General features: G+C 35.9%; 4 protein-coding genes across 5 annotated transcripts in view; all 4 read left to right on the plus strand.

Moving 5' to 3' along the window:
• The first annotated feature begins 5,907 nt into the window (after positions 1-5,907).
• Positions 5,908-17,418, plus strand: LOC141703931 (mannosyl-oligosaccharide 1,2-alpha-mannosidase MNS1-like). Its single transcript, XM_074507306.1, has 14 exons — positions 5,908-6,385; positions 8,332-8,379; positions 9,129-9,323; positions 9,692-9,804; positions 10,334-10,399; positions 10,594-10,765; positions 12,053-12,142; positions 12,913-13,034; positions 13,180-13,245; positions 13,542-13,653; positions 13,749-13,847; positions 15,359-15,439; positions 15,862-16,032; positions 16,919-17,418. Exons 1-14 carry the CDS (start codon positions 6,233-6,235, stop codon positions 17,156-17,158), a joined length of 1,728 nt encoding a protein of 575 aa, XP_074363407.1. The 5' UTR covers positions 5,908-6,232; the 3' UTR covers positions 17,159-17,418.
• A 13,011-nt stretch (positions 17,419-30,429) lies between these two features.
• LOC141703930 (receptor-like protein kinase FERONIA) lies at positions 30,430-31,299 on the plus strand. The gene has a single exon (XM_074507305.1). The coding sequence runs from the start codon at positions 30,430-30,432 to the stop codon at positions 31,297-31,299; it is 870 nt and encodes a 289-aa protein (XP_074363406.1).
• A 5,710-nt stretch (positions 31,300-37,009) lies between these two features.
• On the plus strand, positions 37,010-50,250 carry LOC141703932 (metal tolerance protein C4). The gene is made up of 13 exons (XM_074507307.1): positions 37,010-37,642; positions 37,730-37,781; positions 38,213-38,345; positions 38,475-38,530; positions 38,940-39,054; positions 39,179-39,236; positions 39,339-39,457; positions 40,718-40,837; positions 41,123-41,224; positions 41,308-41,380; positions 42,009-42,076; positions 49,722-49,782; positions 49,891-50,250. The coding sequence occupies exons 1-13, from the start codon at positions 37,321-37,323 to the stop codon at positions 50,055-50,057; spliced, it is 1,446 nt and encodes a 481-aa protein (XP_074363408.1). The 5' UTR covers positions 37,010-37,320; the 3' UTR covers positions 50,058-50,250.
• A 15,175-nt stretch (positions 50,251-65,425) lies between these two features.
• The window catches only part of LOC141703933 (calcium-transporting ATPase 9, plasma membrane-type-like), a 13,734-nt gene continuing 7,070 nt past the window's right edge, over positions 65,426-72,089 (plus strand). For both annotated transcript variants that reach the window (XM_074507308.1, XM_074507309.1), the window contains exons 1-17: positions 65,426-65,784; positions 66,599-66,715; positions 66,796-66,835; positions 67,559-67,671; positions 67,799-67,930; positions 68,024-68,113; positions 68,516-68,585; positions 69,433-69,503; positions 69,626-69,709; positions 69,784-69,861; positions 69,957-70,028; positions 70,965-71,048; positions 71,143-71,225; positions 71,318-71,426; positions 71,496-71,551; positions 71,642-71,684; positions 71,798-71,881. In XM_074507308.1, coding sequence (XP_074363409.1) covers positions 65,587-65,784; positions 66,599-66,715; positions 66,796-66,835; positions 67,559-67,671; positions 67,799-67,930; positions 68,024-68,113; positions 68,516-68,585; positions 69,433-69,503; positions 69,626-69,709; positions 69,784-69,861; positions 69,957-70,028; positions 70,965-71,048; positions 71,143-71,225; positions 71,318-71,426; positions 71,496-71,551; positions 71,642-71,684; positions 71,798-71,881 — 1,524 coding nt within the window. In that variant the 5' untranslated portion in view covers positions 65,426-65,586. The remainder of the gene's footprint in view (positions 65,785-66,598; positions 66,716-66,795; positions 66,836-67,558; positions 67,672-67,798; positions 67,931-68,023; positions 68,114-68,515; positions 68,586-69,432; positions 69,504-69,625; positions 69,710-69,783; positions 69,862-69,956; positions 70,029-70,964; positions 71,049-71,142; positions 71,226-71,317; positions 71,427-71,495; positions 71,552-71,641; positions 71,685-71,797; positions 71,882-72,089) is intronic.

Below are 72,089 nucleotides of genomic sequence, written 5' to 3' on the forward strand. Positions count from 1 at the left end.
AGATTCCTGACCAAGGCCACCTAAACCTAAAGTTTCAAGACCAAGTGCAAAGAAAGCCACCTCTGTTGTTTCTCAAAAGACAACAGTTGTAACACTACCATAAACCCTGAGGGAGTGACAGGGTGTGAGTGGGAGGGGAGGGGTGAACATCAAGAAACCCCCAGGATAAGGTAGGAGAGGTGAGTGGTACCCCACTAGCCAAGCCACAGTTTCTCAAAAGACTGTGGTGGTTGAAAAGGATTCAAACTCATCCCTAGTGCATCCTCCCAAAGGGTACATCTATTGAAAATAGTCCCCAACCAGGGACACAGAACAAAAGAGGGAGGGACACTAAAGCCACACTATCTCCTGTAAAAGCCTTTACAAGAAGAAAGAGGATCAAAACCTTAGTTTCCACACAGGGTGCACACACTGCACAGATACACCCACCTGTATCCATGCTTTCTCAAATTCAGCTTGATGTGACTCCAACAAATGTGGAGTCACAGCCCCATTCTCTCAAAATTGACACACATCAATCATCAAATTCTCCATCACCATCTCTGGATGTGGACATGATATTCACATCAATTCCCGATTCTCCCTCTTACAACTCAGGGAGGAGCCCCACTCAATTACTGGTGATCATCATCTAATAGATGATTTGTTGGATCATCAGCCAATTCTTTCAGACTTAGTTGAAGAATCTGTGTCACCTAAATTAAAATCAATCTACACAGATTCAACAATTATGTCAATTTCAATTTCTACTTCTTTTCCTTCTTCAACGGATATTCCTCATCCGTTGACAAGTGGTTGTTCTTCGACGGATAAGCTTAACAGCAGTTATTCGTTGATACCATCAGTTCCTACTTCAACGGATATTCCCTATCCGTTGATAGTCTCTACACAAATAATTGAATCAATTCCAAGTGTGGAAGACATGGTTACTGTACAATCACTTATAGGTTTGAGGGAAGGGAGTGAAAATTTGAGTGAGAGGTTGGGTGCTCTCAGGCAAAAGGAGAACTTGAGAGTCTAAATATGCATGTTATTTCTTCCAGCATGGCAAAAGAAAGTGAGAGGAGTGGCACCTTAGTAGATGAGGGTGAGGATGTGAGGAGTGTGAGTCAGGGGGAGCCCCTGATGCAAGAAAAGAGAGAAATTGAGAGAAAAGCAGGTATAGAAGGTATAAGGGTGGATCCAGCCATTGCTAATGAGTCAATGATTGTGGATGATGCTGAAAAGGAAAGACAATTTCAGCAACATTACAAGGCTGTAATTGATAACATTTCCTTGGATGCTGACACTTTTACTCATCCTGTGTCAGCCTATCAATTGTTGGCTACTCAGGGCAATGAGGAGGCAGAAAGGAACTTAAATCTAGTACATACTTCAGAATCTCTACAAAGGGATAAAGCTGTTGTCAACTTGATGCCTTCTATAGCTGGTGATCCATCTGAAGAATTTGGAGTAAATTTTAATGATGATGACTCTGTTTCATTTGATGGAAGCATGAACTTAGGGGGAGATGAAGGCCCAAGTTCTATTCCAGACATACTTGAATGGGCATTGACAAAGGAGTCAACACCAGGACAATTCAATGTCTCCTTAGTCAAACAAATCATATCAATCCAAAGAGCCATTCAGAACACCTCCAATGCTGGTACCAAGGCTCTTCTTCAAGCCCACCTAGATTCTCTACATCTCATGAAGCTACAGCAATTAAGGCAGAATCTGAGTGTGGATGAGCTCAAGAAGGATATAGCTGACTTAAAGTCCTACAATTCTGAGAAGCTGGATTCAGTCATGCCCTATGGTACCATGCAGGACTTGTTACTGAGACTAAGAAGAGAATCAGATGCTGAAAAGAGGCTGGCCAAGTTGGAGGATAGAGTTCATGTCATTGAAAACTTTATGGTCACCATTCTTCAAAATCAACAGTCTCAGACAAGTCTACTCATGCAACTGGCTAAAGCACAAAACTTGACTCCTCTCCTTGATGATAACAAAAAGGGGGAGAATAAAGAAGGAGGAGGGGAGCCATCTACAAACATCCAAATATCCAAAGTGCTAGTTCCTGCCATCACTACTTCTCCAACACTTCAAATCAAAGGAAAGATTGATGGAATTGATCTAATCCAGCTAGCAGCAGCTGTGATGAAGGTGAAGGAGCAAAGAAAAAGAATTGATGAAAGGATGCAACAAGTGTTTGGATCTAAAACTTCAAAATCATTATCTGTGAAACATAGCACAAAGGTTGAGCCAATCATTATGGAGCACAAGCCAGTAAGGAGGAATAAGGGTGGATAAACTTCCTTCAGGAATTTGAAACCCATGGTACTCAAGCCATCCACTATATCCAACAGGGACTCTACAAAGAACCCTCTAAATTTAGTAAATCAAAAGAAGTAGATTTTCCTCTTCCAAAACCTGATGAAGACAAAGTTTTGGGTGGCAGCATCATAAAGCACAAAGAGACCAATGATGTAGTGGAAAGAATGAATATGGCTATCATTTATAGAGAGGGAAAGAGTATCTGTGTGATGTAAGGACATCCCAAATTCTCTAAAGCCAAGAGGGAAGAAACCATGAGGTTAAAGGAAGAAGCTAAAAAGCTGAAGGCTGACAAAAGAGCACAAGCAAAGCTTGAAAAACAGCTAAAGTCAAGTCAGGATGAAGAAAAGAAGAAGATTGAAGACAGGAGTGAAGAAGAAAAGATTATAAGCAGAAATGTGGATATGGGGAATGTGGTTGGTGAGAGTGTGAAGGAAAGAAAGGAACGGCAGAAAGGGAACAGAAGGAAGGCCAATGCAAAAATGAAGAGTGAAGATGACACTAAAGAAACCCAATCAAAATCTAAACCACTACCTTTCATTCCTGAACCTTTTGTTGTTGATCCTAGTATAAATGTCCATGGTGAACCAATCATCCCTAAAGAGGAACCTATTAATTGGGACACCATCAACTTGCCTACCTTCCTAACTACCTCTCCACCACCAAAGAAACTGAAAAGAAAATCCAAATCTACACCTCCCCTAACCTCAAGTAAATTCACTTAGAAATATAAACCTAAGCCTAAACCACAAGCCTCAAAGGATGATTATGTTCACATTTGTGACATAAAGGAGTTTACAGATATTGAACTCTATCTGAATGAGCTGGAGGAAGTAAGGGGAATAAGTGCATATAAACAGCTCCCAGAAAGGCTAGTGTTCAAATATAAAGGAAGTGAGGAAAGGACTTGGCCTCTTCAAAGAATTCTGAATGAAGGCTATTCTACCTTGGTTAGAGTCTACTCAGCTATCAAAAGGGATTCTGGCTTTACCAGGACTGTCAAAACTGAGATTCTCAACAAGATTGCTAGCATAAGGAAAACTTGGTGGGAGTCTAATTCCTTGCCTAGAACATTACTCATACCTGAGCATGGAATTACAATTCATAAATCACCTCATTGGTTGATGGAGTTCAGAGACAATAAAGGAGTCAGAAGATTTTTCAGACTTGAAGACCAGCTTAAAATTGCCAGTAATGAAACTCTCAAGGACATGCAATCTAAGTTGGACATTAGTGAAGAAGATGAAGCTGAATTCTACAGACAACTCCAACTCCAAGTAGAGGAAAATGACAGGAGGCTAGGGAAGAAAACAAGGGATCAAAGGAAAAGAAAACAATCTGCTCAGCCTAAAGGAGCATCCTCGGTAACAATGTAATTCTTCAATTCTATCTCAGTTCATACACTTTTGCAGCACTTTTGAATTTCTACTTGAGTTCAGTTCATATATTTGTTAAGTGTTTTGTTATCATCAAGTTAAACCCAAATTTATGCCTACAATTTCAGTAGACATAAATAGGGGAGATTGTTAGGAATATGTGTATTAGTTTGATGATAAGTTAAATAAAACACTTAAGTAGAAATCTAGTGTTTGTAGCCTCAACGGATAAGACCATTCTGGCTATCCGTTGATGTAGTAGCTTTACTTAGAAATAAGTTTAGTATTGTAGCACATTTCAGTTTCTGTATTTAAGTTATAATTCTTAGATGATTGTGGGAAATTATAAGCCATGTTGACTACTAGTGGATATGCAAATAGGAGGGCTAATTGTAAATATTTCATGCCTTGTAATTTTGTATAAGTGAAGTAGTATCAACTGATAAATTAAAGGCCTTCAACGGATGAGAAACAAAGCTTCAACGGATGTCTCTAAAGCTTCAACGGATAACATCCATCAACGGATGAGTGCATCAACGGATAAAGCTTCAACTGCTAATGCATAAACGGATAAAGCCATCAACGGATGAAAAGTTTCAACGGATGCTCAGTTCAATAGCAGTTGACAGTGACAATTCATAAGCTGACAGAGGCACATGGGTTGACAGAGACAATTGAAATGTGGTAGCCTCTTGGAGGAATCAGGAAAATGCGGCATTTCCATTCTGGTGCAAACAAGGAAGTATTCAAAGATTCAAATATTATCATAGATCGCATTGGATAGAGAAATGAAGAAGAAACATGTGAAGAATCTTTTTAATTGTATTTGTACTTTTGTCTTCACTTGTAAACTTGGTGATATATAAACCAAGTTGCAGCTAGTAATTAGAGTGTGAATTTTCCAGAGCTGTTTAGAAAAACATAGAGAGAAAATCATCTAGTTTGTACTAGGACGCAGCTGTGATCAATTCTTTTGAATCACAGATTTTCTGAAATACACATCTCTGGTGGAACAACAAATCCACCAGAAAAGTTTTTAAAGCCTTTGTGTTCTTTACATTTGTGTTTTGAATATATATATGTCTGCACATGCCCAAAGCAATTCACACACAGTTGTTCATCAAAACACTTAGCCTTTGAAACTGCTCAAAACTTGAAAAAGTTTTGAGATTTACATTCAACCCCCCTTTCTGTAAATCTCATTATTAGTTCCTTGGGAATAACACAAATATTTGAATATAAACATATTTTTAATTAAATAATACAATAAATAAACTATTTTTTTATGAAGAAGCATCAAATGTCTTACCATTTTTCAAATAACATGTTAATGAAAATTATTAATTTTACTTATAGTTGTAGTTTTATTTTTTCTAAAGAGAATGAAAAAAATAGGACTTTAGCAGCACCACTTTTTAAATTCACCATCATTGAATAATATTTTAAACCTAGATTTTTTAAAGTGAAACATTAATATAAAAATCAATTTAGTATATCTTCGTTATTTTAACGGAGCTTGTGATATCTCATGTCAAATTTTAAATAGATTTAAATATTGGGTCAAGTTCCAGATGTAATAATGTAAAACCAGTCAATTAGTAATTTTGATACATATTATCAATTGACTTGATCGTATAAAGATCTCAAAAATATTAATTTTTATTAATATAAGATATTATAAAATTTATCCTTATTGGTAAGATATTATCGTCGAACTCGTAATTTAAATTTATTAAACCTAGATTATGATAATGTATTTTTTGCTAGGTCATGTAGTCAACTTTCGAGTATTTTTTAAAATGGGTAAAATTCTGATTTTGAAGCTAGTAATTTTCTTTGTTGGTAAGATTCTCTAGTCGAACTCGTAATTTAAATTAAACCTAAGTAGTGACGTTCTATTTAGGGCATGTCATTTAGTCAAATTTCGAGTAGTTTTTGAAAAATGGGTAAAGTTCTAATTTTGAATTTGAAATAAATCGAAATATGTTAATTATAACTTATCTAAATATGTAGTACACATATTTAATGAGACTCGGGTTCAATTTCTCCGGTGATTTCAAGGAGACTTTTTAATCTTATAATATTATTCTCATATTCTCTTATATTATATATAGAGGAGATAACATGTCAAAGTAATTATTCAAAATTAAAATTAATTAGAAACATGATAATATTAAAAATAAATAAATGCAAGACGTAAGATTTGGTCAATATGTCATATTGCTCTTCTTCTACGTCTCCGTCTTTCTCCTACCCGTTTCTGCCGGAATAAAAAAAGTAAAACAATACATCAGAATTTAGCACTTTCTTATTACATTAAATAAATTATACATATACATCATTTCTTTCTATACACGCAACACACACTGAAGAATCGAAGATTAGATCCATCCGTTCCATGTGTTTTGAATCAATATACATGATTGTTTGGCCTCAATTAACAAATTTGCTTCATAATTTGATAATTTAGAGCAATTATACATGTGAACTGTGAATATATACATTTGTATTTGTAATTTAAAATATTGAAAGGGGGAGAAATGGCCAGGAGCAGATCATCGTCCAATAGATGGAGGTATCTGAATCCAGCTTACTATTTGAAGCGACCTAAGCGCCTCGCTTTTCTTTTTATATCTTTCGTTTGTGTTTCCTTTTGTGTTTGGGATCGACAAACACTCGTCCGAGAGCACGAGGTACTTCTTTTCATTTTTCCTCCTTTTTAACTCATTGCTTGTTAATAATGTTGTATCATACCTTTTCGTCGAATGTTTCTATTTCTCGATACTTACATTTAAGACGAAGGTGATCATTTTAAACGTTACACTGAAAACAAGTTGTTACAGTTTATAGAAGAGCTTAGCATGATGAATTATAGAATGACATCTGTAATGGTTACTAAACTGGGTCACTTTACTAACATAAGGCTTGCTCATTATATGCAATTTCCGAAGACGTGTCTCAGTAGCCATGGTGTTTGATTAATCAAGCCTCACATTCAACTGACTTAGTCTTATTTATTCTGTCATTGTAGTTACAACTTTATGTACTCACTTTGAAGTAATCAACCATATAAAAAGAAAGAAAGCAAAAGCTAGTAAATGGAGGCGATTTAGTCGAACTTGAAATTTGATCTGATCAAGCCTTTAGGTGATAGATTAAAAAATATATGTTTCTATGTTTTTTATAACATGATTTTACCTAGGTGCCAAATTATTGTAACAATTTTCACTACACAGCAGTCTAGTAGTTTTTAAGTTCGTGTGTTGTTGTCTGACTAACACTGGATTAGAGTAATTAAGTTAACACCATAAATGCATAATAAATTTGATAAACTTGCGAACGAGTACTCCAGGGTTTCTGTATGATATGCATTTATGTGTGATGTGGAATTTCTGTGGATGAAGATTTGAGATACAGGGTTTCAGAATCTTAGTTAAGAGTTAAGACTTCTTTGCTTAGGTCAGTACTCGCAAAGTACTCATTGTAGTTTTTTCCTATTATAGCTTTTAATGTGCATAGTTGTTCAGGATTAGTATGAAAAGAATGAACGATCAATGGATTATTAGCAGTCCCTGAACAGGTCAAAGATGGATATCTAAGTTTTGGTAAACCAGCCAGATAGTATTAACTATGTGAGACAAATATGATATGTTGCAAACATCCAGATGATATTAATTTCCATAGGCTATTCACGGACATCTAAGTGGCATATTAAGCCAAGGCATTCTGCAGGCAGAGCTTGTCCGCCACTGAATACTGATTGACTCATTTGTTTCTAATTGTCAAGGCATTTTAAGTGTTTAAAATAAGAGAAATGCTAGGGACCCCAAAAATTTCCCCAAATGCTGATATGTCACATGATAGATGGCAACTTTCCCAAAAATATTATGAGACCCTGCATGCATACATATGTGTCCACAAATTAAAACCCGCCATGTGTTAGCCACATCATTTGGTAAAAAATTTGGAAAGATTTTTGGGATACATAACACTACTCTTAAAATAAATAAGAATAGTTATATGTGTTATAAGTAGAATAGCCAAGACATTCTAAGTGCTTAAATTAAATTAGAATAGTTAAATGTGTTTTAATTAGTATAGCTTTCTAAAATAAATATACCCGTTAAAATATGTCATAAAATAAAAAGGCCCGTAGGTGGCCCAATTATTGGCCGACCAAAATTTTTATGTTTCAAATTGAATAATATATAATCTAGACAGATAATATAAACAAGGTATTCATTAAGAAGCATGAGTGCGGGTGCGGGGAATACGAGAATTTTGCTGCAAAATAGTATTCGAGAAGTAGGCAATATATTTTCTAAAAAATTGTGTAATGAACATTCCGCAGGCGTAGATGTTCTAAGGAGAAAGAAACCACACTGTACTACTTCCAAATGTATATTGATTATCAAGTTTTAACTGTTGTTGCTCTGTCATAAATAGTGGAAAGAAGTTTATTAAATTATATTTTTTCATGAAATAAACAGTAAATGCTGTTATCTGTTGATGTTGCATTTCTCCTCCCCTTTTACAGTCTTATCAAAATTCAAATGCTGTATTTTTTTAGAGATTTCTTTAAAGAAGGAAAGCTTTGTGTATTAAATGCTCATCTATTCTAAAATTTTCTGGTTTGCAGATTGAGGTTGCTCAATTGAATGAAGTAGTGCATAGGCTACAAAATCTGGTAATGATAACTCATCTCTAACTGCCTGTTTAGTTATGGATTGTGTTCTTCTTAAACTAGCATGTGGAAATATTTTTCTCCGTTCCCTTATTATCTTTCAGTGCTTCTTTTATATTTTCAAATTCTTTCTTAATGGTCGCTATTCTAAATATTTCAATGTAACTGTTCTAAAGCACTTGTGACATAACTGAATCTAAATGTTTTTTTGGCTACATCATTATTTTCCTTCCAAAAATTATACTGTGTTCTAGTTTACATTGCCAACTTATAATTGTTATTATTATTTTTTGTAATTTTACTAGTCAAGTTCAATTTAATAATGAAACCTTTTTTGGGATAAACTTATGTAAGATAAGTATATAGATGCTAAGTCTAGATTTTAGAAGAAAAATGACAAGCACAGTCAGGATAAAATGTTTGTTATGAATTGTAGGTTGAAACCTGTCTAGTGATAGTTACCCAGATACCGGTAAAAGTGTTCCACGCTTAGTTGTCTTTCTAAATATTTCTGTCCCTTTAAAAAAATGTAACTATATGTTGGTTCCAATGACCAATGTTATTAATTTTCTTTTTATGCATTATAATTGTTTTTGATAGTTAATAGAAACTCTTTTCCCTCTCTTCTCTTTGCAGTTTTGTGCATGCATGTTGGTTCAGAGTTTACAAGCACATTAATAGTATCACAGTTTGATCCATTTTCCATGTGCCTTTAACTATATAGCGTCTAAATTATTACATTTTACTTTCAGCTGGAAGAGTCGGATACTGTCAAAGATGCTTTCGGTGGAAAGAGTTTTTTAGGCGTAGAAGATAGTGATGCAAATAAAAAAAAAGGCATTCAAGATGACCCTATTGATTTTGAACGAAGACAAAAAGTAAAAGGTGCTATGCTTCATGCATGGACATCATATGAGAAATATGCATGGGGCAAAGATGAGCTTCAGGTATGTGTATACTAGGAAGTTGAAAAAGTTAGTTTCTATATTGCATCCACCTTTGGTTTTATAAACGCTAAATTACATTCTGGACTTTTTCAAAAGATTAGAAGTTGGTATTTGTTTTAGTTATTTTTTTAATTTTTATAAAACACATGCTTTGTTTAAGTAGGTAGCCTTATTTCTTTTTGTTAAGTTGCTTGAGTTATTTTGCTATAAGTAATAAACTCACATGTTTTTTCTTTCGACCTAAATATTTCTCTTTGATATAATCTTTTCTAACTCTTTTTTTTGTCTTCTAAATTTTGTATTGCAAAATGCAAATATTTCTTGATTGCTCAGTCCAAACTATTGTAACATGCTTGCATGATTCTCAGCCACAATCGAAGGACGGTGTTGACAGCTTTGGTGGTCTTGGTGCAACTCTTGTAGACTCCCTTGACACGTTATATATTATGGGTCTGGATGAGCAGTTTCAAAGAGCTAGAGAGTGAGTTTAAATTTTTATCTGCTAAAACTAATATTTACTTCTTTGCTCCTGTCAATGAATCTATATGGGGGGGGGGGGGTTGTGGGTTGTTACTTAAGACAATTTAAGATCTTCTTTGAAATAATGGTTTTGTTGCTTATGTGCACTTATATTTATTTGTCAAGTTTATTGCAATTTGTCAGATCTACTGGGCCGGTGGGCCCTAGAATCTATTGAGTATTGACCAAGCTGCATGCTAATCTGCAGCTTCTTCATCTTTTTTCATGTTTCTTTTTTTGCATTTATATATACATGATGAGATCCCGATTGGTGGAACTTGAAGTATTTTACCTGAAGATTTGATCATGGTATTGCTGCATTCAGTTTGTCAGAAGTACCTTGTGCTAAATGTTTTTAACCTTCTTCTCTCTATCTTCACAAAATGTTTTATGTCATATATGCATGCATAATAATGATATGGACAATCTTAAGCAATGCAAGTTTAGAAACTAATATTATCTATGTGATGTTCATTGTTTATTTGTTGCAGATGGGTTGCAGACTCTTTGGATTTTAACAAGAACTATGATGCCAGTGTTTTTGAGACAACCATAAGGTTACTTTTGGAGGTTTACTGTTGTCAATTTTTCGTATATTTCATCTGTCACAGCCTACAATTCAAACTCATTTTTCCTTTAAGTCTTTGGTAATGGATTTTTTATGCGCGTAGACATATATGGTCTGTTGCCATCAACCAAGGCTAAGTATTACTAATGTTAAATGCTAATTCACCATTCATTTTTGTAATAGAGTTGTGGGAGGACTTCTAAGTGCATTTGATCTGTCCGGTGATAAAATGTTCCTTGGAAAGGCCACAGACATTGCCAACAGACTCCTGCCTGCATGGAATACATCTACGGGCATCCCTTTTAACATTATTAACCTAGCTCATGGAAATGCGCACAATCCTAGTTGGACTAGAGTAAGTCCTGGAATCATGCATTCAAAGATTACCAATGCTTGAATTCTGTATAGTGCTTAATCCTTTCACTTGTATCTGACATCCACCTGTTCGGTCTTTCTTTCACGTCCATTTCTGCATTATGAATATGTTTTGTGCAGTTCTTTTTTGTTTTTTAATGTTTGCGTATGTGCTATTTTCTTATGTGTGTGTGTCTTTCTTTCTCTCTTTTTATTTTACATGTAAAACTAATAGCTTACTTATATTCGATATTATCTAAGAACTCAAATAATTTGTTAACGTTGATAGTTTGGTTTGTTATGTAATTGTATTTTTTGTTGTTTAATTAAATAGTTTGTTTATGTATTTGCATGGAGCATAGGTACCACCATGACAACCAGCTATAGTGTGTAGGTGGGGAATGCATTTTTTTTTAAAGCAAATTAATGTTATCTGCAATATCCTTATAATTTTGGTGTTCTGAGGAGGGCAATAGTTAGGGTCTATTAAGGGCAGTCCAGTAATTAGTAGGAAAACAAATTAAGGTCAAGCTACCTCAAGTCACACAAGTTTTCTGAGAATTTATTACATGTAATTAAAAAGTACCAAAAGTGATCTCTATAAACATTATATCACAATATGAAAGGTTACATCATTTAAGTAAAAAAATTTCAACTGATGTTTCCAGAATAGGATATATCCTGTGTTTAAACTTTAGAGGCCATGTTATCCTCTTTAATAGCTTAGTTGTAACATGAACATATGAAAGTAATCTCTCAGGATTTTATAGGAATGACTGTGCGTACCTAATGTGTAATTCTAAGTATACATGGTATAATTGTCAATTTAAAAAATAGCCTAAGGTTTAATAGGGTTTTCTATATTTCTTATAAGAAAATGTAACCTTTATTAATTTGTAGAGCTGGTAAATTTTTATCAGTTATGAACAAGTCTTTGTTTCCATTAGTGGTCCTCTACCTATTTCTCTAAGGTTTGTTTTTTTACTTTTTAACATCGTTTGTCTATCTTTAAGCACTTTTAACTCATTCCGATGTAGGTAACAATAATACTGAACTGTGACTTGTTATAGCCTGAAACTGTGATATTAGAAGTTAAACAAAATAGATGCATTTTTTTCATTACATCTTTGATGTTAAAAGACGGGAACAATTGTCCATTAAATCATCATCCTACTCTTTTCTAGAACTGTCACATACACTTTGCCAGAACTGTCATTATTTTTTTTTAATTTGCTCTTAAATGTTACTATCTTATAAAAAAACTGAAGTCTTTGTGTTTTGTTATCAGGGAGACAGTATCCTTGCTGATTCTGGCACAGAGCAACTGGAATTTATTGCTCTTTCTCAGAGGACTGGCGATCCGAAGTATCAGGAAAAGGTATACATGTATTTTTTTCTTAAATTCGTATAGTAAGCCAGTCTGATTGGTTAAGATATATAACTATAAACTTAATATTAGTAGTTTGTTGTTTTTAGAGTTTCCTTAGTAGGCATCATGTAAGGCTATATAAAGATCTCTAATTCTTGTAAGTGATTTAACTTTTCAGTAATATGATTATTTTTATCTAATTATATTGTACTAGTGCCTCTAATTTGCAGAGGTGTTGACCAAGCCTCTAAGTTCATCTGACATATCCGTTTCTTGTAGCAATCTGGACATGATTGATATGTTTATGCTCTCGCTTGAGAAGAAGAGTTAAGATATATAGTTCTAACCTTAATATTAGTAGTTTTGTATTAGGCAATGTATAAGGCTATACAAGGATCTCTTATTCTTGTATGTGACATAGCTTCTTCAATCTAATTACAAAAATGTCGTATTTGTCTTACTATATCTGTGAATTGCTACTTGGTTTACCTCTAACTCCATACACGCCCAAGAAAAGGCCTGTAGCCAAAGTGTGATTTGGTTGTTGGGCCAATGGAATCAGAATAAATAAGGGCTATTTCCTTGATCTGCCAACGAAACAGAGAAATGTCTTCACTAATGTAGAAGAGTTCTTAACAAGTAGATCATTTGTCTAACAGAGCATCTGTTAGGTGTTATGATAAATATGAGTAGTCTTTGTTGTAAAGAGTTGGTCATTTCCTTTTGCTTTATTTGCTGATATCTCTCCGCTTAAGTTATTTCATTCTATGGTTTTTCAGGCAGAGAATGTTATTTTACAGCTTAATAAGACCTTTCCGCCTGATGGTTTACTTGGCATTTTTATAAATCCACATAAAGGGACACCATCCTCAACTATAACTTTTGGAGCCATGGGGGATAGGTATGAACTGTTTGTTGTCTCATACTGATGTTTATTTCAATTAGCATTCATATCTCATCATTTGTTATCACATATTCTTCTAGTATTTTTGTCAGAAACCAAAGAAATTCTCATGAGTTTATTGATGATCTAATTCTTCCTGCAGCTTTTATGAGTATTTACTAAAAGTCTGGATACAGGGAAACAGAACTGCTGAAGTAAAGCTTTACAGGTGAGAAGCTAAATTTGGTTATTACTTATTAAATTGAATATATAGTGTAAGTCAGTCTTTTAATGTTGTAGCACTACTGAGGCCTGAAATATATTTTATTTTTGCTGAGCTGTTTTGAAAGTTTATGGATATTTTTTTATGTTTGTCTATATTGTAGTTCATATATTATTGCTTTCTCAACTTATGAAGTCCTGGTTATCCATATTTTTTACCATATTCCTTGTAAGTTTTGGCCAACAACCCCTTCTCCAGGAATTTTTTTAACAAAAAGCTATCTTTCTCGATTTTGGTAACAGAGAAATGTGGGAGACATCAATGACAGGCTTACTGACTTTGGTAAGGAGAACTACACCATCATCATTTGCGTATATTGCAGAGAAGAATGGAGAATCTTCTTTTGTTGACAAGGTCATGCACGAGTTCCAAGTAGTTCTTGCAAACCTTCCTTTAAAAAATGATTTGTGAGATTCTGTTCAATATCTTTCTTCTGATCTTATGTGCAGATGGATGAATTGGCATGTTTTGCTCCAGGAATGATAGCACTAGGGTCGTCTGGTTATGATCCTGAGAACTCCCAGAAATTTCTATCACTAGCAGAAGAGGTGATCATAATTGTTTTATGATTATTTGAACATTTACTGTATATCTTTCTATATGCGACGGCCTAAAATGTTTTTTTTGGTGTTGACCAATCTGTTAAACATTAAGTCAATATTTGTTGTCAACATCCTATATGATTTATGTTTGGGAGATAGTATGTGAAAATCATGTCATCGAATTTTCCTCTTTTTAATTACCATAATTTTGGATAATATTATTAGTGATGCACCTACATTTAAATGGAATAATATTCATTTTTATGAAGTCAAATTGCAAAACAAAATTAAGTAACTAAAGTAAGTACATAAATTTTACTTTTCAGAATTTAACTTGTAACTGACTTGTAATTGTTACTTATTTATAATAACTCACTCAGAATGCCATTACTATCAATTACAAAAAGGTACTACATGATAATCTGGACTATCATCGGTTAATAAGCAAGAATATAGGAATGACAATTTCGTAATGATGTGACCGAGGATAGCTTACACTCCTCTGAGGATAGAGTTGACAATTTGTTATAATTTTGGTTGTTGGGTGGTCGATCTAAGGCCTGAAAGCTGATTGTTAGACAATCGATTGTCAGGGACCAGGTTCCATGATTTAACACTTTAAAATGTACTAATATTTTTGTTATCATTTATCCACAAAATAGTAATTCGATTCTCCTATTATCACTACTTGCAACCAAATATAATTACTTCTTCTGTTACTTCGAGACTACACTTCTGGCCGGCATACTTGTGTCGATACGACATGACACGATCCGGAATCCCAGATACGTTCTTTGAAAACCAGAAAAGAAGGAAAAGAAGAGTCGAAGACATGCTACAAAATAATTTAGTGAATAAACTGTATATTGTATAAGAGAGATCACGTGCAACCAAATGAATTGCTCCAGTACAGGAGTAAAGTAGAAAGTGTCGCTATTAGACTAATATGACGAATGTGCTTGCCCATTGTCACTCACGTAACAAATTCAAAAGGCTTTGACGTTGCATGTATCACTCGCATCTCTTTTTGTTTTATGTTCATATTATATTACAATATATGATCGACTGTATAAATTTTTTCTTGGACGGTAACTGAAAACCGATAAATACGCTCCCTGTTCCAAAAACTCTAGAGAATTTGCATTTGTAGTTGAGGATTATTATGTCATGTATAATTGGTTTCTCTTCTTAGTATAACATGAAAGTATATATTGCACTAGCCATGAAGGCACTAAATATTGTGTGGTGATTTGGTTTTTTTGTGTGGAAAATGCTATGTGCATTTATGTTTTTACTTGAAAATCACCTAAATATTAGTCTGTTGTTTACTTGTTGAACTGAATAATAAAAATATATTCACCAAGTTCAGACATGTCACAATTAGCAATAGTCTAGTCACCAATGCAGCCAGCACAACAGACAACAGTGATGGTTCTATCATTCAGTGTTCATAATTTTGTCATTGCAATGGCGTGTTCCTTGCAGAGTAGTTAATTTTGTGCTTTTGACTTCTGTAGCTAGCATGGACGTGCTATAACTTTTACCGGTCCACACCGACAAAATTGGCCGGAGAGAACTATTTTTTTCATGCGGGGCAGGTTAGTATGCATATTTTGTAATAATATATAGAGTTAGGCAAATAAAGGATCTTAACAACTTCGATAAAACAATTTTCTTAATAATATATTTACAAAAAAAGTTAAACTTCAAACCTTTTTCAAAATCTAATCTATGAAATATATTGTGATTAAAAAATGTTTATAAAATAAAGATTACTATTTTGCATCTAGCGGAGAAATGTTATCAAAATAGATGGTGTATTATATATACGAGGTGCCTATATTTTGCTTTTAAAAAATATTGTTTTGTTAAATATATAATTAAAACTTGGTATAATTCTAAACAAGATTATTTTCTGCAATAGAACATTGTACTCTTAAGAAAAATAAAGTGTTCAGAATTTGTACTGTAAACGAAAAGGAGAGGAACGGCCTAAACGGTTTATGTACCAAAATTTCAGGATATGACCGTTGGTACTTCGTGGAACATATTAAGGCCAGAGACAGTTGAATCTCTCTTTTACCTATGGCGTTTAACTGGCAACAAGACATACCAAGACTGGGGCTGGGATATTTTTGAAGCATTTGAAAAGAACTCCCGCATAGAGTCGGGATATGTTGGATTGAAGGATGTAAGCATCTTCAACTTTAATTATGATTGCTTTTAAATCACGGTCTGCATTTAAAAGTAGGTTAGACTTTTTCTGAATAGGATACAAAGAAATCAATGTTGCATTTTATGCATGGGCGGTGTTTGGAATTCTTGACCTATGACAACTTAAGGTTCATTTGTTAAATTTCAATGGTGCAATTTGAATGAGTAAGATTTTGGAAAGATTCAACTAAAGAATTTTGAGATGAACCATTCATGTACTTTTGGACTAAATTATGGTTGTTATAACTGTTTCATTTCGCCTAGAGTATAAAATAAGTGAACGATTTAAATGTATGAATTATTAAGCGAACTCGTGATTCATTTTCTTTGTACAAATGACCCCTTATTCTTTACTATATCCACGAAAGCTTTTGGGGCTACAACTCAATTTTATCTTCTAGTTGTTGGTCCAGATTCCATTGTTTTCCCGAAAGATGTTAAAGATTGATTCCTCTAATCTTTGGCTAACATATCTGTGTTGATGAGTTGTTTCCATGCATGAATAAACCTAAGCAGGCAAACAAGGGTTATCTCCTGTTACTCTGCAGTACAAGTTTTTTTGAAAACTCTACTAGAAGTCTGATATGAGTGTATAATTTACTTTAATCCCTCCCCCCTTCTCTCTCTCAACCCCCCCCCCCCCAGTGTCTGCCACCATGGATGATTTCTCCCCTATTCCATCACTTATTGTTAAAGCTGTTTTGATTTATGAATTATAGCCATTTATCTTGCGGTTCATAAATTAATGAGACATTATGATTGTTTTAGTATGTGTAACTCTTAGCCGAAAGGCTAGTATCTCAACTCGCAACTGATTTATGTGCTAGACGTCACTTAACCAACCAATATTTCATGATTGCTAGGTTAATAGCGGAGTGAAAGACAACATGATGCAGAGCTTCTTTCTTGCAGAAACACTTAAGTATCTTTATCTACTTTTCTCACCTACTTCGGTTATTTCATTGGACGAGTGGGTTTTCAACACAGAAGCCCATCCCCTAAGAATTGTCACAAGACCCCTAGGAGATAACAGTGAAGCATCAGATGGACAACAGAAACCCAAGTCGCATGCTCGGAAAGAAGGTCGCTTTGGCCATCTATAGATTATTAGTAGCTTGTTTTAATTCATTTTTTAAGTTTATTTTTCTATTTTTGGGCTTTAATCACATATATATAGGGGGGGAGAGTTATGATGCAGCATTAGAACAATTATGCTTGTGCAATGCAACCTATTGTTTGAGTTGTAGATATATATTGCTCAATTAACACGAGTTGGTGATTACTGCATTTTACGACTAGCGCCCAGGCAGCCCTGTGTAACATGGAGTATATATATATAGTCAAGATATTGTCTTTTAACCAATTTCAGTTTATTAGCATGGATAGTGAAATATTCATGGTGCCAGTGGCTCATGTTCTGCAATAGGAGTCTCGTAGTCGTGGTCAAGGCTAGACCAGGTTTGGCATTATAGACTCGCTCCTCACGGACAAGGCAGAAGAATAGGACTCCGTATATTTGATTTATTAGCGTAGGAAGGCATTACGGTTCCAATCTATATCCCAATACCTCATGTCAAAAGTAGCAGCAATCCATATTGTTGACATATCCTTCCGGCATGATTGGCTTGTTGAGGATGCCTGTCCTTGACAGTTTGTCAATAGTGTTTTAAAAAAAATTGAGCGTGTCCTGTAAAGTTCATTGTGAGGATAGGTTAATATTAAAAATAAGACTTAATTGCACGAAAATGACAACAGTCATAATTTTTTTGCACAAAACTGGCTGAGTTTTAATAATAGGCACCCGTATGACTCTTCTTTAATTTTTTTAACACGCGATTGCATTCCGTCAACTGCAGTTAACGGCTGTTATATATTCTAATTTTTTAAATTAAAGAGAGTGCTAAATTGGTAAAATTGTATTGTTTACACACAACCCCTGTATATATATACAGACTAGAGGCATCAGAGAAAATTAAGCATGGTTAGTGAATCCAAAATGAGATTCGAGATTTCAATTACTTAATTTGACCCAAGTTCCTCAAAGATAGTGATAGCCCATAACAATTCAGGCCCAAGTGAAGAGGCTCAGGGCCCAAATACAAGATCCCAGGACACGTGACGGCATCACCACCGTCCAGATTCCCGAGATCCAGAACATTCCTACGGTCCGGATCTGACAGTACTCTGACGGATTCAGCGTTGACCTTGAGGAGCCCTAGACACGTGGCAACATCGCCACCGTCCAGGTACCCGGGATCCAAGACGTTCCTACGGTCCGGATATGATAGTACTCTGACGCATCCCAGGCGTCCAGATGCCCTACAGTCCAAAAGGTCAACCTACGGTCCAGATGAAAAGCGACAAACCCCTAAACCCTAGTAGGAGGCCTATAAAAGGTAGAACAAAAGGAAGATTACAGGTTACAAGCTTATATACTCTCTCTCACACATATACTTACATGCACACACGTACTCCTCACAAATATATCTGCATAATCCCAACTTTGCCCTTCTTCTCCTCAAAACCCTTTCTCATCCTCACGCCGGAGGTGCCGCGGGGACGCCACCCCCCTTCGGTTCTGTTTTGTAGGTTCCCACCCTACAGCTACACCGCACATCGCTGCCATCACAGCCTAAAAGGAGTTTGAGTCCGGGCCCTACAAGGAGAAGGCCCCGGGGTGATCTGAGATTATCATTGGCGCTAGAAGGAGGGGGGTCGAACCTCCGACCACTGGTGCTCATATCCACAACCCCACCTCCCAGAAACGTGAAACACCATCTCCCAGTAAGAACGCTAATACCCATCTCTTAGATCCGTTTCTACAAGTTTTATTATTGTAAATTCATAGCACTTCCAAGTAACCATGACTACGAGAAAAAGCAAAGCAGCAGTTTCTGCCTCTTTCCTGCCGCCTCCTCCCCAACCCAGGGATGGAGACATGGAAGACCTGGACGAAGGGTTCCCCATAACCCAGACTCCCTCTCAAAATCTCCAACCAGGAGACCAGAGAATAGTCATTAAAAAAGCTGCCCACAAACACACAGGGATCACCACAAATCCATGGGGAAGCATGACCCCGGAACAGATACAGGCGGCTATGGACTTGTGGAAGGAAAAGCAGAACGCCCAGTCTGAGACCCGCCCAGGGGATCAGCGAGAGCGGTCTAAAGAACAGTCCGGAGAATCTCGGGGATCCGTCTTCGACCGGATTGCGAAGAATTTAAAAAAGCCACCAAAGGACGCCAGAGATGAAATAAGAAAAGCTGCCCACCGGGAGAGAATCCGGAAGGAAGAAGAGGCTAAAGCCCAAGAATCTATAGAAAGGAAGATCCGGGAGGAGGAGGCCAGGCTAAAGAGAAAGGCCCACCGGATTCATGTTTCCTCAAACTCAGAGCCGGAGAAGGAGTCCAAGCAAGAGCAAATGGCCCGGGCCCTTCGAGACCTTAAAAGGAAAGTGGAGGGCGACATGGAAGTAGAGGCAATAGCGACCCCGTTCACAAAGAGTCTGGAAGCCACCCGTAGAGAGTCAGGGCTAAAGCACTTCAATTTTGACTCTTTTGACGGGCTGGCTGACCCTGAAGAGCATCTGAACTATTTTGAGCAAATATCCAATATTTATGATTACAGCGACCTGACTAGATGCCGATTCTTCGCATCAACATTGAAGGGGGGCGCTCAGAAATGGTTCAGCCGCATACCATCCCGGAGTGTGGACTCCTGGAAAGACTTCCGCGAGATATTTTTGAAAAGATTCAGGGCCAACCGGATGAACGAGCTGCAGATGTGTCATCTAGAAACAATCCAACAAAGAAGCAAGGAACCCCTTCCGGAATTCATCAAAAGATTCCAGGAAGCAATCAACCAACTCTCCAACTTAGAAGAAAAGGAGGCAGTAAACATCTTTCGAAGAAACTTGCACCCGATATCTTGTGAAGGCTATGTCAAAGACCTGATTCATAGGGAGCCCCAAAGCCTGGCATCAGCATATGTGTTGGCATCAAAGTTCATAAAGGAAAATGATTTCCTCAAATCAATGAAGATGAACAGAAGAATACATGATGATGACGAGTCTCCGGAGCAACGCTCGTCGTCCCGGAGAGACAAGAGATACAAGCTTGACAGGCAAGCCAACTACATTCAGCAGTCCCGGGGAACCCCACCCCGGGAAACGTACCCCGAATCAAGAAAAAACGAAAGGAAACCAAAGGCCAAGAAGGAACCCAAGCCGGAACCAGAGTGGACACCCCTCAACAGGCCCCGGGCCGACGTTTTGCGTGAAGTCAAGGGCAAACCGTTTTATTATCCGCCAAAACCCTTGCTAGCACCTCCCGAAAACAGGGCCCGGGACAAGCATTGTGGCTATCACGAAGATCATGGCCATAATACTGAAAACTGTTTCTCCCTCAAGATGTTCATAGAAGACCAAATCAAGAAAGGAAACATGAACCAGTATCTTCAAAGGGGCTCGAATGACAAAGACAGAGCCCCGGGAAGAGGCAAAAATGTGGTGAATGTTGTTTTCGGGGGCACAGCCTCTCCACCGCGGAGCCCGGATCGGGAGAATGATGTGATGATGATCCAGACTCGGGAGGACGAGCCGATTTGCTTCTCTTATTCTGATTATGAGGGCCTCGATCCGGATCACAACTTGGCATTAGTGGTGACCATCGACGTCGCAAACAATGAGGTAAAAAGAATTCTAGTTGATAATGGTTCATCTGCTAATATCGTATTCGAGCACACACTTAACAGGATGAAGCTCGGACACCTCAGAATGGATCCCTGTCTCGAAGACCCTTTGTACGGATTCGGGAACACCATGATTCCAATCCGGGGTATCATCTATCTTCCCATCATATTTGAAACCGCACCCCGGCAGGTCTCCCGTATGATGAAATTTTATGTGATAAGCGCAACCTCCTCATACAACATGATCCTTGGTAGGCCCACTATCACCAAGCTCAGGGCGATCCCCTCAACTATTCACTTAAAACTCAAATTCCCCACCCCAGGAGGCACTGGAGAACTGAAAGGAGACAGGGAAATGGCAGGTAAATGCTATGGTCAAGCACTCGTCATGGCAGAAACGGAACCGGAAAACCGGAAGAAAATAATGTCCCTGCCCAAGGGACAAAGCAGAAAGAAGCATCGAGAACTCATTAGTAAAAGGGCCCGTCTGGATGTGAACATGATCGAAGACTCCGGATACAGCGCAACCAACGCTGATGCCCGGATTCAAAAGTTTGTAGAGAGCAAGGAGAAGACGAAGGTAGAACCTGCCCAACAGACAATCGAGGTAGATTTGGAACCCGGGAACCCCACCCGAAAAATCAAAATCGGAAAAGGCTTGGAAACCACATTCCAAAAGGAGCTCATCGATCTACTAAAAGAACACGCTGACGTATTCGCCTGGTCCCCGGAAGACATGCCGGGGATTGATGAATCCGTGGCCATGCACAGTCTGGATGTAGATCCAAAGCAAAAACCAATCAAACAAAAGCGAAGGAACTTCGCCCCAAAAAGGCAACAGGCAATCGACCAAGAAGTCGAGAAGTTGTTAAAGGCAGACATAATCTGTGAAATTAAGTATCCGGACTGGCTAGCAAACGTTGTGCTGGTCAAAAAACCCAATGGCAAGTGGCGAATGTGCGTGGATTATACAAACCTCAATTCAGCGTGCCCTAAAGATTCTTACCCCCTGCCCAATATCGACCAGCTGATAGACGCGACCTCGGGCCATGTTATGTTAAGTTTTATGGATGCCTTCTCGGGTTACAACCAGGTCAAGATGAATCCGGCAGACATTGCGAAAACGGCATTCATCACACACCGGGCCGTCTACGTTTTTGTCATGATGCCGTTTGGGTTAATCAACGCCGGAGCAACATACCAAAAAATGATGAATACCATCTTCAAAGAGCAGCTGGGCAGAAATATGGAATCTTACGTTGATGATATGATCGCCAAGTCGGTCACAATCTCAGAGCACATCCAGGACCTTCGGGAGTGTTTCGACAACTTGAGGAAGTACAACATGAAGCTGAACCCGGAGAAATGCACGTTCGGGGTCCCTTCCGGGAAGTTTTTGGGTTTTCTGGTCAGTGAAAGAGGAATAGAAGCCAATCCGGAGAAGATCAAAGCTATAATGGAAATGACAGTTCCCCGAACTCAAAAAGACATCCAAAAGCCCTCAGGATGCCTAGCAGCACTTCGAAGATTTATCCCAAAGTTGGCAGAGAAATGCCTACCATTCTTCGAACTGTTAAAAGGAGCCCAGAACAAAAAGCTAATCGACTGGACCCGGACTGTCAAAAAACATTTGAGGAAGTAAAGCGACATTTGATGAACCCGCCTATTTTATCAAAAGCAAAGCCCGGGGAGCCCCTTTACCTCTACATCGCAGCCGGGGAAAGAGCAGTATCCTCCGCACTCATCCGGGAGGAGAATGGGACGCAGACCCCGGTATACTATGCGAGCCAAGTCCTGAAAGATGCTGAAACCCGGTACCCAAACCTGGAAAAATTCGCACTGGCCCTCGTATACTCGAGCAGAAAGCTAAGACAATACTTCCAAGGCAGGGAAATCAGAGTAATCACTAATCAACCACTTCGCAAAATCATCCACAAGCCGGACGCCTCCGGGAGGTTAGTCAATTGGGCAATTGAATTGAGCCAGTTCAATATCAAATTTATCCCGAGGCCAACCATAAAAGCCCAGGCGTTGGCCGAGTTTGTCATGGAATGTACTTTTCCGGAAACCCCCGAAACGCCTGAAACCAGTTCCAAAGGAGAAAAATAGTCTAACAACCGGGATCTTTGGACGCTACATGTTGATGGCTCGGCTACAGCCGAAAGGTCCGGAGCCGGTCTGATCCTCTCCAGCCCGGATGGATTCGCAATTCAGCAGGCCATCACCTTCGCCTTCAAAGCAACAAACAACCAGGCTGAATATGAAGCCCTACTCTCCGGGCTCAGACTAGCTAAATCCCTTGGAGTAAGGAGTTTAACAATCTACAACGATTCTCAGATCGTGGTAAGACAAACCAATGGTGAATATGTCGCAAAAGATCCTAAATTGGCCCGATATCAGGAAATGGTTAGAGCAATCCTGGAAACCATCCCGGACTTGACCGTCTTGTAGATAAACAGAGAAGAAAATGTGAAAGCAGACGAGCTGTCCAAGCTCGTCCAGAATACTTCAGATTTAAGCAGCTCGGTCTACTTCGAGGAGCTCGGAGCCCCCAGCACCGATCGACACGAAGTATTATGTGTTAGCAACCCGGAGAATTGGATGACGCCTTATATAGCCTACCTCAAGGACGGTACCCTGCCGGAAGATCGGAACAAAGCCCGGTACCTCAAGTATAAGGCTGCACGCTTCTTTCTAGAAGACAATCAGTTATACCGGAGAACCTTCTCTGCACCAACTCTAAAGTGCGTTGATCCGGAGGAAGCGGATTACTACCTCCGGGAGGTTCATGAAGGGATCTGCGGGGATCACCTAGCGGCTAAAGCTCTAGCCTACAAAGTCATCAGACAAGGCTATTACTGGCCAACAATCCACGCTGATTCAGTCACCTATGTCAAGAAATGCAGTAAGTGCCAGAAGTTCAGCAACGTACCAAAGCAGGGTTTGAGCCTCCCGGGATCCGTTCTCTCACCGATCCCATTCACTGTCTGGGGAATTGACATCATGGGTCCTTTCCCTCGAGCAAAAGGGGATCTCCGTTATGTCCTGGTAGCAATAGATTATATGACTAAGTGGGCGGAGGCCAAGGCTATGAGAACCATTAACCAGCAAGACTACATCAAGTTTGTGGACATGATCGTAATGAGGTTCGGGATCCCGATGGTTTTAATCTCGGACAATGGTCCACAGTTCGTGGGTTCAGATTTTGAAACCTATCTGAAAGAGCTCGGGATTAGACACAAAAAAGCATCTGTTGCCCACCCACAAGGGAATGGACAAGTTGAGGTCACAAACAGAACCATACTCCGAAGCCTGGAAAAGAGACTGGAAGACTCTAAAAAGAACTGGCCAGATGAACTCCCGAAGGTTTTATGGTCATACAGAACTACCTCCCGGATAGGAACCGGGGAGACTCCATTCAAGCTTGCCTACGGTACCGAAGCCCAGTTACCGGTAGAGACCGGATCCCCTTCTCATAGAGTGACCAACTTTGACGAGGTCTCCAACATAGAAGGCCTCAGGACCAACCTCGAACTCCTGGATGAAGTAAGAGATCGGGCCGTAGAAAAAATGGAAAACTACAAGGAAAAAACAAAGCTTTACTTTGCAAAGAAAGCCAAGATACGAGAATATGAAGCGGGAGATCTAGTGCTCCGGGACACTGAAGCCTCAGACCCAACTAACCAGGGAAAACTACATCCGAACTGGGAAGGCCCTTATATAGTCAAAGAAGTGGTCCGTCCGGGAACTTACAAGCTGAACTACCTCAGCGGAACCGAGGTCCCCAACACCTGGCATGGAAACCGCCTAAGGAAATTCTACCAATGAGAAAAAGGTGCAAACTCTGGAAACACACCCACATATATATTATAACTTTTTGATGTAAGCATTGTCCTCATTCACCCCAGAATGTAATTTTTGCTTTCAATAGGAATGAAAAATTCTACTTTAAGCGTTCCATACCTTGAACCAATTTCATTACGTTCCTTTATTTGCTATCAAACTTAAACAAATGCAGCCCATGTGTACTCAAAGATTCTATAAAAAGGGTATAGAAATGTTATCCAATCCCAAGGAGAAAATTCTATCACATTAAAAATTACCCCATCCCGGGGTCCGCAAAACACAACCAACGTGTATTTATAAAATATTTTTTATAAAAGCTCAGCCAATGAGTATTCATAAAATTTTAGAAAGTTAAAAATACTACCCCATCCCGGGGTCCGAAAAACGCAGCCCATGTGTACTTTAAATTTTCATCAAATTGAAAACTACCCCATCCCGGGGTCCGAAAAACGCAGCCCATGTGTACTTTAAATTTTCATTAAATTGAAAATTACCCCATCCCGGGGTCCACTAAAACGCAGCTCATGTGTCCTTAGGAAAATTCCTAACTACTACTCAAATTCTAAGTTCTAAACATGCAAATCAATATGAAGGAAACGGAACACAATCACATTAAACTACCCCGGGGAAACACACCCCGGAGAGGCAAACCGAGATCATTCAAATTACAAACAAGTTTAAAAAGCCAAAAGGCTTAGTTCGGAATGACTTGAGCTAAAAACAAGGAAATAAAAATTACATGCCAAGACATGGCAGAATCTTTAAGCTTCAGCGGCAGAGTCGACGGGAGGCGAATGAGGCTGCTCTGGATTGCCCTCTGGTAGGGGAGGCTGCTCAGCAAGTGGCGACCCGGAGAAGAAGGGAACATTGCTGGACGTCCCAACACCAGACTCCATTGCCCGGACAGCTTCCTTTTCCTGCTCCAATCGGGTCTTCTCTTCTATATACTTCTCCAGGAAGACGTCTATTGTACCTTGAGGCTCCTCGCCGAGATACTTCGAAGCAACATTCCAGCAGATCTGGATCTTCTCCAGCGCTTTATCATTCAGCTCTTCGAAATACGCGGGAGTTCCCCGGAACCCTGCGAGAACCTCCTCGGGAGTGGGCCGGGCGGCAAGATCATCTTTCAACTTCTGATTTTCAGCCCTCATCTCCCGGACAGAAGCCTCAGTCCGGTCCTGCCTCTCCCGGATCTCATCTATAATCTTCTTATGAGCAGCAGCCTCCCTTGCACTGGCCTCCTTCAACTCCTGAATCTCCCGGGTTAGCCGCTCGGATTCAACTTGGTAGACTTCGGCAGCATCACCGGGTTATGCAAACTAGTCCAGCAACCCGGGAGTTAGCCTGAAAACATTATAAATCGTGATTAGGCAACACAAATACAAGAGCACAAGAAGAAGGCAAATAAGAAAAAGGCTTACAGCAGTGATATCCTCCTGAAGCCCGACCAGGAAGTCGTCGAGGGGCTCTTTCCTGTATTTCTTCCTCTCCGCCGTGCTGGCATAATTCTCAAACAACTCCCTCCGGCGAGCCTCCGGGGTAAAACTAGCAAGCAGGGCCTTCAGAGTCTCCGGAGTGTCCGGAGCCAGATCAATAGCAGCCTTCTTTGAAACCGGGCCCTCAGAAACATCACCACTTTTATCCCCGGAACTCGCGGGGGCACCCTTCCTCTTTCGAGGTGCTGGAACTCTTATCACATCCCCCTGTTGCACGTCCTCGGACCGGGGCTCGTTGATCACGATTGTTGTCCTCCCCGGGCGGGACGGCGCCGCCTTTCGGGCCGCATCATCACCCTCTCCAACCTTCTTCTTCCCAACATCCACGCTAGTCATTCCCCCAATCCTTCGCAGCTTGGCCGACAGATCTTTAAGTTGGGCAGACATATTTGGGGGGTAGGGAATCAACTTCGGAATACCTGAAAAGGAAAACAACAAGATATCAGTCCCGGATACAAGCAATCAATAAAAGTTACAGTATCAAAATAAAGCTAAGGCAATAGACTTACATCCGGCAGCATGCATGTTCTCATTGCTAGTAAAATAGTCCCGGGTCCACTGCGTCCCAAGTGCCCCACAGAAGGCATAAACCATCGCGAGAGCTGCTTTCCCGAGCCGCTGGACCGGAAACCTATCTGTTTTAATTTCAAGTTTATGGAGTGGCATGAACTTCAGATTCCCACCCCGGACAAAAATGAACTCCCGGTGCCATCCCTTAAGCGACGTCAACATACTAACCGGGAGAACCATCTTATCAGAGGGATACCCACAATCCTCTATCCTAAACATGAACTCGTAAATCGGCCGAGCGGTGGATCTCTTAATTTTAAAAATATGGTGAAAAAGTTTGAAGGTGGGGAGGTAATTTTTGGCGTGACAACAAGCTAAAAACCAGCTGATCCATTTCACCGAGTTCGGGGCTAGCTGAGTAAAAGGGATACCATAAACATCCCGGCATAGGGATTTGGTGAACTGATGTAATCCGAGGCGCATGCCCCGGAGATGCTCCAATGGAATTCCAACCCATCCCCCCTCCGGTCTGTGGTATACCCTTTCATGCTCCTCAGGCCATCTCCACTGGTAGGTGTCGTCAAGGTTAAAGGCAAGCCTAAGGGCACCATCTACCTCGGCATCTGTGTATTTCTCCTGGACCTCTCTATGAACCGCCCCACACTCATACCTAGTCCCCGGGGCGGTGAAGAACTTCCTATCCATCTCATCCTCATCATAAGGCTCCCGGCCTCCCGAACCATCCGGGCCCCCATATGCCTCGGATAAATCCCGGTAATAAAAGCTCAAGGGCTTGGTGTTCACTCGGCACTGGACAAAGTATTCATCTACATCCTCCCATGACCCATCCGGATTCGATAAGGTACCCCCGGGACCTAATACTAGGGTCTGAGCTAAAACTTGTTGAGGCTGGTCAACCCGGGGAGGCATCTCTACTGAACTACAACTAGAAGAGGAAGAGGGGTAGAAGGAGTTAAGTTCACCTAGTCCGACAGGACGCTCGGGATACCGGTTCCTAAGAGTAGCAATACGTTTAAAACGGCTACCTGGCATATACTATACGTGTCTATATAAGCGCACCCCGGAGTCAATGCCAAACCCGAACCCAACAACAAAATAAGACAAAAAACAGAAAAAGTTTAGAAACAAATCATGTGCATATCTTACCCCAAAAACAAGATCTACAGCATATACATACATATACAACCAAGAAACATATATAAAGAACACACCCCAGACTCTTCAACTTTCTACACTACCAAAAACCCACTTATTCGCATATAAAACTACCAAAATCAAGGTTATTTACACAAATGAGACACAAAGCCATTGGAAAAGCTACGCAAAAGCTACACTACAAAGATTCAAGGCCAAAACATCAAGGCGGTCATGAAATACGAGCAAGAAATGCAAAGTGGCGAAGCGAAAACTCTCGTAAAATAACTACATGCATCGCAAAAACATAAGGAAAAAGTAAAAAAGGAAGCAAAAGAATTGAGATACTTACAAATGGGCAGGAGAAAGAAATGGGGCTTCACCAAGAAATGCTCCTAAAAATCTCTGAAGAATCTCTCTCGTCTCTGTGGAAGTGTTTGCGTAAAATAAAAATGGGAGTGAAAAGACCAGTATTTATAGAAGGAAGAAATAAGATGTGAGCGGTTTTTGGGTTAAAGAAACCGTCGGGGCCACGTGGCACCCATTGATTGGCGACAAATTAATAACTGCAGCATTTATTACCACTATCGCAATCATGTCACGGCGCGTCTTTTTAGGCAAAAAAAAGGAGGAAATTAAAAACTGTACACTCAAAAGATACGAATAAAACGTGTATATCTTTGACCCCGGCTAGAATCCCAACAGTCGTCTGACATCCCGGATTTCCAGCAACAACTTTTCAGAGTCCGGTCAAATCAAATGTCAGGAGTGTACTTGCCCACCAAACCGTGCCCAAAATTCAAATTCAAAATCAAATGACTAACCAAGTCAACCCCGGAGTCTCATCCCCATTTGACCCCGGGGTTAGGGGCAATAAATCAAACAACCCCCAAAATTTTCCAAAGTATTTCAAGGAATCCTACCTTGAACTCAAGTCAAATGACTAACCAAGTCAACCCCAGAGTCTCATCCCCATTTGACCCCGAGGTCAGGGGGCAGCAAATCAAACAACCTCCAAAATTTTCCAGAGTATTTCAAGGAATCCTACCTTGAACTCAAGTCAAATGACTAACCAAGTCAACCCCGGAGTCTCATTTCCATTTGACCAAGGGGTTAGGGGGCAGCAAATCAAACAACCCCCATAATTTGGCAAAGGCGTCGCGGCTCAAAGGCAATTACTCTACTCCCCCATCCGGGTAAACCCGCATAAGGGAGTGGGGGGCAAATGATAGCCCATAACAATTCAGGCCCAAGTGAAGAGGCTCAGGGCCCAAATACAAGATCCCAGGACACGTGGCGGCATCACCAACGTCCAGGTTCCCGAGATCCAGAACATTCCTACGGTCCGGATCTGACAGTACTCTGACGGATTCAGCGTTGACCTTGAGGAGCCCTGGACACGTGGCAGCATCGCCACCGTCCAGGTACCCGAGATCCAAGACGTTCCTACGGTCCGGATATGATAGTACTCTGACGCATCCCAGGCGTCCAGATGCCCTACAGTCCAAAAGGCCAACCTACGGTCCAGATGAAAAGGGACAAACCCCTAAACCCTAGTAGGAGGCCTATAAAAGGTATAACAAAAGGAAGATTACAGGTTACAAGCTTATATACTCTCTCTCTCACATATACTTACATGCACACACGTAATCCTCACAAATATATATGCATAATCCCAATTTTGCCCTTCTTCTCCTCAAAACCCTTTCTCATCCTCACGCTGGAGGTGCCGTGGGGACGCCACCCCCCTCCGGTTCTGTTTTGTAGGTTCCCACCCTACAGCTACACCGCACACCGCTGCCGTCACAACCTAAAAAGAGTTTGAGTCCGGGCCCTACAAGGAGAAGGCCCCGGGGTGATCTGGGATTATCAGATAGATTATCTGTTAGCTAGTAGTGACAAACTTAAATCTGTTAAATTAAATTAAACGATTATCGATATTGAAGACTCAACTTGTTTTGATGATTCAACTAGTTCTGATGAATCAAGTCACTCAACTAGTAGTGATAATAATTCAAGTATTTCAGGTGATGCGGTTAGGCTTTGTAAGAAGATGAAAACAAACTCTCCTAATGTTGAAGCAAAATTGCAACAAGAAGGTATTATTTCCTTCATTTAAGTCTTTTTTGAAATCCATACTATAAAAGAATGTAACTTAGATATATTGGTTTGTCTTGATTTGTATATAGCAGCAAAAGGAGATGGTGATCGAACTCTTGCCTCAGCTCAAGCTTATAAATCTAAGAACCCCTTTTTCATCCAACCTATGAAACCCTCTAATATTGGATATAAAAGATGGCCTAGTTTGGTAAACAGTCTTCAATTTTTACAATTTGTACTCATACTTTTATTTGATAGTTACAAAGTACTTTGGTGTATGTACTTGCACGTAATTTTTTTAAAGCTTTTAAATATAAAAGAAATTGATTATTACTTTGTTTTCTCAGCATGTAACTAAAACTTTTGAAGAGGCTTATAAAAACTGGAAGAACAACGACAAAATTATTCCACAAGTTACAGGAAGAACTTGGGCAGTTTATTGCAGTTTGAATTTGGGATCCAACCATTGTAGAATCAGTCGTGGATGGAATAAATTTATACGAGATAATTCATTGAATTCAACCCCTCTAAACAAGTGCTCTAGGTTGCCATATTTCGAGCTGCAAAAGAAAAAAAAAATGTTAGTTACTACCTTTGAAGATTATTGTATTCGTGTTATCTTCCCTCACTTGAAGAGTTGGAAGATAAGATACCTCTACTATTGTAGTTTACTATGTTCCACTGGAGGTTGCTGTGAAGCGTTTGGGATCCAGGTCCAAGCAAGGTATCAAGAAAATTTTCAAACGGAGATTGAGATGTTTTCCAAGTTTCAACACAGCCATTTAGTCTCCCTTGTTGGTTACTGTCGAGAAATTTTCCATACGGAGATTGAGATACTTTCCAAGTTTCAACACAGCCATTTAGTCTCCCTTATTGGTTACTGTGACGATTGTGAGGAGATGATCCTAGTTTATGATTATATGTCTCGTGGAACACTTGCTGATCATTTGCATAAAAGTGTCAGAAATGCTAATAATTTTTTTCCTTCTCTGCCATGGGTGCAGCGACTCAAGTTTTGTGCTGGGGCAGCTCATGGATTAGACTATCTTCACACTGGTACAAGTGTTGAGAGTGGAGTCATACACAGAGATGTGAAGAGCACAAACATTGTACTTGACGAGAACTTTGCAGCTAAAATTTCAGACTTAGGATTATCCAAAACAGGCCCAGCAAATCAGATACATACATACGTAAGCACCCGTGTCAAAGGCACGATCGGTTATCTAGATGCATTTTATGTCTCAACTCACAGATTGACCAAGAAATCTGATGTCTATGCCTGTGGCGTGGTGTTGTTTGAGGTCTTGTGTGGAAGACCAGCAGTTGATAAGAGTCTGGATGAAGAGCAAATGAATTTAGCTGAATGGGCACAACACTGCTTCAAAGAGAGACTCTTGGACCAGATAACTGATCCAATATCAAGCGAGAAACTTTCCCTAATTCCTTAAGTGCTTATATAGAGGTTGCAATCAAGTGTTTACATCAAAAATCCAATGTAACAACCCTACGTAAGCAAATTAAGGATAGTGCTACCATCGGGGCGAAATCCATAGTAAAGTATCATGTGACACAACCCAACCGCCTTAAACAATTGCCCACCATAAGCCCACCCCCCAATCAAAGAATTTCACGGCACAATACTCAAACTACCAAACCCAATCCCATAAAAATACCTACTCCACAGACCCCAAATCCCCACACTTAGCATACGACGCAATCAAAGTATTCTCAACCGAAACATCACCCTCAACCCCAACCACGAAAGAAGACCAATGACTCAAATTATTTGGTTATAGAAATATATTGTATATGAGGATAATAGCAGTTAAAAATAGGTAGTTCCTAATTTACCCTTCTGATTTAACGTCTGTTAGATGAAACTGACGGAACCAATCGCATGTTAAAAAAATTAAAGAAGAGTCATGCGGGTGCCTATTATTAAAACTCTGCCAGTTTTATGCAAAAAAATTATAATTGAGGCCATCTTTGTGCAATTAAGTCTAAAAACAAATTTTCACAAGTATGATATTATACATGAAAATGGGCTTTTCACCGAAATATCACTTTTTTAATTTTCATGATCCTGCATATCACATTTTAAAATTTTGGTCCAAAATATCCGTCAAATATGCTAATTTGTCTGCAATATCAGGATATTGCATTGCGCTGTTTTTCAGGTGTGTTAGGCCTGATACGCATTCGAGAGTTGCGTATTAGAAGATAATATGCATTAGGAATATGCGTATCAGGCGTATTAGGAATATGCGTATCAGCAGCACACCTGATACGCATGACGAACATGTTCATCGCCCTTTTTAAAAAAAAACATGTACATCATCCAATTTAGCATATCACGGATTGGGTCGAACACCTTGAAAAAGTAGTATTTTGATATTTATGTCACATAAGTTATAACTGATTTTTTATTTTTCAACTTAAGTTAGAGGTAAACATCAATTTGACGGTTTACATGGTGGCGCGCCTCATCGTAAATTTACTTTTTTAATCAAAATCAAATTGTTACGTGATAAATCAAATTAAAACATTATGTTTAAAACGAATTTTTTTGGTATCAGTTTAAACTGATCTTTATTATACAACTAAGTATACAGTAAAAATAAACTTTAAATTTTAAAAAAATAATAAATTTGAAAGTTTCAAATCATGTTACTAGTCAATATATTCTATTTAATTTAATTTTTTAGGAAAAGAGAAAGGGAAGAAGATAGGAAAAATACATTCTTAAATTTTTTTTTGAATTAAAAAAATATAATAACATATCATTTTAAAAAAAATAATATATTAATATAAAACATATTAATGTATTCTTTTTAAAAAAATACTTTATGGTAATAAATTTTCTAATGTTTGGGCTAATTCACAATTTTTTTACTTTTTGGTGGATTTAAAGTTAAAGAAACCGAAAATTTCATTTTTATAAATAAAAAAAAATCAAAATTAAATAATATATTGTTAACATAGCGGAGGGTAAAATTTAAGCATATAATGTCTCTAATCCAAAGACTAAGGAATTTATTTTCGTGTAAATTCCCGACTTAGAATATAAGTGTGATCAAACTAAACAGTAAGAATATTGATTAAATACCAATACAACAATAAAAAGGAAGAAAAATGCACGAGATGAACCAAGCACATAGTTGTATATATACATATAGAAAATATCTACAAGGACACTTATATGAAGTTTAGGTAATTCATACTTTCAAAACTACCTGAAATGTCTGACCCAAATTAAATAAGAATAATAATCCTCTTTTATCAACTTATTAACTAATCCCACGATGTTTTATCGACTATAATTCGTCGTCTTCAAGTAAAATCATATCCAATGTCATTTTACCAGTAAAATTTAAAGTCTATATGTACAAACTGAACTGATCAGCCCATGTCCTACACGGCCGACCCCTCTTTTTCTTGCCTCTAACCAATATGTCTTCTACTCCTCTAACCAGGACCGATACAAGTCATCTTCGAACATGACCGTACCAATGTAATCGGTATTTCCTTAAATTTCTTCACAATAGACTCAATACCTAATACTCATCGAAAAATATCATTCAATATCCGATCCACCAGTGTACGACCACACATCCATCCACACATCCATCTCAGGATACATATTTCGCCGTTTACAATCGCCGAACTTGAACCTTCCTTAATGGTCAATACTCAGAAGTATAAACCAATGTTGGTCTAACTGTGACCCTGTAAAATTTTGCCTTCAGCTTTTGAGGTACATTTTTACCACACATCGCTCCTAAGCCTGCTATAACAGCTCTCCATTTAATTAATCTTATTTTAATACGATGCGTAACATCCGCGAAAATATCCCCATTATTGTCAATAATAGATCCTGGATAATTAAAATGAGAAGTTAAGGGATCTTCGTCATCACCAATACACACCCAACATCAGTATTATTAGGTTCCGCACTAAGATTAGCCCAAAGGTACTCGATAGTCGAACGACTCAGACGCAAGCCATTAACCTCTAATAATGCCCGTCAATGTTCTAAGTTTAGATTTACATTATCTCTAAACTCAGCTATAAACATAATGTCATCAACAAAAAGTATACACCAAAATATGTTAGCTTGAATATCACGGGTAATCACATTCAAAATAACTATAATCAAGGGTTGGTTCAGTTGGTTAAAGAGGGGATAACTATCCTCTTAGTCACATGTTCGAATCCCACGGGAGGCCTAAGTCAGAGCATGTCGCTTAAATGCGGTTTACCTTGGTTCACGTGATTTGCATGCTATTGCGTGAGCCCATATGGTTTACCAAGTGCGCACCCGAAGTGTAGCGGCTATACGATAAAACAAATGGACTTAACACTGATTACTGATGAAGTCTTATCTCAACCGAAAAATATTGAGTATCTCTAATAAATATTAAACTATAATCGAACCAAACTTTTAATAAAACGTAAAAAATAATGTATATACGGTCTAGACAGGCCGATTAAGAACGATTTGTAAAGTTTCTTGCTCAGCTTACTTAAAAGATAGGATACTAAATTGGAGTTGAGAAAATAGTATGTCACAGTTCTGATTCTAAAATTACCGATTTTATTAACACTACACCGTACTTTTTTGATTCAAACTTATAATCTGATTAATCGCTACATAATTTTCTTAAAGCTAATGTATCGAGTTAAAAAATAAATATTATTATGTTATTTTAAATATAGTCGATTATTATTATGATTACTTACAGGTATAAGATGCATTTACTAACATTCCAATATTCATATTTTAGAAACTTGTAGCATATTTTTGATTAATTAAACTTATTTCCCTTACGATTAGACTATTTATTCTAACACATTGCAGGGTAAGACTGCATATCTCAAATATGTTAAATTAGGCCATTATTTTTCCAAAAATTGATTTATACATTATTAAGTCATATTTTCTGACGAAAAAAAGAGTCATATTTGGAAAAAGCAAATCAAACTAATGATATGAAAATGAACCTTAAACGGCAGGCAGACAGGCAAAGGGGATGTGTTTGTAATTTAAATTTAGCATACTCAACTCGAAAACCGTACTTGAATTAAATTAATTACGACCTTCCTCCTGTTTCATTTTGTTCGGGAAATAATATCGACAGTAGTACTAGTGCCACCGCTTCTCAACTGGTGGTTGGTGGTTGCTGCCGCTGCTAATCTCTCTCTCTCATGTTAAATCTTATTATTTTTTATTTCATACGTTATACTATTTATTTTGTTTTAGGAATGAATCTACATCTTGGTGGTCGTCTTTGGCAACAATTTGTTGTCGACGTATTTGCTGCAGTAGCAGTACAGATTGGACTGGATTAAAAACCACCAAAGTACCATTCATTCAGATTTGTACAGGTTTATTCGTGATTCTCTTACAAAAGGTGATACAAATCATGGAAACATTGGTAAGAATGTCATATTAACAACAACCCATACAGGTTCTCAACGGTACATAAACCAGTATTTCAAAGATTCTTTGGCTATTTGTCGTACGATTGGACATTCATCATTATTTTTGACAATGACATGTAATACTCAATGGCCGAAAATTAAACAAATGATGGAATATCTTCCCAGAGGGCGGAGTAGATGTAGCTAACAAACCAGATGTGATAGCTAGAGTGTTTAAGTTGAAACTTGATCAACTACCAGACCTTATAAAGAAAAGGAACTATTTCGGCAAATGCATTGGAGGTTAGGCACAATTTTTTAATTTCGCATGACACACACACATTATGTCTAAACAATATAAACTAATAGTAGCCTTTTACGCATTTAACACAGTTGTTTTTCTTTTTTCTTTTTATTTTTAATATCAATTATGCATGTTATTGAGTTCCAAAAGCGTGGACTTCATCATTGTCATATGTTAATATGGTTGCACCCGCAAAGCATGCCACAAAATGTGTAACAAATTGATGAATTGATATCTGCCGAAATACAAAATAAAAATATGGATCATATCGGCTATAACGTAGTTCAAACGCATATGATACATGGATCATGTGGTAAAGATTTTTCATATTCTCCGTGTATGGTGAAAGGAAAATGTGGACGTCATTTTCCTAAAAAGTAAGTGTGCATCATATCCTCCACCTTTGAAGCAAATTGCAGGAAGAGAAATAATTATTAAATTTGAGTTCACTGATGATAACATATTAGTTAGCAGCACAGTAGATTATGCTCATGATGCATATGAATGTTCAGTTAACACTTCTCTTGTGCCTGAAGACATTGATATTGGGACTTCAGTTTCAAATTATACAAATGTGAGCTTCATGTTTCACATTATAAAAATTTCCTGTTTATTCCATAATATACCTATCATACTGTCTATCCTAAAGATATTTGTTAGCTCTTGAATTTACAAATATTTTCATACTATCCAAAATTGCAGACAAGTGTTCCCAGTATATCCGATGGTGCAGGTTATCCAGGTTCAGCTCTATCGACTAGCAAACGAGTTAAAAAGGTCGGTAGGTTGTATAATTACCCATCATTATATGTGATTTATCGTACATAATATATGTACAGTTTGTTATTTCTTCATATTGCAGTAACATCATATTATATTCTATTATGCAGGAAAAGTAAAATGTTTTTGTAGTGGACTCAAGATTCATATGATCGCTTCCTTTCAAGAAATATTGAATGAACATTATCTCATTTTTCCATTTCAGAACTTCAATAATTAAGTTTAATTTTTATTTCCATTGTTGTTTACTGTTTTGTAAACGGAAACTTTTTACTTTGATACAGTAAAGTTGAAACTTTTGAATGTTCTTTATATTTTTGCAAATTTTTAAATTAATGGACCAATAATTTCTAATGGCAGGTAGTTTGTCCTGTAATTTGATTATTATCCTTTTCGTTATGTGGTTAATGTTTAAACTATAAACGTGCTTAAACTATATAGAAAAAATAGAACTCTTCGTACTATTTGACTATAATATTATACCATTTTTTATCAAAGATAGGAAAATGGAAGAAACGTTATCGAATGATTTGTTGTTAGTATATATGATAATATTCGTATAAAAATTTTGGTACACATTATCACAACTTCATGAATACATATTTTTAAAATTTAAAAAAAAATCGTATATAACTAAACGTAACATGGGGAAGGATAACTAGGGATATGAAAATGAACCCTAAACGGCAAGATGTGTTTGTAATTTAAATTTAGCCTACTCAACTCCCAAACCCTACTTGAATTAAATTAGTTACGACCTTCCTCGTGTTTCATTTTGTTCGGGAAATAATACTGACAGTAGTACTAGCGCCCCCGCTTCTCAACTGGTGGTTGGTGGTTGCTGCCGCTGCTAATCTCTCTCCTTCCCTCTCCCTCTCCCTCTCTCTCTCGATCATGTATATGTAACATATGTATATACCAGTAGCAATAGCAGCATGAGTTAGTTGAATTAGGAAGTGGAGTGATGGTGAAAAATCGTTGTGCATCTACATTGATGCGGAGAACATCAATTCTCCTCTCTCGTAACGACCCTTGTACTAATCATACTTACAATTTTGATTCCCCTTTAATTTCATTTCTCTATAAATTCATCTCCCCTCCTAGTTCTCATTACAATTCAGCTCCACCACCAAAACCTAATTCTAGATTTCTGGGAGCTCAGGGCGGATTTTTGTTATCTCCTTCTCCATCGCGCCCTTCGTTTATATTTTCACGCCACCGTGTTGTATTGTCGCCTTCAAATTCACCACAATGTTCTTTTCCTCATTACTATTCTTTTAGCCGTGGTAATTTCTGTTTTTTAGTTTAATTTTGTGTTGTTTATTTGTTTATGTTGGTAGCCAGTTTTACTTTTTGGATTGTTTATTTTTCAGGTCTTCTCACTAGAAGTAAGAAGCTAGAGAGGATAGAAGTCGAAGATCATGGGTAAATTTACATGTGACTGTTTGTTAGTTCAATATTTGTTTGCTTACTTACCGTGTTGACTTACTTCAACAAAGAGCTATTTGCAATTAAGACAAAATAAATTCTATTGTTATTACATGTTTGGTTGATGCTATTACATTGTTAATACCAAATGAAATTGTTGTTCATTCTAGTAAAGAGTACCCCGTGCCTACATATTCGGCCATTTTTAATGGTCCTGTTTATAATCTGTGATGCCATGAGTATGCACAACGTTTTTCTTTTTGTATGAGCAAGGATTATGAGAACAATGTACTATGTTGTCTGACGAATCCTAGCTTGCCTTTGGGCCAAAGAACATATATTATGCGATTCCATTTTATCTTGGAGATTAGTCTCTCTCTCTTTTTTATTTCTTTTTCTGTTTTTATACAAGTTCTGATGTTTTCTAGGCAGCGAGCAGTCACAACAGCATTATGGTGCAATTTCCTTGTATTTTCTCTCAAGTTTGGGGTTTGGTTTGTCAGCTCAAGTCATGTAATGCTGGCTGAAGTTATTCATTCTGTTGCTGACTTTGCAAACCAGGTAAGTTCTCCCATTTAGTCCTCTTTACTGTTTTTTTGTTCTTTAACATTATTTGCTGGATCCAGGGGTGTTGGCTCTTCTGTTATGCAGATGCTAGAAATTAAGTACTAAGCTTATGCTTTTATATAGGCACTTCTTGCATATGGTTTGAGTAGTTCAAAGCGTGCACCAGATGCTCTGCACCCGTGAGTTTTCACTCCAAACTTCGTAGCTAACTGTCATTTTTTTCTGCTCTTGTGCACAAGCATTTAGGTTTCTAATTATATATATATATAAGCACATAGAGGTTACAAAAAATTCATGAACATTCTTAAAGATCTCTTTTGGAAATAATAAACCCAATCAAAATTTCGTCATGTCTCGTTTTACCTGAAGAATTACTTCCTGAGATAAATGGAAGAATCAAATTAGTACGTACTTATCGAATAGACAGTTTCTTGCATGTTTGAAACTGTTATGAAATCTATACATAAGCTGTTTATCGTATCTGCACAATTTATAGAGATATATGTCATGACTGATGTACTAAAAACAGTTTAATTTATGTGCACTTGTGGTGTTGAGCAAGTTAAATCTCCGTGGTTATGTTTCCAGATATGGATATTCCAAAGAAAGATTTGTGTGGTCCTTAATATCAGCTGTTGGTATTTTTTGTCTTGGTTCTGGCGCTACCATCGTTCACGGGGTTCAAAACTTGTGGACTTCGCAGGTAACTGGACACGAACATTTACTTGGTGAAATGCTCACATCTTGCTTGTGAATATGTTGCCTAACTTTTTTGTTACGAGTAATTTTTTTTGTTTTTGATGTGATTATTTTTCTTTTTGAGCCAGCCTCCAGAGAATATTAAGTACGCAGCTTTGGTGATTGCTGGTTCATTCGTTATTGAAGGTATAGCTCTATGGATATTGCTGCTAATTGGTTATATAGTTCAGAGGTTTAGCTTTAATTGTATCCTTACTTCTCAATTCTCATATTAGATTTGACCATTAGGTGCATCCCTGCTTGTGGCTGTACATGCTGTCAGGAAAGGGGCAGCAGCTGAGGGGATGAAAGTGAAAGATTATGTATGGCGGGGTCACGATCCTACGTCTGTTGCAGTCATGACAGAGGTCATAGCTCATAGCTCCTTTCACATTAGTAATACAATATGAAGGAATTCCTATATCAAATTTACTGTGAAGTACTGGCATATGTGACCTAGAGATTGCTTCTTTTTCTTTTGCAATCCATGGTAGTAAATAAGGTTTCTGAATGTTATGTATTATGTATACATATATACATAATAATATGTATAATCTTAACTTGTAGCAGATTTCACAAATAAATGCATGTACATAAAGTAAGTACCTAAAACATCCTTGAATTGGAATGAAAAAAATTTAAAATTAATAAAAATCTAATTGAACCTACACTGAAAAGAGTATGATAAGCATAAGCTAACTATATATATTACAACTATGCTACTTTTTTATTAGCAGAAGAAAAACTTAATCATGGGAAATTTACTTTGCATCAGCATGAATATTTAAATATTGCAGTACCATATTTTACTGAATTACCTAGGTCCTTAGAGCATCTCCAAGATTCTCTTAAATCACTCCTAAATATAATATAACTTATTTACTCTTGGCCATTTAATGTGTATTCATCTCCAACAATGATCTTTAGATCCATTCCTTATTTAGTTTTATACTATTAATAGTAAGTCGCATTCATATAAATACAAAAGAAAGTGGAGAGAGAGAGTGTGTTTATCTTATTAATGTATTATATAGTATTATTTAAGAGTGGGTAATAACTCTTAAAATTTAGGAGAGAGATGAGACTTTTAGCGAATTTAAGAGCCACTAGGAGTCTCTTAAAGCAAAAAAATTGTCTCCCTTTAATTTTAAGTCAAGAACCAAGATAAAGAGGCTTTTGGAGATGCTCTTAGTAGTATTGAAGGGTACAAGTCTACCTGATCTTTTAAGGCATATTATTTACCTATACATATAAAAGAAATTGTTGGTTAACTCTAGCTTGCTACAGAAGCTGTGGCTCACTTAGTAGGTAATGAAAACAAAATTTGTTTAAAAAGAACCATGTAATTCACATAATGAGGCTTGAGGGATCCTATATTGCGGTTGAGACTTTTTCCCAACCCCATCACTCTCTATCACTCACCTCCTTCAACTAGACAAGTGCACGAGCTTTTGTCAGTGTCATCCATTCATACATCCAACTATACATTTTAACTTGTGGTTATTGTTGAAATTCTTAGAATTGACAGATTAAATTGTCTTGAATCGAAAATCACCTTTTGATCAACATTTAATTTGAAGTGTGGTGGTGTTTTTGACTTCTTTTGTAATGTGATTGTTAATGTGCAGGATGGTGCAGCGGTTACAGGACTTGCTATAGCAGCTGCATCATTGGTAGCTGTAAAAGTCACTGGGAATCCCATATATGATCCAATTGGTTCAATTGTAGTTGGAAACCTACTTGGGATGGTATGAAGTATTCCAAGCATTTCTCAGTTAAATCAGTAAAAGCCTAAGTGCAGATGTTATAGTACCATGTGCTAACAAACTTTTAGAATTACATGTCAAATTAGCTAAATGAATTGTGCTAATTCATAAAAGCTATTTTTTCAATAAAGCTTGGTACAACAATCCTTATCCCTGTGTGATGATTTTATTTCACATGTCATTAATGATCTGATTCCTAATTAGTAAAGGTTAGATAGAAGGGTGAGTAAGTAGTGATATAATTATCGGTTGTTTCTTTTGACACAGGTGGCAATATTTCTCATCCAGAGGAATCGCCATGCTTTGATTGGTAGAGCTATTGATGATCATGATATGAGAAGGGTTCTTCAATTTTTGAAGAATGACCCGGTAAAGTTTGCTTTACCAGAGTAATATAAGGCACGCTGTCAGTTTAATTCCGATGTGTTACATACTTGAAATTTTGGTGGCAGGTTGTAGATGCTATATATGACTGCAAAAGTGAGGTTATTGGACCTGGGTTTTTTAGATTTAAGGCTGAAATAGGTGATTTCTCCTGTTTTTGGTGTATTTTATTCATGATTTCGTGGAAACATGCATGTTTATAATATGAAATACTTTGTTATGAAGATGAAAACGGCTTTGCTGGATGACAAATGTTACTACCATATTACAGTAGATCTGTAGATGTCAGAATTTCTGGGTTTTCGTTTCTAAAATAGAACTGTCCATTTGTTTGTACTCCGTCCATTCCTTATTATAATTCATAAGCAATTGACTTTTGCATGTAGTTAAGGTGGCTAAAAATTGTGATTACCTATATCATATTTTATTAATTAATTCTATGTTTAAATTTTGGATTTTGAGATTTAATTTACACCGAATACAGAACGTATTAGTTAGAAAATTATTAATGCACTTCAATTACGACATAAACTCAAAGACTTTTTATATCTCAGACCAGAGGGGACACAAGTAGTTGCATCAGGGCTTCAATACTACTGTTTATTTTGGGTGCTTTATCTTCCAAATTGACCCACTAAGCAGATTAGCTGAATATATTCAACTATGGATAGTCCTACATGAGATGTATAGGCACAAGATATACAATTATTCTCTTTTATATTCTGTTTCGGACTTTTATATTTAACATGGTGAATCTCTTTACTTTCAGATTTCAATGGGGTGGTGCTGGTGCAGAATTATCTGAACAGGACTGGTCGTGTAGAGTGGGCCAGACAGGTTAGCTAACTACATCAATCCTTCTTATTTCTTATTTCTGAGAAGCATTTTTAGTATTTTCTATATTTTTAAAATATATAATATATGCTTGTAGTAGCCTTGCTTGCCTTGTTTCTATTGAGTCGATAACATTTGGATGTGTTAGCATAGCCAAGTATAGTACACTGTCAGGGATGGGAACGGGTAAGGTTCAAATCGGGTTTGTTTTTTTGTAAATATATAAAAAGTACATTTTAAATAATAAAAATTGAGATTGAAATAAGAGAATAAGGATCCTAAGGTTAACATTTGCAAAATTTCCTAAGGTAATGGTTGACCTGAGTGTGTTATATTTGTTATCAAATTAATTACCTTCCTAATTTAAAGACATGCAAAATGTATGGTATGTAAATATTTAATAATAAAATGATTAGGATTACTTGTGTACATGTATTTGTGGTGACCTCATGAAAAATATCCGGTATCCTTATTTTCTTGAAATAAAGAGATATAATTCACTAAAATAAGTGTTGACCTACTCAAATAATACAGTAAAAATATGTAAATTATGTCTTACATCTAAAATATTATATATAATATATTATTTATGTGTTAGGTTTTAATCGGATTTCGGGTTTGGATTAGGTTTTGGTTTTCGGATCGGGATCGGTTCGGTATCGTTGAAATCCAAAATTTCGGGTTTCGGATCGGGTATTCTTCGGATCAGAATAATTTTATAATGAAAGATTATTATTGAATTGAACAATTCTCAATTCAATAATAATCGAAGTCTATTTCATAATGAAAGATTATATGAATTATATAAATAATTATAACTTGGATACCATGTAATTTCCTAAAAACTAAATACTTATAAATTTAAACTACCATAACTAATTAAAGGAAAACAATACCGTATTTTCTTCTACTACTATAATCTATAATCTAAAATATTCCTACTACTTAATAGATTATATAATTAATAATTACAAAACACACTCATATCCAAATAATAATATAAAAAATATAAACTAATATCCTAGTTCTTCGTTTGACATCACATATGATAGAAAAGGAACAGGAGAGGTTAGGGTTCTTGTTTAACAATGATAGATTAGGTAAGAAACAGAGAGATAAAGACGGATTAAGAGAGACAAGAGCAGAGAGGTAGAGAATTAGAGAGAAACTTGCAACACAATGTAGAGTTGAGAGTAAGAAACCCTAGAGAGAAAAAGACCAGAGAGAGAAAGAGAAGTTGAAAATCAATTCCATTTTCTGATATTCAACATAATAGGAATACAAGCATTCATGTGGCATGCATATGGTATTTGTAGACCAATTTGGTAACTAACTTCATTAAAGACTAAAGAACCATTAAAGACATAAAAAGACATTTACTTCACCCCACTAGTACACTGCTGCATTGCTGCCGTTACTAACTAAACTGTACATGGATGATAAATTAATCTGATCCGGCAGATATCTGTTTTGGAACCCGAAATATTTGATATACCGAATTCGAAGTTTTGGGTTTGGATTTCAACAATACTGAAACCATACCCGATCAGAAATCCGAAACCCAATCCAAACCCGAAATCCGATTAAAATCCAACACATAAATAATATACATAATAATATTTTAGATGTAAGACATATATTTTACATAATTTTATTGTATTATTTGAGTAGGTCAACACTTATTTAGTGAATTATAACTCTTTATTTCAATCTCGACTTATATTATTTAAGATGTACTTTTTATATATTTAGAAGAAAAATTCATTTGCATTAAAATACTAAATGTTATGTTATTAATATAGTTTAGATTTCACTCACAATGGCAACCCATGCAATATAATGTGTTTGACTACTTACTAGTTAATGTAATTTAATTTAGCTATTATATAAATATAATTAATGTTGTTTGTATGTATAAATAATATTAAATTTGACTACATTATTCGTAATTTTGGATATCTGGAAAATAGCCGATCCTGAACCCGACGGATTTGGATTTGTATAACCTGAAAATATTTGGTTTTAGATTTTACAATACCTGATCCGAACCTGACCCGTTCCCATCCCCAGAATTGTTTCTATCTTGTTATAGGTTGCGATCCTAACAAACTTCTCTACTGCAGTCAAGAAATTCTAGGGTGTTGTGATTCTTGTTTGGTCAGATCACCTTAAGCTTAAGCTTGGATTTTTTGCGGTTAATTCACATTTATCTATCCTTTACTTGTTTTTTAATACTTGTCTGTATCATATCATGTATCATATCATGTGGTATGAGTATTAGAGCCACCGTTCCTCCTCCAAACACCAGTAGACCAACCTTTACACTGTTTGTATACCCATTTTCGCAACCCTTTGCCTAAACCTTTTATCAAATATCTTTCGTGCAACAAAATAAAAAAGGAACACATCTCATTAGCCTACAATAGCAGTGAAAAACCACCGAAGTCGCTAGAAACCTACAAAACGGTCCCCAGGGGTCCTAAAAGTTACAAACAGTCCCCAAATTTTCCGGAACTTACTGCTCCTGAATTTTACATAATGGCAACTGCTAGCGAAGTAAACAACCGATTTTGTACGTATCTCGAGGAAAACAATATGAGATTACGGATGCTGGAGAATAAGTTTAAAGATTTGGGTTTGCAAATGCAAGCAACATTAAAAGTAATTATGGATCAACCTGGTGTGCGGCATAATCCTCCACTTTCACCTGTAAAACCCCCATCCCCAATTGTTGAAAAAAGCTTCTTCTTCAAACTCTTAAAGTTCGGTGTATTAACATTGAAAAATAAGAGGATGAGAATGTTTAGTTAGTGTTTTAACATTAAAAAGATGAAGTTGTTAAAGTGGAGAAGTTGCAAATCGGGAGAACAACTTTATAATGGTGAAACATATTGACAACTGCTATTGTGTCAAAATACGTTGTTCTTTCATGGTTGCTTTCAAAGAAATTGTTTACGGTTTTGAAATTTAACGTCTTCAAGTTCAAGTGCAAATCATCGCCTTGTTGGATGATTCTTAAATTTTAGAAATCTCGTGTACGACTTTTTTTCAGAGGCGAGGAGAATGATTGCCAAACAAAAAACTAGAATATTAGTTTGTATTTATTTTATATTATTATTTAGATGTAAGTGTGTTTTGTTATTGATAATTATATAATCTATTAAGTAGTAGGAACATTCTAGATTATAGAGTATAGTAATAGAAGAAAATAAAGTATTGGTGGTATCCTTTAATTAGTTATGGTAGTTTAAATTTATAAGTATTTAGTTTTTAGGAAATTATCTGGCATCCAACTAAGTAATGATTATCTATATAATCTCATGTAATCTCTCATTATGAATAGACTTGGATTATCATGGAATTGAGAATTGTTTATGTGTTGTGATCCTAACAAACTTCTCTTATGCGGTTGAGAAATCCTAGGATCGCGATTCTTTTTGGTCGGATCACCTTAGGTGTGGATTTTTTGCCGTTAATCCACACTTATCTATCCTTTACTTGTTTTTAGCTTTTAGTACCTGTCATGTATCAATATGTACTCAACCGATTTGATGTTCATCGAAATATAAATTAAATTATATCAAAATTCTAATATATAAATCCTGGCTATCTATACCATACTATATAACCGGAATGAGGTATAATTTGGTATGCATTTTTTTGGTTGGTTTGGTTATCCACAATCATGACCGTCAGATCTTTTTAAGCACAACTCAAGTTCCTAGGTTCGAATCCCGCCAATATCAAATATTTATATTATTATTTATACATCATCCAAGTTCCAAAAACAAACTTTTATATTATTTATTATTATTTATAAACATAATAAAAAGGTAATCAATTATATATTATTTAATCATAACCAAAATAAAAATTATATTATAATTATTCATCGTTTGGTTCAACTATCAATAGAATATCACTCGCTAGATATTCATTATATAAATAACATATGTTACATTCATATTAAATAATATTCTCATTAACAACTCAATTTCGTGTTCCATTAACAACTCAAAGTTTGAATCCTCTAAGCAGCAATATTAAAAATAGTTTCCATTTATGCTATGTATCAAAAATTCAAGATTCGAATTCTTACAACAATAATATTAAAATTTAGAATTTGCATTTGTTTCTTAGTTCTTAACAATACATGTGATCAGTTAAATAAATATTTTAATTGTTACTAACTACATTACATTATAAAGATTACAATATCTTAAACATACAAAAAATATTATATAAAAATAATTTAAAAATATATTTTTAAAAAGCCCGTGCATCGCACATGTTTTAAGCTATATATATACTATATTAACCAGAATGAGTATAATTTGGTAATGCCTTTATTTGGTTGGTTTGGTTATCCTCATTTATGACCGTCGGATTTTTTAATCAAGTTATCATGACCGTTAGATTTAAACACTAAAAAAATATACACTACTCAAGTTCCTAGGTTCGAAACCTGCCAACAACAAATATTTATATTATTATATATACACTACTAAAGCTCACAGGTTCGAAAACCACCAACAACAAATATTTATATTATTATTTATACACTACCAAGATTCAGGTTCGAATCCCTCCAATAACAAATATATATATATATATTATTATTTATAAATATACTAATAAGGTAATGATTCAAAAAGAAATTTATTATAATTTAAAATAAATATCACTGAAGCACGGGTTGTAAAGCTAGTATCATTAGTATATTGAATTCAGGTGCCTAATTGTGATGTCATAATTATTCGAACAAACATGCCTACAATTACACACTTTTAACCTAACACACACTTATAAATCGACTCACCTTCAAGTATATACCTAACAAGCACCTGCGTGCTATAAACTACTTGAAATTCTACCCCTCGACTATTGAACACCTTTTTAGTAAAGTTTTAAACTTAATGCGCACACAAATCTGCAAACACATTTTTTATAATTTGAAATATACAATTTCAATTAAAATAATTATTGACGGTTATCATTTTTTACTATTGTAAAATAATGACTATGTTTTTTAAAATCCCATAAACTTCCACTCAGTAGCACACTAAGATTTTTTTAACCTAATACACCTTTTTAGTGAGAAATGAACTAACACAATTTTTATAAACTCATGCACCTTTTAAATTTTTTTTATCTATATTATTTTAGTTCTATCAACATTATTTAAATTGCGAAATTATAAATTTATTTTTGAAAAGTCTACCTAAACTTAAGTACTATTACATATTTATATTTTGCAAAGTTTAATCTTCAACATCTTAATCTTGTGTAATTAAATATTTAAACTTTTAATAATCATTATCTCTAAAAATTTTGGAAACATCAATTAAAAAAGAAAACTCCTCTACATGGCAAGCTGAAGGAAATATTATTGTATTAAAGCTTAAATAAAGTATAATTTTTACTTCTCAACAGGTTTCAACATCTAATCTAATCAGAAAAAATAACATATTTTTACAAAAAACTAGAATTTTCAAATCTGAAATGTACAACTTTTTAGTTTGAGATACAAAATTTTCCTTCACAACTTCCTTGGTACGATAATCTACCTTTTCATGATGTCTAGATAACCAATCCATACCTAATATTATATCAAACTAATGGGAAGGTAAGACTATCAAATCTGCATATAACTTTGCCTCGCTTATCTGAATAAGACAATCTCTATATATTTTATCTACGACAACTACCTCACCCACTGGCGTGTGAAAATTCACCTTAAAATCTAATGTGTAAGGATTCTTGTGTACATGTGCTGTCATTTTAGATGATATGAATGAATGCATAGATTCAGGATCAGTAAGAATACAAGCTTCTATGTTATGAAAAAGAACTTTACCAGTGATTACTTCCGGGGCCGCTACAGCTTCATCTCTGGTTAACGCAATAACTCGTGCATGTGTAGGTGCGCTAGAGCTCTGAGTTCTGTGGTTCAGACTGGCCAATATCACCACCAACACCAACAATGTTTCCCCGACCTCTACCAAAAGATGTTCCAGTTTCAGTAGCTCCCGAACAGTTGTCTCTGACGCAGCTTGCCCACTGTTCACTCTTCTAGGACATTCTCTCACAAAATGTCCTTGTTCACCACAAAAATAGCACCCTCCAGAAATCCCTCGACATTCCCCAAGATGTTGTCTACCACAGTGTGGACATGTAGTTTTCACTTGCAGGATTGATGGTTGATTTCTGTGGCATTCCCAGAAATATAAGACCTTCCACCTCTAGGTCCAAAAACACTTCCCCTTGTAACTAATTGTGGAGACGAACTAAAATTCTGATGTTTACCCGGTCTTCCACCAAATCCACCTGAAAATCCAAATCCTTCTCTTTTGGGCCTTTGGAAGAAAATCGGTTTTTCCTTGATTAGACGTTCAGCCCCGATGATTGCAGCTCGTAAGTTGTGATTAAACCATCACAATTGCAATTTCAAAAATTAGTAATAAAAATAATACTTGGTTGCAGAATATGTTGCTTAACAAGTTGCACTGATTAAATTAAATGCAACAAAAAAACAGACTTTAAATATTTTCTAGAAAATTTTAAAAAGAGTTGCATTTAGTTGATTTTGGTTGCAAAAGGTATTTTTAAAAATATTTTCAGAATATGGTAAAATCGCAAAAAAAAAATCCTAAAGAAAGTGGTATTTTTGAATGAATTCCCAAAAAACTAATGTAATAACTATAAATTTTACATTTCAGTCTTCGGGTTGGGGAAAAATGGTAAAATTTTAAAGTCTATATACACGTAATCTAATATCATACAAAATAAATTTATTTAAACATAAACCATCCAAGTGCTAGGTTTTATACCCTAATCAAACTTATTTAGATACGATTTGGAAATATTATTCGAAAACAACTTTCTACTCGGTATAAATATTATTTAGTCTACATATTTATCGATATTAATGACTAAATGAATATATTTCTACTTACAACTATAGATAATTACATCAACAGTTAAGAATATTTTAAAAATATATCATAATATAACATTAAACTAATACAAATATATGAAACATAATGTACTATTGTACTACAGAGTATTACCTAACAAAATACATGACTAAGTATTAAAGTTGAATTTTTCTAAAACTTACAAGCCCGGGCGAAGTTAGGGCCAAACAAGTACTAGTTAAATATATTCACGGTAACAAAATTAACCAACTCTAGAGCCATGTTTTTACGTTAAAATAATTGATTTCTAGCTATTTGATTATCATCACTTTTTTGAAGGAAACAAACAGCTTTTGATTATAGTGAATGTGAAGTATATATGAAATAGTGGGAGTGTAATTTGTAGTCTCAATTTTTTATATTAGTATATTTGAAATATATAAATGTAAGTACATGCTTATCTGTGTATGATTTTCCATATGTGCTTTTTCTGTTTGGGCTAAGGAAGCCCTGTAGTGATGCCTGTGCTCAACTCATGATGATTTCCTAGCCAGATATCACAATGACGAATTAAGAACCTGGTCTTGTCTGTCCTACTTATAGAAGGATCTACCAGTATATATGTGTAGTGGAAGTAGATAGAATAAGGAATGTAGTAAAGAAGTCTGCATATGCATTCCTGGTGCAACTTTGTCCTCAGAATTCATGATTATTGTTCTAACTCTTAACAGTTTCGGCAAGCTGCAAATGAGAAGGATGATGATGAATTGCTCAAGATCATGTCAGGCTATGGTATGAATCCTCTAAAATACTTGCACAAGTTACAATTTCAACAAACCAAGTATACAACAATTTCTTTTTTACATGCATAGTAACTATAAGAAACATGTGCCATTGTAGGTGAAGAAGTTGTCACAGCTCTGGGGAGTGAAGTTGATAGACTAGAAAAGGAAATACAGGAGCTTGTGCCCGGTATAAGGCACGTCGATATCGAAGCCCACAATCCAATCATCCCATCCCCTGATCCACATTCTAAGGGTGAAACAAATGATAATATATATATGTAGTAATGTATTGATTGTCATCTGAAGAGTTCCCAATGTCACAAACCCAGGTTTTGACATGATACGGAAATGCAGGGGGTGTTAGTTATATGAATATATTAGAAGTTTCGAAAGACTAAACAATGTGATGGAGTGTCAGGTCAGGATTATGAGTATGTGACCTGCTTAATTTTTCCCAGGAGTAAGGCTTTTTAGATGTATTGTTGCTTGATCTATTTTTTTCTAGACTTTGTCTTTGACAAAATTAGCAGTATGTTGTGTTATAACTTTTAATAGTACTAGTTTAAACCATGCACGGTTCATTAATATTAAATATTTTTAAAATTGTATTTATCCAATCATATAATAACATAAATATTTTTTAATAAATTTATAGTAAAAATAATAAAATAAGCAGGAAGGTGTGTCTGTAGATGATAAGTAGATTATGTCTAATAGTTTAGTAGGTGTATGGAATTATTTATTTTTATTTTAAATAATCAAAATAAGGTTTCAGTTATTATAGTTTGGTATAAATTTTAAAGACATTAAAAATAATTAGATCTTTTTGTTGGGATGTATTAATTAAACAAGTTTGTTTTTAGGGCTAGACTCTAGATCAACTGAAGTGGTTATAATTATATGCATCCTGTCATTATATGCTTTATGCATATTTTTTTTATGGGGCAGTCTTATTTTTTTTCAATTACTTAGGGGTGTTGGCCCAAAATGTCACTTTTTTGATTCAAATGGCCCTCATTGTCACTTTCTGAATAATTGGCCTCAAATGTCACTCCAGAACGGAGTTTCGGGTGCAGTTTTTGTAATTATTGAAAAACGCGATTTCGTGTTCTGTTTTGATTTTTTTTTCAAAAAAAAAATTGAAAACGCAACTTCAATTCGTGTTTATGGGGGCAAAACGCAATCTCAGGATGAGTATCTCATATTAACTCATTTTGGATTTGCGTTTTGAATTTTTTTTTTTTGCATCCTGAGAAAAACTCGGTTTGAAACTGTATTTTTATGAAAAACTCATTTTGAAACGCCGTTTTTATATCCATAAACTCAAGACGAGACTGCGTTTTTTACCGAAAAAAATTCTGAAATTGCGTTTTTAGCAAAAACTCGGTTTGAAACCACATTTTTCAAGAAAAACACGAAACGAAACTGCGTTTTCATTTTATTTGAAAAAATAAAAAAAATTGTTATGGAAAAACTCAATACGAGACTGCGTTTTTCGTCTATTTTTAAAAACTTCACCCGAAACGCCGTTCTCAAGTGACATTTGGGGCCAAAAATTCAAAAAGTGACATTGAGGGTCTTTTGACTCGAGAAAGTGACATTTGGGGCCTTAATTCTTGCGTAGTATACTTAAGTCTGGATTTGTATTTTTTTAGTATTTCACTGGCACAGTGCCAATTTTTTTTTTGAGTTTCCTACTTAATTTTATAATAATAATAATAATGGAGTTCTGCTTAAATATCCTTCTAAAATATTATATAATAATGTATGGGGGAATGAAAGAAAAGAATAATTTAGATGCAAGAAACTAGCATTCAATATTAACTAAAACATTTTACACATATATAGAAGTGATTATATACTTTTATTTTTAGTATGTTGATTATTTATTTTTATTTTCATATGAATATTATGTACATAAAGTGCATTGAAAAAGAATAACATGCCAATTTAGTAGATAAATTCTGCATTTTATCAATTAAATTTAACCGATAGAACATTAGTGATAATGATAACATTTGTGGTTAAAGCTCCGTTAAAAAAACTTGGGGAGCTCTTTAAAAGAGCTTATAATGTTTTTTAAATATAAAAATATGTAATATTTGTGTTCTAAAAATTTCCGAACTGACTAATCATGATTAATCCTCAACCAGGCTTATTATCGATTCGATTTTTGAAATCCTATTAATCCTTATAATTTTTTAACAGTATTTTATAATTAAATTATTAGTATAAAATAGAATTTGAATTAAATTTAAATAACAATAAGTTATATAATATGATAAATATATATTAATTTATAAATAACAAATGAAATGAGGGTATTGAATTACATATAATCAAAATATTAAAATGTATTCGATTTTTTCTCCGATTAATCCATGATTCTCGATTAATCCTAAATCAGTACGTTCTCGATTACCGATTTTTACAACACTCTGTATAAGGAAAATCACGATACTTTGACTTAGAAAGTCGACACTCGAAATACAGAAATAAATAACAATAGTCAAAATACAATTTCTGATAAAATATTTGAATAAATATAAAGTGATTGTCCAAACGTATCGAGGAAGTCTCTCAAATCTTACCGATGAAGAGTTGTAAAGCTTATCGAGGAAGAGTTGTAAAGCTTATCGAGGAAGACTTGTAAAACTTATCGAGGAAGTTTTGTAATACTTAATGAAGAAGATTTGAATAGTTTATTTAGTAAGCCTTGTAAACCAACTACTATAAATAGCTCATTTAGCTAATGAAATGAAACGCAACTTTTCTCTCCATCTTCTATTCTGCTATACTTCCTCTACATTAAACATAACTAATATTTTAATTCAAGGTTTATAACACGTTATCAGCACGAGTCTCTGCCAACTGAAGCTTTATTCTCGAAAGAGCTACGACTTATTCTGACCCACGAAAGAGAATGGCGAATCTTGCAAAATCAGAGTTTGTTTCCTTGGATGTTTCGGAAAATAATTATTTGTCATGGGTCCTTGATGCGGAATTACACCTTAGTGCTAATGGCCTAAAAGATACTATTGACCCGGAAAATCCCAACTGTTGAACAAAATGCAAAAGTGATTATCTTTCTTAGGCATCACATCCACGAAAATCTAAAATCTGAATACCTCGCTATCAAAAATCCATTCACCCTTTGGAATAATCTCAAGGATAGATTTGATCACCAGAAACTTGTTCACTTGCCATCTGCCCGATATAACTGGATTAATTTGAGGTTACAAGATTTCAAATCTGTAGCTGAATATAATTCTGCTCTTTTCAAGATAAGCTCAAAATTAATTTTATGTGGTGAAAATATTACTGATACTGAAATGATTGAAAAGACCCTCTCAACCTTTCACCCCAACACTATGATCTTGGCTCAACAATATAGGGAGAGTAATTTTCAGAAATATGGCGAGCTGATATCTCTCCTTTTTGTGGCTGAAAAGAATAATGAGTTGCTACTGAAAAATCATCAAATACGTCCCACAGGCTCTGCCCAGTTACCTGAAGTACATAACACGTCATTCCTGAAGAATGAACGTAGGAAATGGAATAGAGGAGGACGGGGTTATGGACGAAACCGTGGACGTGGAAATTTCCGTGGTCGGTTTCACAATCAATATCATTCTGGCCACCTGAAGTGGCAACGTGATGGTTACAACTCTGGCCACCAGAAATGGCAACGTGAAGTGTCAAATAAAAGAAAGGCACCCCAAGAAGGAGAGAACCGAGGCATCTGTCATAGGTGCAGATTTGAGGGGCACTAGCAACGTAATTGTCGCACACCCAAACATTTTGTTGATCTCTACGAGTCATCCAAAAGGAATAATGGAAGGAGAGTAGAAACCAACTTCGCTAATTATAATCTAGTTAATGAACCAGTCAATAAGGCCTCAAATGAAATAGACACCGGTGCTAATCTTTATTATGATTTAGACGATTAGACTTCATATGTATTGTCTTGCTTTACTTATTTCCTTTGTGTTTTTACTTATTTCCATTATGTACTCATTTTATGTACTTATTTCATGTTGTTGTTCTATGTACTCGGTATGTTTTTAATAAAGATGTTTTTCGTTCATATATATATAGAGATGGAAGATATATGCATTGTTGACTGTGCAACCACACACACTATTTTACAGAGTCAGAAATACTTCTCAGAGTTGACTAAAACCAACTCACATGTCTGGACGGTATCGGAATTTACATCTGCAACTTTTAATGATTATTGTATGTCAGTAGGAATTTCAGTCGAACACCCGGTGGCTCACGTACATACAAAAATTGGTTTAGCAGAATCCTTAATTAAAAGACTTCAACTTATTGCATGTCCCTTACTCCCAAGGGCACAATTACTTATATATGTTCGGGGTCATGCAATACTTCATGCTGCAAATATAATTAGAATAAGGCCTTCTGCTTACCATAAACAATCCCCTCAAGAATTAGTTCTTGGTCAAGTACCTAATATATCTCATTTAAAAGTATTTGGTTGTGTTGTGTATGTTCCTATATCACCACCACAAAGAAATAAAATGGGACCTCAAAGAAGAATTGGTATATATGTTGGTTTTGATTCTCCGTCTATTATAAGGTATCTAGAACCATTAACTGGTGATGTTTTTACTGCTCGCTATGCTGATTGTCATTTTGATAAATCCATATTCCCTAAATTAGGGGGGGATAATGATTTGCATAAATTAAATTTCGAAATATCATGGAATGCATCAGGACTAAATTTTATTGATTCACGTACTAATCAACGTGAATCTGAAGTTCAAAAAATTATTCATATGCAAAATATTGCTAATCAAATATCGGATGCCTTTAGTGACTCTAGACATATCATAAGGTCACATATACTTGCTGTTAATGCTCCGGCACGAGTTGAAATCCTTACTAAGAAATCAATTCCTGAAGAATTGATTGGTGATTCAAAGCCACGCCAGAAGCGTGATAGACCTATTGGTGCAAAAGATATTGTACCACGAAAACGGAAATTGATTGGAATTGCCCCAGAAGTGGTAAAAGTTTCAGAAAATACCCCAGAAGTGGTATTGCCTCCTGAAGAGGTTCAAGCCCCTAAAGTGGCTGTAACAAAACTCCCAGACGTGGGATTGCCTCCAAAAGAGAATGTTGCCCCAGAAGTGGCACATGCCCCAGAAGTGGCAAATGCTTCCACAGAAGCAAAGGTACCTGAAAATTATGAGATCTCAATGAATTATGTCCATTACGCGAAATTACTGGATCGTGGGAGTATTGAGGTTGATGATGTATTTGCTTTTTCCGTGGCATCTGATATTATTATGAACTCCGATCCTGAACCACAAAGTGTGGAAGAGTGTCGACACCGAGATGATTGGCCAAAATGGAAAATTGCGATTCAAGAAGAATTGCAATCCTTGCGCAAGAGAAATGTATTTGGACCTGCAGTCCAAACACCAGCTGGTGTAGTCCCTGTCGGGACTAGATGGGTGTTTGTACGAAAACGAAATGAGAGAAATAAAATTGTGAGATATAAAGCCCGGCTAGTAGCCTAGGGATTCTCTCAAAGACCTGGTTTTGATTACCAGGAAACATACTCTCTTCTGATGGATGGAGTTACTTTTTGTTTTCTAATGGGTATGGCTTGTATGGAAAAACTGGAAACACGTTTGATGGACGTTGTGACAACATACGTATATAGATCACTTGATAGTGATATTTATATGAAAATTCATGAAGGGTTAAATATTGAGGACACTAAGCCTCGACATTTATATTCTGTTAAATTACAACGATCATTGTATGGTTTGAAATAATCTGGTCGTATGTGGTACAACAAGCTTAGTGAATACTTATTGAATGATGGATATGTTAATAATCAAGTGTGTCCTTGTATTTTTATTAAACGACCATCAACTGGTTTTGTTATTATTGTTGTATATGTGGATGATTTGAATATTATCGGTACTACTGAGGATATTACTAATCCTGCTAACTATTTGAAAAATGAGTTTGAAATGAAAGATTTTGGAAGGACAAGATTTTGTTTAGGTATACAGGTGGAGCACTTATCTTCAGGAATATTTGTTCATCAATCAAACTATACTGAAAAGATTCTTGATCGGTTCTACGTGGACAAAGCTCATCCACTAACCACACCAATGGTTGTTCGATCACTCGAGGTTAAAAAGGATCCTTTCCGTCCTAGAAAACAAGATGAAGAGACTCTTGGACCTGAAGTTCCATATCTCAGTGCAATTGGCGCTCTCGTGTATCTTGCAAATAACATACGGCCTGATATTGCATTTGCAGTGAACCTGTTGGCAAGATTTAGTTATGACCCTACTAAAAGGCATTGGGATGGAATAAAACATATATTCAGATATCTTCGGAGGACAATCGATCTTGGACTATTCTTTCCAAACAATTCAAGATCACGACTAGTTGGATATGCAGATGCTGGATACATGTCAGATCCTCATTTTGGGCGATCATAAATAGGTTACCTATTTACATATTGTGATACTGCTATCTCTTGGAAGTCTACAAAACATTCTATGGTTGCAACTTCATCAAGCCACGCAGAGTTACTAGCAATTCATGAAGCAAGCATATAATGTATTTGGCTAAGGTCGGTCATTCAACATATTCGAGAATCATGTGGATTATCAAGTATTTCAGACAGTCCTACAGTTTTATTCGAGAATAACTTGGTCTGCATCAAACAACTTAAGGAAGGATATATTAAAGGGGATCGAACAAAACACATATTGCCAAAATTATTCTACACTCATGAACTTCAAGAAATGGTGATATTGATGTTCAACAAGTTCGCTCATGCGATAATCTAGCGGATATACTTACAAAGTCACTACTTACATCAACATTTGAGAAGCTGAAAAATAATATGGGTATGCGGAGGTTAAAAAGTTTGCTGTTGGATTTTAAACGCTGCGGGGGCATGGCAAAACAATTTTACACACATAAAATCCAAATAAAAGCATATAAATCGTGGTAAAAATATAGGGGATCGAATCTAACCTTTAAAATAATTCGGAGAAACGATCAGAGATCCTTAGCAGTTGCTCCTCAAGTGTGAAGCACTCCACCGGTATCCACCAAGAAAACGATGTTAAGGAGGAGGAAGGAGGTGGAGAGAATTGGGTTTTCCAAACTTTTTGGGTTTTGGGGTTCGAATAAAATATAGGGTCTATAATAGTATATTTATAGGCAAAATTTTTAGCTAAAATTTTCCCATAAATATTATTATTATTATCCCATTTATTATTCTCATTAATAATTAAAACACCTTTTAATTATTAATCCTTTTTCTAAACACTTTAGAAATAATTCTCTCTCTTGATTTAATTTCCAAAAATTAAATCCTTAATTAATAATATTAAGAACTTTTCTTAATTAATTTATAATCAATTAAATCTCATTTAATCAATTATTAAATTTGCCAATTAATTATTTATTTCACAAATAAATAATTATTAGCCATTATTAATTAATTCCTCCACCATTAAATCATTCTCTTTTTATGGTGTGACCCTGTAGGTTCAATATTAAGCCATTAGTAGAAATAAATAATAATAAAACTATTTTATCATTATTTATATAAATTCTCTAATTTATTAAATATGATTAATTAATTAATCACATTTATTCTACATCGTGAGGGATACTTCTCAGCATATCGTGACTATCCGGATAATATGAATTCACTGCTTAGAATACCAAGAACCTATTCAGTGAATAGTTACCGTACAATAAACTCCTTCTAGCCTACAATGTCCCGATTAAATACAAGGCATGGATCTCATGTCAAGTCTATCTAATTCAATCACTTGCTTACCATTTACTATGCGTATTTCTATGCAAATTAGAAACTCCTTTCTAATTTCATTCACTTTGGCCAGAGATTCCTGAACTAGCATAAGTGGATCAGCCTTGAACATTCGCTTCCTTCACTGGAAGGGGTAGATCCTTTATTGATCATACACTATCTTCGTGTACAAATTCCTATACCCAGTAGAGCCCTAATAATTGTCCCTGGAGACTAAGAACTAAACCAAAGCATAGTTCAGTGTACACAAGATGACTATGATGACCTCAAGTCTAAGGATACTTGTACAACTATCACTATGTGAACAACTGCTGACACGTGAGTGAACTCCATCAGTTGTTCAGCTATGCGAGTCATGTTCAGTGAACTTATTCCATAATAAGCACCTACATACTAGCTATAGTGTCACCACACAAATGTCTATGAGAACAGACATCTTTCATAATGAAGCAAGCATAGTATGTACCGATCTTTGCGGATTACTAATACCAGTTAGTAATCCTATGACCAGGAACTATTTAAGTTTAGAGTTATCATCTTTTAGGTCTCACTATTATGATCTCATCATAATCCATAAAAAGCTTTACTCTAAACTATGGTATATCTTATTTAAACACTTAAATAGACAAAGCCCGTAATAAAAACAAAACTAGTCTTTTATTAATATCAATGAAATCAAAACAGATTACACAGGAAGTTATTCCTAAATCCTAATACATGATTGGACTTAGGACATATTCCTTTCAATCTCCCACTTGTACTAAAGCCAATCACTCTGGTATCTAATACCCATCTCATCTTTATGACGATCAAAGTGACTTTCATAAAGTAGCTTTGTGAGTGGGTCTGCTATGTTGTTATGTGTGTCAACTCTAATTCAATACAATATAAGAAATGTTACCGCGCTCCCACTAACCCCTTTTGTAGACGCATGGTTCATCTGCGTTTTTGATAAAATCAAACTCTTTGATTGTCTCATCAAAACGAATGTTCCATCTTTCGAGAAGCCTGCTTTAAACCACATATGGTTCGCAGCAGCTTACACACTAGGTTTTCATTTCTCTTGGAAAGAAAACCATCTGGCTAATTGCCAGATCTCATAGTCGTAGTAAGCAGCAATCACAAGCAAAATCCGAACTGATTTTAACAGGGCTACAGGTAAAAGGTTTCATCAAAGTCAATCCATTGCCTTTGTTTGAATCCTTTTGCCACAAGCCTGGCCTTATAGGTCTCCACCTAGCCATCTGCTATAATCTATCTTTTATATCCCGTATACATAGATTCCATTCTGGATTTCATGGCACTATGCCATTTCTCTGAGTCAACACTACTCATAGCCTCATTATAGGTCACAGGGTCGTCATCATCAATGATCGACAACTCATTGTCATTCTCAATGACAAGGCCATATTACCTCTCAGGTTGGCGAGACACTCTCCCTGATCTATGAATGGGCTGTTCCACAAAAGGTTGTTCAGTCAGAACAGGTGTTTCCACTTGATCCGTAGTAGTTTGTGCTTCTTGAACTTCATCAAGTTCAATTTTGCTCCCACTGTTTCCTTCTAGGATAAACTCCTTTTCCAAGAAGGTAGCATGTCTGGAGACAAACACCCGATGATCGGTGTAAAAGTAATACCCTAAAGTCTCTTTAGGATATCCCATAAAACTACATTTTACGGATCGAGATTCCAGCTTATCTGGGTCAACTTTCTTGACATAAGCTGGACATCCCCAAATCTTAACGTGTTTAAGACTCGGTTTCCTTTCTTTCCATATCTCATATGGAGTTTGAGGAACAGATTTGGAAGGCACCTTATTCAGTAAATATGCTGAGGTTTCCAATGCATAACCCCATAGGAATACTGGAAGATTTGCATAACTCATCATGGACCGAACTAGTCCAGATTGGGAGACTATACTTATATTCTTTGAACTTTTCAAAGGCCTCAGACTTGTGTTTCATCAAACACATATCCGAATCTAGATCTATCATCTATGAAAGTAATGAAGTATGAAAATCCACCTATGGCTTGCTTAGACATTGGTCCACATACATCTGTGTGTACCATTTCTAGCAAATTTGCAGTCATCTCTCCATGTCTACTAAATGGAGACTACAGTGCCACTATGAAGTGAGATTTTCATCATCCCTTTTCTTTTATTAGTTTGTTCAATCTGAAGTAAATTATGTCACATTTATACAGACCATTATTTAAAGCACCACGTCTATAAAGAATATTATCTCTAAGAATAGAACATTCATTATTCTCAATAATAAATGAAAATCCATCCAAGTCTAACATGGAAATAATATTCCTCACAATCGAGGGAACAAAATAACAATTATTTAAAAACAATAGTCCTGCCCGTAGGCATATATAAATGAAATGATTCTACATCTTCAGCAGCAACTCTTGCTCCATTTCCCATCAGTAGAATCACCTCCTCTTCCTCAAGAGTCCTACTTCTCCTTGGTCCCTGCAACAAATTACAGATATGAGAACCACAGGAGGTATCTAATACCCAAGTAGAAATTTGATTTAATGACATATTCACTTCTATCATGAACATACCTGAATCAGAAGCGGTAGTCTCACTACCCTTCTTCTTCTTCAATTCTACAAGGTAAACCATGCAGTTCCTCTTCCAGTGCCCCACCTTGTTACAGTAAAAGCAAACAACATTGCTCTTGGGGTCTTCAGCTTTTGGTGGAACCGGCGTTTTCTCACCTACTTTCTTCTTCTTGGAAGGGTTCCTCTTCCTTTTCTTAGGATTGAAACCTTCACCAATTAGAAGAACATAACTCTTCTTAGGGGGAAAATTCGATTCCGCAGTCTTCAACATGTTGTGGAGTTCAGGCAGGCTGACATCCAACTTATTCATGTGAAGTTCACAACAAACTGCGAGAACGAACTCGGAAGCGATTGCAAGACCAAGTCTTGGCTCAGCTCCCCATCCATGGCAAAACCAAGTTGTCCAAGACGTTCAATCAAATTGATCATCTTAAGTACATGGTCATTCACAGATGATCCCTCAGACATCCTACAACCGAACAACTCCTTCGATATCTCATATCGAGCTGTCCTCCCCGCCACATCATACAACTCTTGTAGATGCATTAGGATAGTGTAAGCATCCATATGCTCATGTTGCTTCTGTAGCTCAAAGTTCATGGAAGCTAGCATGATGCATTGAGCAACATTTGCATCATCTATCCACTTACGATACACAACATGTTCATCATTATTTGCATCACTAGCAGGTTCAGTAGGATTAGGTGAGTCAATCACGTATTCTAGCTTCTCAATCCTTAGAACAATTCTCAAGTTTCGAAGCCAGTCAGCATAATTAGGACCAGTCAATTTGTGAGCATCTAGTATGCTCCTGAGTGATAGTGTAGAAGACATAATGTATATTGTAAATCTGTAAATGATAAACACATAACAACACTTAGCAAATATTCGATTTAATTTTAAAACACTATATGAATCGGGTCTTTATTCATAAGTGGCTCCCACTAGTTTACCTAATTTATTCAACCCCCTACGTGAAAAATTAAGCATTCATAATGCTAGTGGGAATAGGGATCCTACATTCCATTACACAACCCCGACTGTGGCACGAAACGCCATGTAATGTTCAATAGGCAGACAACTCTTGTCAATTACATCTAATATTATTCCCTAATCAAACTTTAGCCTCTTGAATAGTTGAGTCACGACTGTGGCACGACAAACTCAATATTCTAAGTCAAGTCTAACCCAACATTCCGTACAATTGAATCAGTCCCCAAAGGCCTACGGCTGTGGCACGTAACGACCTTTAGATTCTTATTCAGTGTACACATCTCTATGTAATAGACAAGTATTTCTTATTTCGAAATCAAAGCCCTCGGCTGTGGCACGAAACGACAATGATTTAAAAATAAGAACTACTTTCTATCATGTTGGAAGGTTATGACCGACACAAGCCCGTTGTATCATTGGCCAATTACTACTTGATATTATTTAATTTTAGAGGGATTATATTACGTTACAATTATAATCATATTATAAAGAAATTCTTCCTTTTAAATTAAATATTTCAAATCAATAATCAATAATCAGATGATTCCCAGATCGGGTGGAGCATTGTCAAGAGGCGTCACTTAATAACCCTTTCTTACAGATAGAAATATGTTGTTGACAGAATCATCCTTTCTCTCATATCGAAAATTCATATTCAATTACGTGTTTCACAAACACAAGAATCTCATGATTGTATTCATAATATTGTTATTAAGGTTATGAAACAATTTCAATATACTAGGTTGTCTAACAAACGCCTTATGTTCATTTAAGTTCACCTAAATCTATCATCGCATGATAAACTAAGCATATATCACATATATCAACATGAATAAACATCAAGGTAGGCATGTTATATCATCTAGCACATTAGTCTAAGCATTATACATCTCTATGTATCACATGAAGCATTTAAAAGCAATTAAAACAGTCAAAAATAGCTTTAAAATACTTCATGGAAATATAAACAGTTCAAAACTTTTATATAAACTAAAATTGATCACTCCATTAGATCCGTCTCAGAAAAACGAATCTAACGGTATATTGCACGCCCAAAACGGAGTTACGAAACTCCCAGAAAATCAAATTTAATGTGGACAGTCGGGCTGTAACGCATTACAGGAACGCGTTACAAGCCCTGTAACGCATTCCGGTGATGCGTTACAACCCTTTTAACCAATTAAAAGGTGTAACGCATTCCGTGAATGCGCCACAGGTGTGTAACGCATTCCCGGAATGCGTGACACCCTTATTATTATTTTTTTCTTTTGCAGCAGCCGCCGCCGCCGCCTTTTCTCGATCAGCGTGCGCCGTACTTCACCTGTCTTCTTTCTCCGTGCCAACAGCACAGTAACAGTAGCAGAGCAGATATATACATACATACTTACAATTCATATATATATATATATCTTTATTTAATTACGAATTTAATTACAAGATCTTCAAAAATTCATAATAAAAAATCTATACATCATAAAATTATGAAAAAAATACCCAGACGATCTACAACACTTGTAGAACCCAGATCAACATTCAAAATTATTCAGAGAAATGATTTCTCATCAGATAAAATTAAACCATGATATAACTTGTAAAAATCATAATTAATTCATACAAGCATATAAAATTCTGAAATTTTTACCACAGATCTATATGCATACAACCTATGCTCTGATACCATTGTTGGATTTTAAACGCAGCGGGGGCATGACAAAACACTTTTACACACATAAAATCCAAATAAAAGCATATAAATCGTGGTAAAAACATAGGGGATCGAATCTAACCTTTAAAATAATTCGGAGACAACGATCAGAGATCCTTAGCAGTTGCTCCTCAAGTGTGAAGCACTCCACCGGTATCCACCAAGAAAACGATGTTAAGGAGGAGGAATGAGGTGGAGAGAATTGGGTTTTCCAAACTTTTTGGGTTTTGGGGTTCGAATAAAATATAGGGTCTATAATAGTATATTTATAGGCAAAATTTTCAGCTGAAATTTTCCCATAAATATTATTATTATTATCTCATTTATTATTCTCATTAATAATTAAAACACCTTTTAATTATTAATCCTTTTTTCTAAACACTTTAGAAATAATTCTCTCTCTTGATTTAATTTCCAAAAATTAAATCCTTAATTAATAATATTAAGAACTTTTCTTAATTAATTTATTATCAATTAAATCTCATTTAATCAATTATTAAATTTGCCAATTAATTATTTATTTCACAAATAAATAATTATTAGCCATTATTAATTAATTCCTCCACCATTAAATCATTCTCTTTTTATGGTGTGACCATGTAGGTTCAATATTAAGCCGGTAGTAGAAATAAATAATAATAAAACTATTTTATCATTATTTATATAAATTCTCTAATTTATTAAATATGATTAATTAATTAATCACATTTATTCTACATCGTGAGGGATACTTCTCAGCATATCGCGACTATCCGGATAATATGAATTCGCTGCTTAGAATACCAAGAACCTATTCACTGAATAGTTACCGTACAATAAACTACTTTTACCCTACAATGTCCCGATTAAATATAAGGCATGGATCTCGTGTCAAGCCTATCTAATTCAATCACTTGCTTACCATTTACTATGCGTAGTTCTATGCAAATTAGAAACTCCTTTCTAATTTCATTCACTCTGGCCAGAGATTCCTGAACTAGCATAAGTGAATCAGCTTTGAACATTCGCTTCCTTCACTGGAAGGGGTAGATCCTTTATTGATCATACACTATCTTCGTGTACAAATTCCTATACCCAGTAGAGCCCTAATAATTGTCCCTGGAGACTAAGAACTAAACCAAAGCATAGTTCAGTGTACACAAGATGACTATGATGACCTTAAGTCTAAGGATACTTGTACAACTATCACTATGTGAACAACTGCTGACACGTGAGTGAACTCCATCAGTTGTTCAGCTGTGCGAGTCATGTTCAGTGAACTTATTCCATAATAAGCACCTACATACTAGCTATAGTGTCACCACACAAATGTCTATGAGAACAGACATCCTTCATAATGAAGTAAGCATAGTATGTACCGATCTTTACGGATTACTAATTACCAGTTAGTAATCCTATGACCAGAAACTATTTAAGTTTAGAGTTATCATCTTTTAGGTCTCACTATTATGATCTCATCATAATCCATAAAAAGCTTTACTCTAAACTATGGTATATCTTATTTAAACACTTAAATAGACAAAGCCCGTAATAAAAACAAAACTAGTCTTTTATTAATATCAATGAAATCAAAACATATTACACATGAAGTTATTCCTAAATCCTAATACATGATTGGACTTAGGACATATTCCTTTCATTTGCTATATCAAAATGTCAAAATGTGAGACATTTTATTCAGGGGGAGGTTATACTCTTTTTCCTTCGTCAAGGTTTTCATCCCATTGGGTTTTTCCTTGAAAGGTTTTAACAAGACAGTCAATCTTTGCAATAACTCGCATTTGACAATAAGGGGGAGTGTTAAAATATTTGAATAAATATAAAGTGATTGTACAAGCGTATCGAGGAAATCTCTCAAATCTTACCGAGAAAGAGCTGTAAAGCTTATCGAGAAAGACTTGTAAAGCTTATCGAGGAAGTTTTGTAATACTTAATGAAGAAAATTTGAATAGCTTACTTAGTAAGTCTTGTAATCTAATTACTATAAATAGCTAATTTAGCTAATAAAATGAAGCACAACTTTTCTCTCCATCTTCTATTCTGCTATACTTCCTCTACATTAAACATAACTAATATTTTAATTCAAGGTTTATAACGAAGGTTTATAACAATTTCAATATTATTACATTTCAATTATACAAATGATGATTTGGGAAGAGTAGTTGTTAATTCAAGGTGAAAGAATTTGTGACAACCAACGAGAAGTATGAAAATGAGCAGCAAGCAAGATACATAGAGACAAGTTAAATTTTTCAGAAACGAGAAAAAGAGAGAGACAAGTTGGATGATTACTAGTACAAGTAGACTATTTTTTAGCTTGTCGCTGTAACAGGAGATTGTAAGTTATAGATGCATGCATAGAGTGAGCTCACAAGAAAACACATGGACTTGGGTCAAATATGATTCTCGTTTGAACCAAACCATATAGATTAAGAGCGTGTTTAACGTATTACCTGACGTTAGAATTTACCAAAAATAGCAGCAATCTGATAACCGATTTATCATCCCTAACTAGTCCTCTGCAAATTTTTTTTCTCCAGACCCTCCATTTTTATTTGTTCAACTATATTACATTACTATCATTTACACATACGTATCTGATACTTTGCAGATTTACTGTTGGGGTTGGCTCCGTTATCCGGTGCCATCTCCCCCCTCCCCTTTTGCATTGTCGTCTGTTGTTGTTTCTGCCTCTTGATGACTAGCGCCAATATGGACGATGTTTTGTCCCCTTCCGGTTTGGATGTTGAGTCCGGGCCTTCTCATGCTGCCTCTGTTCTTCATCCTCGTCATTCTAATAATACTTTTGGAGATGAAGATGACGAAGAATTTGACGACCCTTTCGACATTGCTCACACCAAACATGCTCCCCTTCACCACCTTCGACGCTGGAGGGTATGTTATCTTGTTTCTGATTGGAACCTCCTTATTCTTTCTTTTGGGTGAAGACCGTATGTTTTGTATTTTTTTCCCTACTCTGTGCTCGTCTAAATTATATTTTTTCTTATAATTTAATTTGGACGGAACAAATTTGTAGAATACAACATCAAAAAGTGCAGAACAAATGATTTTTATGGCGCTAAAAGAACGTACGATTTTAATGGGTTCACATGCTAAAGTGGCTCTCGACACATGTACATGGAAAATTAGAAACATTTACGTAATTGCTTATTGCGATTACTTATTCTACAGAAGTAGGTATAAAATTGAACTTAAAATGTCAGCTTTAGTGAAAAATCCGGTTATGTTCGAGACTGAGAGTAATATCTAAAATTCAGATTCTTTCTGATTCTTGAGAACTTCGCTTAGTTCTCATGCTTTGTGGGTATTATTCATACAATGATACTAGTTTAGCGAGGTTAACTATCCATCACATTTTTATTGTCTTGAAACTAAGACAAGAGCTTTATCGTTATGTTGAGTTGCAGCATGCCGGTTCAGTTCATATTGTTGTATTTGATATCAATTTCCGAGGTATCTTGTTTATTCTAAATTTTTAGGTATTACCTATTAAGTTGTCTGAGAGAGTAAGAGGTTTTACTGAAGAATTCTTTGTGGGAGTTTTAATACTAAAAATGAGTTCTTGCTTATGAATTTAAACTTACAGTGGCTGAGCATTATCTTTTTCTCTCTCTGTAGTTACCGGTAAATATAATCATTCCTGAGTTGAGTTATGATCTTTTCTGACCATACATTTGGTCTTTTGCAGCAAGCAGCACTTGTACTTAATGCTTTTCGTAGATTTCGCTACACCTTGGACTTACAAAGTCAAGAAGCGAGAGAGAAAAGAAGAGGGCTGATCAGAGCACATGCCCAAGTCATAAGGGTAAATCCGATAATCATTTCATTTAAAAAGACTTGTTAACCGTCATACCGTGTTTCTAAACTTGGTGTAATGAATTTTAGGCGGCATTGCTTTTCAAATTAGCTGGGGAGCAAGCAATTGGTATGTATCCAACACCAATACATATTACAATATGTTTTGTTATTAGTGGTGATATTATTCTTAGTTTTCATATACTATTACAAGGAAAAAAAAAGCTAGACAGTCAGTTCATAGTTTTACATAAAATGCTTAAGTTACTGAAATTTGACACACCATGCCTCCACTGAGGCTTAACCCTTGACCTCTGGGTATCTACAAGGCTAAAATACGTCTAACATTTTTACTGAATAATGCACACATATTGCTAATTCCAACTCAGAACTACATTACGTTTAGAAGTTAATAGGCTTTTCGGCGTATGATCACTGTTCTTTATGTATTCATTTTTCTAAAGTCTAAACCGTATACTACTGCTCCATGTCCAAAGAGAACTTATACAATGAAGTAAACATTTAATAATTTTAAAAAACAGTTTGGGAATATGATATATTTGTTGCACCTAGGACTGATGATTTATATTTTTCCTTCAGATAGCAAGGTTTTCCGTCTATGTAGTAGCCATATGATCATATCTGATATCCCCTAACTTCTTTCTGTTTAACCTTTTTTCCCTTTGAATAATACTCTGACATTGCAACTTCTCTAGCATCAAACCTTAACAAGTAACGAACACACATCATATGCTGCTCGTCTTTAATTGTATACGATGAATATGTTTATGTAGCCTGTTTATGGGATCACCTTCACAATTATATTTATTATACTTTTGTTGTGTTCGTGTAGTCAACAGTGATGTAACTCCCCCAAAACCAAGTGGTGATTTTGGAATTGGAGTGGATCAACTATCATCATTAACGAGGGATAGTGATAGTCCTGCTCTACAAAAATATGGAGGGGCAAGTCTCTAAATATTTTATAATAGTTGCAGATCCTATCCACCTTGTCGTATTTTGTTTCATTAAATAAAGTTCTTCTTTTTCTTAGTAAAATATTGAATTATATACCAATTATTCTTTCATTCAGGTTGACGGGTTGTCTAAGATGTTAAACACACATCTTGATAAGGGGATAATAGCAGATGACGATGAATTATCAAAACGGAGGAGTACTTTTGGATCAAATACATATCCAGTAAAGAAAGGAAAGAGTTTTTGGGTATTGTGGAATTTTTGTGTGTTAGATACTTACTATGTTAAGATTGCACTCTCTTTCTAAAATTTACTCATATTTTGGGTCATGTTTTTGTAGAGGTTTCTTTGGGAATCTTGGCAAGATTTAACATTGATTATCTTAGTAATAGCTGCAATAGCATCATTGGTACTAGGAATAAAGACAGAGGTGAGTTTGGAAATGTATTAATTGATTGGATATGTCCATCAATTATAATTTGTTGCTGCTATAAGCATTATTCGAAAAATTGTTATTTCTGAAGCTCCTACCTGCCCCTCTTGTCTTTTTTACATACATATTTGAAGGCTCTGCTATGTTATCTGATGTGCACACACTTGACTCATGCATGGATGTATATAAATATAGACATATATGTTTATGAACAAAATTCAAGAATGATGGATCAAAGTTATTGGTTTTTTGGTCCTTAAATGTATGTTCTTGCTTTTCTGAAAATTTGTCTTCACCCTTTGTACTGTTCAGGAACCTATCACATATGTTTGTGAATTTTCTGGCCCTTGTAGGGCTAAATTCTATTTCATTAAAGTTGTTTCTTCTTTATTCTTCTAGGGGATAAAAGAAGGGTGGTATGATGGAGGAAGCATTTCATTTGCTGTTCTTCTTGTTATATTTGTTACAGGTATTACTAATCTGCATTATTGGTTTTCTCATTTATATATGCAGCTGAAAAATGAAATTTAGGTGCACAATGGATGTAATAACTGTTAGAATAGATTGGCTTCTGCAACTTTTGGAACATTTTAATTCCTGCTCTTGTTCTTCTGTGGAATCTGACGTCGATTTTGCCTGACTTGAACAACTGTACTTCTGAAAATCCTTTTGTTAAAAATAATATTTTTTTATAGGGCGTAAAAGAAAACCTTGAAATGCTGGGACATGAGGATACATAACTAAAAATCACTCCCCAATGGTTCCATAATACTGAAATTTTGGTGTTTATATGTTATACACATTAATATATTTCGCTTCCTCATGGGTTTCTGAAGTGTATGCTTTGCCATTAGGTGTGTTCTCCTTCTGCAGATCAGTTGTTCATGTTTAGTCTGAACAAAAATGATAATGATCTATGCTCCCTTGATAAGCCAAAGAGTGACAGCGATTGACCTGGCTATATCTTGACCACCATCATGAACCCCAATTTTTTTTCTTTTGCTAAATCGCATGAACCCCAAATTAAATGTATGAGTCCAATATTGGCCAGTCACCTGATTTTTGTTTTACATATGGCTTGTGTCATTCGGTTGTGTACATCCTTACTGGAACAAAAAAATTCAATTTGAAATCTTGATGTTTCTACTACCTTACCTTCATGCTTTTAATATTGTGAATTTTCATTTTTTAACCGTAATAGACATATTACTAAAAATATGGTTTTTCTTGATTGTAGCCTCTTGTAGAAAACGATGACTTGGCTGCACAAGCACATATGTGTACTGATATTTCTTTTTGTTTTATTCATATAACAGCAACCAGTGATTATCGACAATCCCTCCAGTTTCAAAATTTAAACGAGCAAAAGCGAAATATACATGTGGAGGTAGGGATAGACATCGCATAGAACTTTCGTAGAAATCCCTCACCCCTTCCATCTATTTCTCTTCATCAACGTTGTTTTAAATTCTTTGTTAATGTTGACCTGAAATCCTACATTTGTTGCAGGTTATTAGAGGAGGTAGAAGGGAGAAGATTTCAATTTATGAGCTTGTAGTTGGTGATGTTTTACCTCTTAGTATAGGTGACCAGGTGAGTATATTTGTAAGATTGATCTTTAGCTTCACTATTAAATTGTTAACATGTTTCTTTGGCTTCCTGAGCAGGTTCCTGCCGATGGCATCCTAATAAATAGCCATTCATTAGCTATTGATGAATCTAGCATGACTGGTGAAAGCAAGATTGTAAGCTAATAGACCTTCTTGTTCAGTTTAATTTAATATGTTGATCATTTTAATAATGTTGAGTGTATCTTCTAAAGTATAATTTCAATGTGTAGGTCCAAAAGGATCTAAAAAAACCATTTTTAATGTCTGGTTGCAAGGTAGCCGATGGTACTGGAACAATGCTGGTAAATCATTTAATTCTTTTTTTGGTTCTCACGTAATTAATTTCTTTATCATTAGTAATTTTATTCATTATAATTTTGAATATATTACAAGGACAGCAAGACTACTTCATCTGGATAATTAAGATGTCTATGCTTTTTTGTCAGTTAAGTCTTTACTGAAGATAAAACAAAGCCTTTTCTTATCAATGTTAAAAACTCATCTGCAAATATTAGTCAACTAAACAGAAAGGTTTAGTCGTGTGGAACTTTCTTTGAACAGATATAATATCCATAGTCCATTCCTATAACACTTGCCTGTTAGGTGCGCAATTTAGAGAGTATGAGGACATGGTTCTTAGTCAGCTTGTTATTGTTTAAGCACTTCCCTTCCTGTATTCAATCAACGCACACTTAAATGACTGACTCATTTGGTGGTTCTTAGGCGACTTACCTAAATCTTATTGGCTGTACTTGCACATAATATGATGTCATAGATTGATGAAACTATTGATGACATCTTTTTGTTTTATATTGTTTTGGTAAAGATCAATCACAGAAATTTAAATGCTCACTGATACATTCCTCTACTGAGGCCTTAAACCTCAACCTCTTTGTACCAAGAGGTGAGGGGTAACCGCTAGGATGACTTGCAGAGCTATTGACCTCTTCCTTGGTACTGATGTCTGAGGAGTCAATAGCTCCTGTTTGTGCATCCTTCGAACATCCTATTGTTTCTAGTTTTCTTGTAACCTTTACCTATTCATGTAAAAAGCTAACAAACTGTATATGATGCTGTACAAAAAGATAATCACCGAGTAAAGTAGGACTCTAGTATGTTTAATCGCCGGATGTATAAATATTCCCAATGTCATTTCTAGGTTTATCTTTTTTTGCATCTTTCTAATAAGCTATGCACTTCTTGCAATAATTAGCAAGTGCTGTCACTCCTTTACTTAGGTTACTGGTGTTGGACTCAACACTGAGTGGGGACTTCTAATGGCGAGTATTTCAGAGGATAATGGTGAAGAAACTCCCTTGCAGGTGTTCTTCTGCGACTATAATACTATTTACCAATTTAATGGTCATCCATTTCTACTTCCATCAAAGTCTATAAATAATAATCTTTGACTGACAGGTACGCTTGAATGGTATTGCAACTTTCATAGGCATTGTGGGACTTACAGTAGCTCTGGCTGTACTTGTTATACTCTTAACCAGGTAACTTCATGACTTGCTGAATAAAACAAATTCGTTAGATTTGCAACCTAGCTGGTTACTCACAGTTGCAATTGTTGTAATGTTTTTTCAAGATATTTTACTGGAAATACAAAAAATGCTGATGGATCTATTCAGTTTCAAAGTGGGAAGACAAGTGTTAGCAAAGCAGTAAATGGAGTTATTAAAATTGTCACTGATGCAGTAAGTGCTGTTTTACCGTGTAAATCACTCTATGCATAAAGATTCTTAACCAACTTCATTGTTATTTAGGTCACTATTGTTGTTGTTGCTGTTCCGGAAGGGCTTCCATTGGCTGTTACATTAACGTCAGTATGATTCTGTTGTTTGCGAATCCTAGCATCCACTTCTTTACTATTTTCCAGTATCGCTTAAATATTTAATGTCTTAAATGGCAGTCTGGCGTACTCGATGAAGAAAATGATGGCAGACAAAGCTTTGGCAAGTTACTTTTTCTCTGTTCAACAACTGTAGTTTTTATAAGTTCGACCAAGATAATAATCTGCGGTTCATCGAAGTCATGTAGTATGATTGTAACAGAAATTAGTATGCAGGTGCGCAGGCTTTCAGCTTGTGAAACTATGGGTTCTGCAACAACAATATGCAGCGATAAAACTGGAACTTTGACTTTGAATCAGGTTAAAGTTTTGCATTCTTAGGTTTATTATCTTCTAGGAATTGATATTTCTCTCCAGTTATAGCTTGATATTGGTGTCTGAATATAGGCTCTTTGAAAATCTGAAGCATACAACAGAATGCATATGCATGCTGATAGGGAATTTAAATGATTCAGCACATTATGATAACAAAGTGTCAGTGCCATGAAAGTGTTACATTTAACGCCAG

This window comes from Apium graveolens, unplaced genomic scaffold (genome assembly GCF_009905375.1).
Source record: "Apium graveolens cultivar Ventura unplaced genomic scaffold, ASM990537v1 ctg720, whole genome shotgun sequence".
NCBI classification, from domain to species: Eukaryota; Viridiplantae; Streptophyta; class Magnoliopsida; order Apiales; family Apiaceae; genus Apium; species Apium graveolens.

What these genes read in the sequence shown, in the direction of transcription:
- LOC141703931 (XM_074507306.1), top strand. Translation starts at nt 6,233, where the DNA reads ATGGCCAGGAGCAGATCATCGTCCAATAGATGGAGGTATCTGAATCCA. An exon ending in ACAATCCTAGTTGGACTAGA is followed by an intron (nt 10,766 to 12,052) that starts GTAAGTCCTGGA and finishes TTTTGTTATCAG; the next exon opens with GGAGACAGTATCCTTGCTGA. An exon ending in TTCTATCACTAGCAGAAGAG is followed by an intron (nt 13,848 to 15,358) that starts GTGATCATAATT and finishes TGACTTCTGTAG; the next exon opens with CTAGCATGGACGTGCTATAA.
- LOC141703932 (XM_074507307.1), top strand. Translation starts at nt 37,321, where the DNA reads ATGGTGAAAAATCGTTGTGCATCTACATTGATGCGGAGAACATCAATT. An exon ending in CTGTTGCAGTCATGACAGAG is followed by an intron (nt 39,458 to 40,717) that starts GTCATAGCTCAT and finishes GTTAATGTGCAG; the next exon opens with GATGGTGCAGCGGTTACAGG. An exon ending in CAAGATCATGTCAGGCTATG is followed by an intron (nt 49,783 to 49,890) that starts GTATGAATCCTC and finishes GTGCCATTGTAG; the next exon opens with GTGAAGAAGTTGTCACAGCT.
- LOC141703930 (XM_074507305.1), top strand. Translation starts at nt 30,430, where the DNA reads ATGTTAGTTACTACCTTTGAAGATTATTGTATTCGTGTTATCTTCCCT.